General features: G+C 37.7%; 1 pseudogene; it reads left to right on the top strand.

Moving 5' to 3' along the window:
* Positions 1–2,015: 2,015 nt before the first annotated feature.
* Positions 2,016–54,752, top strand: LOC150088300 (calcium-transporting ATPase sarcoplasmic/endoplasmic reticulum type-like; annotated as a pseudogene).
* Positions 54,753–72,089: the final 17,337 nt, after the last annotated feature.

Here is a 72,089-nt window from a genome sequence, read left to right on the forward strand (position 1 = left end):
CTCTCTCTCTCTCTCTCTCTCTCTCTCTCTCTCTCTCTCTCTCTCTCTCTCTCAAAGCAGTCCAATCACTTGCCGCAACCAGTCAACATCCTTTTACTGTCCAACTTCAAACTCACAAAACCAACTTTTCTTCTTCCTCATGTATTAATTCAACTTCCGTTTTCTGAAACAACCGTCCCTCATACGTATTTCCTTAAAATTATAATATACATAAATTCAAGTCAAATGTTAACAAATATTTTCTTTCTTCTTCTCAACCTTCAACCCATGCCCGGTACTAAGTAGTATAAGTTATAATACCTTTCGTACTTGGTGTTCTCGTTAAAAAAAAAAAAAAAAGTTTGTCTAAACAAAATTTGGGTTTTACAAGAAACACAGGAATCTTGAAAAATATGGTCGATTTTTGAACTCAGCAATTAATGCACCTATGTATAATTCCCGGATGAAACAACTGTTTGTTGTAGATTACTGTCACGATCAAACTATACAATCCAGTCATGCTCCAAAAAAAAAAAAAAAAAAAACCATAGTAACGTGAAATTAACAAATCAGAGGAATTAAAATGGCCGCAACCGTATTTCATCTTATTGGAACAGCAAAAAAAAGATGTCAACCAATTAAAAAGAACTTTGAAATGAAACTATGAACGTTGAATATGCTGATGATAAAGACTTTACATGAAAGATATTAACAAAAATCATTTCTTTCCCCTGGAGTTCCTCGTATGATTCTTTGTACTGAGCATTTTTTCTTAAAGAAAAACTTCTTAAATATTTTTCATTCATGGCTTATATTTTCACAACAATCTTCCTTAGATACTCCCATAATAATCACATTTAATGATATCAAGTGCTCCGCTATATATTGATGCGAAACGCTGCACTTTCAACATTTTCAGGAATAGCGCTCTCATATCGTGATATCTTGAAATAATCCATCTGAACGCATTATAATTCAGCAGAACATGTTATGGGTTCGTAAACTTCGTGGTATGAGTATACGAACAACTCGAAGGCAATATTAATTTGTAAATTAGAGATAACAGTATACATCTAGAAATATATACAGACAAATGATGCAGCCAGCGCCATTATATCACTTTCCATAACCTTTCCTCTCCTGCAATGAATGACAATGAAATTGCACGTCTATAGATCCAGGACTAAATTAGGTGGCATACGCCTCCGGATTATGAAGGTAGGCTAGCTAAAATGGGAAGGCACTTACTCCATAGCTGCCGAAAGTCAGTACAGGTCACTGCTATGAACAGGGCGCTGTATCCAGTTGTTAAATGAGAAATGGCGTGGACCTGCCAATTCATCCCTGAGAGTACCTCTGCAATCACATTAGCACTCCCTTAACGAGTATTTACCTAGACGCCACTGGACATAAATGATAATTCTATTTTACCATTAATTCACTGAACGTCACTTTATCCAATTCGTTGTACAACATAACTCCAGCAAGGTACTCTTTATATCAAATTTAGCATCATTAACCCAAAATATTACTACGTTTTCCATCGCAAAAAGCAACAACTCTATTCAGCAGCAGTCGGCACCCGATAAACACAGTACAATAAACACTTAGAAGGGACTCTGGAAGGATAAATTTTCGAGATGAAGAACTTGTATCAAAATGTACAATTATGAGATGCCCAAATATTATACTGTATTTATTTTCGTGGATATTACACCTATAAATTTGAAAGGAAAACAAAAGAAAGAAACTGAAACTTCAGAAAAACTGTGATTTAATTATTATGGCGTCCATGAGAATAATAAAATGTTATTCTTAACGTATCACTGGATGACAACTGCTGCAACGACGGAGTTTTATATTGAAGATCTGTTGGTGTATGTGTGTGGTAATTTTGAAATGCATGAAGATGTAATTGCCCTGAGGTGTTGAAAGCAAGCATGTTTGGGATTTTTATTTCTGATATTTGATTTCAAATTTTGAAGTCAACGTTACTGGACACTTTCATAGAGTTTTTGTCCCTCTTTTCTCAGTTTACCCCTTTTCATTGAATTATTAACTATGGAATTAGCACACGCAAAAACATATCAGGAGGTTTTGGATTATTTTAACACAGATAATGAGCGAGGTTTGACACCTGATCAAGCGAATGAGCGAGGTTTGACACCAAATATGGGCCAAATGAATTGCCAGCAGAGGAAGCAAAACCACTGTGGCCGCTAATCCTTGAACAGTTTGATGTTCTTTTAGTAAAAATTTTACTTCTTGCAGCTATTATATCATTTGAGTTAGCACGATTTAAAGAATATGAAGATGAAAGTTCGCAGATTACTGCCTTCGTAGAGCCTTTTGTTATTCTGCTTATTCTCATTGCCAATGCAATTGTTGGTGTGTGCAGAGAGTGCTATTGAAGCCTTTAAAGAGTATGAGCCTGAAATGGGTAAAATGGTCAGGGCAAGATAAACAAGGTGTACAAAAGATTAGAGCGAAAGAAATTGTTCCTGGTGATATTGTTGAAGTTTCAGTTGGGGACAAAATTCCAGCAGATCTCAGGATAATTAAAAATTTTTCCACAACTTTGAGGGTTGACCAGTCTATTTTGACAGGTGAATCTGTGTCTGTTATAAAACACACTGATCCTAGGGCTGTGAACCAAGATAAGAAAAATAGTCTCTTTTTTGGTACCGATATTGCATCAGGCAAAGCAAGAGGTGTTGTAATTGGAACTCCTCTGGAAACTTCCATTGGTAAAATCCGTACAGAAATTAGTATTAGCAATGGCCGCATGGCGCAAGAAAGCCTATGGATGCACCAGCCAGAAAAAAAAATTATAATAATAATAAAACGAATAAAACAATGATAAAAAAACTAATAATTAATAAAAGAAAAGGAAATTAAACCTATCATTCTATGCGTTTCCCTCACACGAAAGTACTATCCAGATGGCCTTTGAATTTCCCCAAACTGTCAGCCTCTACCACCCATGTAGGCAACTTATTTCAGTAATTTATAACTCGCTGGCTAAAATAAAACTTCCTGCAGTTCAATCTAAACATCTCCACCCCCCCGTAACTTGAATTTGTCCCCTAGTTCTAGCATCATTTACAATCTTGAAAATTTCGTCCTCATTAATTTTACTGATGCCTCTCAGAGCCTTAAACACCTCAATCAAATTTCCTCTAAGGCGTCTAGTTTCCAAACTCTGCAACCCACATAACTTGAAGTCTTTCTTAATAAGGACGCCCTTTTGCCGATCTCACCAGGCGAGTTACCCGTCTTTACACCCTTTCAAGAAGTTCGATGTCTTTCTTTAGGTGCGGTCTCCATACTTGAACACAGTATTCCAAGTGTGGTCTAAAAAAACCTTATATAATGGGATTAGCACGTCCCATATCACGTCCTCTACTTGGAAAAGTTCGATAGATCATTGATAGGACACCATGGGCCTTCCTTGCAATATGTTTACAATGCTCAGAGAATTTCATGTTTGACCGTATCGTAACACCTAAGTCCCTTTCCTCCAGTACTGGGTTTAGTTGAACTCCACCAAGTGAATAAGTTATTTTGGGATTACTCTTTCCCAGGTGTAATAATTTACACTTTGTTGGATTAAAGCATAGCTGCTATTTTTCTGACAATTCCTGAAGTCTATCTAGATCTCTCTGAAGAAGCTCAGCTTGACAGTGATTATTAACAACTCTACCAATTTTAACATCATCTGAAAACTTAGACATCACGCCCTCTATCCCTTCATCGATGTCGTTTATGAAAATTAAAAACAACAGTGGTCCTAATACTGATCCTTGGGGAACCACACTTCTTACATCAACCCAATCTGAGGAATAGCCATTTATCATAACCCTCTGCCTCCTGCCCTGAAGCCATCCTGCTATCCATGTAAGGATTTTCCCAGTGATTCCAACCTCTTCCAGCTTATAAAGCAACCGCTCATGTGGGCCTGAGTCAAAAGCTTTGCTGAAATCTAAAGAAACAATGTCGAAATTATTACCTAAATCCAGCTCATGAGTGATCCTTTCAAAATAGCGAACCAGATTTCTTAAACATGATTTTCCCTTTACAAAACCATGCTGAGTATCCTTGAGAATTTCAATTCTATCCAAATGATCCTGAATTCCACCCTTGATCATTGCCTCCATGAATTTCCCTACCACTGAAGTCAGACTGACAGGTCGATAATTTCCCACTTCACTCTTAGAACGACCTTTATGTATGGGAGATACATTGGTACTTTTCCAATCCAACGGAATCTCCCTGGAGTCTAGTGATGCTCGCATAATTAGTCTCAATGGTTCAGTACACTCACTTGCCACCTCCCTTAAGATTATAGGGTATATTCCATCAACTCCAGGAGCCTTACTGGCTTGTAGGCTCGAAAGCTTTTTCATTAAATAATCTTGCGAAATTTCAATATCATTAATTACATATTTTTAATTTCGCTCCCACAATTTCCCATTGCCACAAAAGGCTTTTCATTTGTAAATATCGATGCAAAATAATTGTTGAGTTCATCTGCAACGGCAGCTGGTGTATTTATTACTATCCCCTTTCCCTTACCTAAAGGTCCGATCTAGTTTGTCCTGCTCTTCTAAGCATTTATATATGTGAAGAATTCCTTATCCCCCTCTTTGCTAGCGATTTCTCATAAACTGCCTTTGCCTGTTGAACCTTTTCTGTGGCTCTATTATAGATTATCTTGTAGCTGTTATACGCTTCGGTACTTTTTATTGCTCTGTAACCTTTCCATGCCACCTTTTTCTGCTCAAGTAATGTGGCAACTTCACTATTCATCCAACTTGGAACCCTCCCCGTGGAGTATTTTTTTAAAGGTAAATACGCATCCAAGGCGTCTGTGATTAATGTTTTAAAAGCATACCGAAGTTCAATTGTATTCGTCCTCTCTGCGATATCTACCCAGTTAATAGAGGCCATATAGCACCTTAAGGCATTCGTAATTTCCTTTTCTGAAATTATAACCCATTCCTTTGCCTTTTACTACTGCTACCTCTCTCTCTCTTCATCATCCACTGTAGAACTCCATGATCACTTCCTGCTACTGGTTCCTCTAACATACACGTCTAACATTACTATATAAACAATTAAGACTTACTCTGCTTGTATATTTAACAACCCTAACACAACCCTTGAAGTGTTTTAGGCTCTCTTCCCTGGCATTAGCTACCCGCTCACTTGAAACGTTTCTGCCCCCAGAACATCTAGATAATATGTCCAGTTGGGGTAACAGATAAGAACTCTTGAGGTATGTGCAAGAGTTACTTTCACCAATATTATCAGATAAACGCGTGTCAGTATTACCCACATGCTCCCTAACTAGCAGTTTCCCTGAACCTTTAAGGTATCCTCAATAATACTGGCAAAAACGTTTGCACCACCTTTGTCTGGGCAGAATTGCAGACATTGTGGCCTAGCTCGCGGAATTTCCTCAGCATGGTCCTGTATTTTTCCAACAAATCATCAGATCGTGTACGTGTATAATAATAATCTCTTAACCCCCCCCCCTTAAAATCTGACAATCTGTTAGTGACATCATTAATAGTTGCTCCCGGCAGACATACCCTTGTGAAATGTGTGAGACTGAAGAAGTTAAAACTCCTCTTCAACAGCAGCTTGATGAATTTAGTGAACAGCTGTGCAAAGTTATTTCAATTATTTGTGTTGCTTTGTGTGCAACCAATATAGGCCATTTTAATGATCCTGCTCATGGTGGTTCTTGGATTAAGGTGCTGTTTGTTACTTTAAACTTTCTGCAGCTTTGGCTGTAGCTGCCATTCCTGAAGGTCTACGTGCTGTTATCATTACATGCTTGACTCTGGGTACAAGACGTATGGCAAAGAAAAATGCTATTGTTAGGTCTCTGCCCTCTGTAGAAACCCTAGGCTGTACTTCTGTTATCTGTTCAGATAAAGCTGGAACACTAACAACTAATCAGATGTCAGTAAGCAGGTTCCTCATTGTTAGCAAAGCCGCAGATGATGAAATCAGTTTCCATGAATTTGAAGCTACAGGCTCTACCTGTGAACCAATTGGAGATGTGTTTCTGAGAGAACAAAAGTCTAGATGTTCAGACTATGAATATCTATTTGAACTTGCAACTATTTGTTCAATGTGCAATGATTCATCGATTGATTTTAATGAGTATAAACAAGCCTTTGAAAAGGTGGAACGAATTTCCCAGAATTTCCCAGACTTATCAAAGTTCCATGGAACTTTGATAAGTCTGGGAAATCTAGACGAGATTCTGCTTTAGTTGTTAATCATGGCATTCAGAGCATGTGCAAGAAGGAATTTACCTTGGAGTTTTCAAGAGACAGAAAATCTATGAGCAGCTGTGTTCCTACAAAGGTTTCTCGTTGTCTGGGTTCTGGGCCAAAGCTGTTTTCCAAGGGTGCGCCTGAAGGGGTTCTGGAGAGGTGCACACATCTTCGGCTTGGTAATCAAAAGCTGCCTTTAACTCATGAAATGAAGGATGTATTTTGGAAGTAACTCGTTCTTATGGCACTGGACGTGATACTTTGGGTTGATTAGTTCTTGCTACTATGGACACTCCTTTTAAATTTGAAGAAATGGATTTTTGTGATTCCAATAATTTGCATCATATGAAGTTGACATGACCTTTGTTGGTGTTGTGGGTATATTGAATCCTCCCAAAGAGGTGCTCGGTTCCATTAATCGTTGCCGTGATGCTGGAATTCGTGTTATTGTTATCACTGGTGATAATAAAGCTACTGCTGAGGCCATCTGTAGCAGAATTAGTGTGTCTGGAGAAAATACAACTAGCATGTCTTATCCTGGGCGTGAATTTGATGATCTACCATTAAGTGAGCAGAGGAGCGCTTGTCGGTGAGCAAGACTCTTCTTAAGGGTAGAACCCGCTCACAAAAGTAAAATTGTGGAGTTCCTGTGGGTTCTGTGGGTATTGCTATGGGTTCTGGTACTGCTGTTTCTAAATCTGCTTCTTTTGAGAACGTACAACTCGCATTATCTTATTTCGAATGGGTAAGTATTATGACCGAGGACTGAAACGGGTTCCACTCCTGGCAGCAAAAACAAGAATACGGTTTTATAGCGGGCTCAGGAACACCAAAAGAACAAAGAACGAGCAGTAATGAGCAGTTATGGATATTGCCCGTTACTGTTTCCTGCTGGATAAGGTGAAAGCCTATACTCGCCAATGTCTGGGTGACATTGGTGAGCATCGTCTACAGATGAATTCCTTCATGATTGTAGTGTACCCAACTGCAAATGGATTCTTTCAACAGGACAGTGCGCCATTTTACACGGTATGGCACATTATTTTACTTAGGACAGGTGGAATGAGGTGAAACAAGCTTTCGAAGTACAGATCTACTACAACCATCCAAATTGTAACAACTGTGGGAAGGGACTGAGTTAATACGGATGATGGTCACTTTGGCAAGATCTCCAAAATTCATTCTGTCCATGCCAACGCGAATCCGGGTCTGAGAGCTAAGAGCAATATAAGGTGTAGCTTTGCCAATAAATTGGCTACTCGATGTGTAAATACTTTTATATAACACATTATAATGTTTCTCACCTGTTTTGCTCTGATAAATAAATAAACTAATTAATTTTCACATTAAGATAGAAAACATCCTCCTCATGAAAGCTATATAAGGGCCAATATGTCAGGCATAGTTTCTGTACATAGCTATGAGCAAGGTGGGTTTGATACTTGATGCATCGATCTTGTACTGTGTAGGAACTTCGCCACATACTGCTTATATAGAATGGCGACTGAGGCAAATCGTGACAAAGTGCTCCCACGAACCGAAAATGAATTTTTATCGGTTAGAGAAAATTTTCTGACATGACTGAACAAAATGTGTTATACTTTTAAATCAGAATTGCAGAATTATAGAAACTAACGTATTGGAACAAAAACAATAACTCTCAATAATAAATTATTCTAACACATTTATACACCCTGATAAATATTTTACTAAATGTGCGTCGCATTACAAACCAAATACCACAATTCTTCTCCACATGCACAACGAGTGAGAACAACAAATTTTCCTAGAACTGTTGACGTGATTTCGTAAGAAGCGTCTCTAATCAACTTAACCTTAAGGATATTCTTAAAGTGGCGCTGCTCCAATCCAGTGTCGAACGTTCTTACAGCTAATTGTTCTCCAGCCACACTCCTTTACTCCCTACTTAATTTTATTGGTGGAAAGCCCGTTCCATAGTTCTCCGTGTTTCTACTCGTATTTTTGTTTAAAACAACGCGGCTATTCTATGTAAAAGGCTTCGTTTATTTTCTGTTTTCAAAATCTTCTCTCACCCATTACCGCAAGTTTCGCATCACCGAATTAACTTTCATTTCATTTTCTAGAAAACTGTTTCTAAAGCCATTGGCTCATCCATGTTAGGGATTCCTCAATAAAATTAAACACTTTTTTTAACATTTAATTTAAGAAATCTACTTGTTTCTACCACTTGGCCCCAGTCGCCGCTTAAACCCTTCGGACCTTTATGTTGTTGATGTTATGGGAGTTTTTGGCGCAAAGGCTATTTTGTCCATATTGTGCCTACCAAAGTAACTGAGGCTTCTCAATCAATTTGGTAGGCGCAATGTGGGCTCAATTAGATTCTAACTGCTCCCGGGCGTGTGATAACTGCTTGGGGAACAGTTAGAATCGGTTATACGCATGAATTTTCAGTTAAGAAAAAAATTTGAGAGTTTGGCGTCATTACCTATGATGCTGCTGAGTGACAAAGACAAGATTTCCATTTAAATCTGAGAGGAAACTGAATGTAGACTGGCGGGCATCGTTGAAGAAGATAGATTCAATGAGTACATGCTTTACTGTTATTGATTGCCAGCAGTGCTACACTGCGAGGATCATTTCCTAGCAAAAATAAGAAGTGTGAGGTGAGTATAACATTCGAATTCTGGCTAGGATTACTTCTTTTCTTTCACGAAGGCTAGAAGTCCATAATTATGATTCAGGGTTCAGTTTAAAGAGCTTGTTATGCGTTTGGCTTTTTCCTCAGAAGTGTCCATTGTTCTATACATATTCTCTGTATTTTCACTCTAAGATCAGGATATGGGGCTAGATCATAGTTGTTGAGCGACTAAGACCATATTGAGCCGTAATTGTCTGTAAATTGCGTGTGTTCTTTCGTCGCTTTTCTGTTTGATAGACAAAAACCAAAGTTTTGGGGAGAGGGAAAAAAAAAAAAAAAACACGCTACCCTCGAGTAAAACTAACTAAAATAGTCACGTTTTGAAAAATGCCGATAAAAATTCACCGCGTTATCGACGGTATTTTGAACTGGGGTCTTTTCCACCCTGTGTGGGGTGGGCGGCTATTATACCAATTGTGCTACCCACGAGGGGGAGACTAGATCGTTCGTTGTGGCTATGCTGGAGGGATATTTTGCAGTGTCATCTGAAGACTCATTTCCTAGAATACCACTGTGACTGAGGATCCAAGAGAAGACAACACGCATCAGTTTATAAAGAGATTGTAAGTTGAAGAGGAGTTTTTCAAAGCTAAGAGAGCACTTTTTGAATCAGCATAAATTATACTTTTATTGATTTGACAGGAGCGCAATATTTTTCAGAGCAAGCTATATAGCACGAAGTTCAACAGTATTACTGCTACATTTAGCCGCAATTGAAATATAAACAATTGTATGAGTGAATACAACAGTTGCACCACCGACTTTATTGCCAGAACCAACAATGTAGATCTTAAGTAGATCAATGTAATTCTTACTAAAGTGGGAATAACTATGGGTATGAGCAAGATACGTTGCTGGATGTTAATATTTACCATCGCACTTTTTCCCCATTACTCAAAGTAATCATCACAAGGAAGAGTGGAAGTAATTCACGGGGATCCGGATCTCTTAAGTTTTTGAGAATATATTATGAAAGTGAACATTCCGTTACGTTCTGTAATCTGATACCGTTAGGCGAATTTTCCTGAGTTTGTTTCTGTAGTGGGTTGCCCACTACTAAACATGCAGTTAGTGTCCAATAGGATGGATGGGAAAGCTTTAATTTTAGCTGAGTAGTTCACCAGTAACATCTTTCTTCTGATACTGAGTGGAGGTTCGTGAGTCTCAACGTAAGGATTTTGAATTGGAGACGTTCTGTATGTACCTAGAGTAATCCAAAGAGCAGAACTGAAAAACTCCTGATGGAGAGTTTTTTCAAAGATCCGAGAGCGTACTTTGAGACCGTACTTTTAAACGATTTTTGTTTGTTTTTTTATTCGAAGCATTTCATATAAGGGAAGGGGGGCTGGAGAGCAATAGGTTATTAGAACACGAGACATGGACCGATGTCACTTACGACATGGCGTAAATAGTTGGAGAATGACTACTTTGTACTTCTGGTTCTTCTTTCACAAGCATAGTGATTAAGAAAGTGATTATCCAATGACCTATAGAATTTGTTAAGTGATGTACATTTATTAAAATATTCATCATGGTGATAAAATCTGCGGAATACTCTTCGAAACATGTTCTGGCGTGTTGGAATAGTTTTTATCTTGATGAACAGCAAGCCACGAAGGAAACGTCTCGTTTAAAGATATGATTAAAGACGCAGATCAACGTTATTATAATAGAGAAGGGGGCCAAGCACTTCAAAAATCTTGCTCATCGCCATTTCATTTCATAATCCAGTTTAACAATGCTACCTCGCTTATTCTTCATGAGATTGAGGATCTTATGGAAAATATGCAACAGTATTAGAATCTTCCATAATAAAATTTCTAAAAAATGTATGCCTATATGTTCGCATTTTAAAAGTGGTATTGAGCTTTTCTTTTGCAATTTTTATATATTTTTTTATCAGCAGTTTTGAAGAACACTAGAATCTAAAGCTTTATAACCTTTTCAATTTGTGGTCACGTTGCCTTTTCAAGTTCCGAGTGAGCGTTCATTATTTGTTAGAAGTCAACACCTGTGGGCAGTATTACGCATGTGTACGATTTCATTGATTTCCATCCTTCCGACAGCTGCAAACCAGCTTGAGGAAATCCTCTTTGCCGAAGCGAACTTCTAAGTACCCTCTTTCCTTACAAAATGCACTTGATATATGAAGCATCTTGAAGGAAGTCATATCTGCTAACTTCAACGCACTCATTTGGTGCTCGAATTTCAACAGGACAGGGATTCTGGCAGTGAAAGACATTTCCTCAGGAAATGGATAACGAACTTCCTCTTGAGTTTGTTGGTTTCTTTCTCGTTCAGAGCGTGATCGATTTACTTTATCGATTACTTGAGTTCATTCTCACGTTTACAGAAAGCCAAAGATACAACAGCGCGAGCAGTGAAATTAATTAACGAGCTTAAATAGACCGTGTGTCGATCTTTCCTGGGCATAAATCATTCGATTGCATATCTTTTACTAGAGAATTTGATCTGTTGGGAAATAAGCATTAAAAAAAATTTCTTATCCAATGACCTGTCGAAAATACTGACCACTACTTTGTTTATTTTTAGATGTGTATAGTGAAAACTTCACACCAGCGAAAATTTCCTCAGTTTCAATTAGCACAAATAAACGCCGAGTTGCAAATGGGTGGTGCTCCAAATTTTGATATGTCTTAAAACAAGGCACGTCAGACTGTGAACAAGAACTTATTATGATATCTCACGCGCATACATACTCACTGATATCATACGTCCACTTCCATGAATAGACAGAGTAGGCTATAATATAACAGCAGATACCTCTTACTTAAATTGAATATCGAATTCTGATTAGTTAAGTTTTGTTGATAGAAGATTAGTGTTGAACACAGTACTGAGAAATACAAAGAGTAATCACTGAATTATGACCACCTACCTAACACCGTGTTGGGCCATATTTCGCACGGATAACAGCTGCTATTCGCTTGGGCATTAATTCCGCTAGATATCTGAAGACATTCGTTTGCAGCCATGCTGCTGAAAGGCTTTCCACAGTCCCGGAATAGATGACAACTGTGTCCATACACCTCACTTCCCGTTCCAAAACATCCCACAGGTGTTCATTTGGAGGCTAATCAAGATGGGTGGTATCTTGACTGCATTCCTCGAACCACTTGTGCACAGTGCGGATCCGATGACAAGGCGCATTATCGCCTTGGAAGATCCCCTTTCTGTCCGTTAAAAAAATGCAACATGGCAGGGTAAACATGGTCTCCTAAGAACTGCCGGTTGACTTGAATTTGTAAATAGGTTTTGCTATTTTGTTCCTATCATTATAATGAGGAATATGACTTAATGGCAATACTTGCCACTCCTTATGTGTTAGATATTCAATGGATGCCCTCATACTTTGGAAATAAGTTTTGGTGACAATAAGTACTTTTCACTTATATTCATACTACACAACTTGGATGTCTTCTTGATTGGACATGAATAACTGAATTGGACCTCACACGTAAATAAGTAGTATTGACAATAAGTACTGACTGGGACTGTTAATGAGTTTTGGTGATAAGTACTTGTACTGTACTCAAACAATTTGGAAGCCTTTTTTTTTTTTTTTTACATCGGATTGGACATACACCGACAAGACGTATAGATCTGTTTTTTCCTATGGAAACTGAAACTCAGGGTCATCTCGCTCATACTGTGCTCCTGGCATGAGTTCATGCTGACCACCATTATTGGCTTGAAATTTGGACATTTTCCAGACTTTCTTTACTTTTAATCATCGATCATTGATCTTGTAACTTCTACTTTTTTTGAGATGTCTCTTTCTTTCTTTCTTTCCCTACCTTTCTGTCTATTCCCCCATAGGAGCATAAGCGCAAGAAGAGCAAGTCGTATGGGTGAAACAGTCTCCTATAATCACGTACGGTGGTAAAGACCACAAAGAATCCTGCATCTACTGGAGAAAGTGTGATACCAGTGTAATGCCAGCAGTTCCCGTACAAGCAGGTGAAAATCCCGTTTCTATAATAATAAATTTAATTAGATAAAACGTTAAAATAATAATTATTATTAAAGAAAAGGAAATAAAACAAAAAAAAAAAATAAATAAAAACAGTGAGAGAGAGAGAGTCGTAGATTTATATAATCATAAATCTACGAAATTCTAGCATTTATGCTATTCAGTTCAACTCTCTTTAAATATTTTAGCTGTGATTATGCCAAGTTATTTCAACACGCCGTTTGGAAACGCACTATGCCAGAGCTCACTTTTGGTAGGATCTCGTTCTCGAACAGTATCCTACCAAAGGCGTACTCTCCACACTTTGGAATAGTGTTTTGAAGACAATAAACTTCCAGACAGGAATGAGATTTTTTTTTTTTAATTATACACAAGTGCGGAGACTGTTACTCAGCACTTATGAAACTGAACGGCCAAGATCTAAGAAAATTCTATTTTCGCTCCTTTTTTATCTTGTTGTTTCGAAGTACCTTCGATCTAATTCTGGAGGTCACAAACAACGATAAAGTGAATCAAAGAACTTCGATTCTCGGGAAATTCATTTTAACTCTGTGGGAAGAACCATTAACTACCCATAAGTCTCTCTCTCTCTCTCTCTCTCTCTCTCTCTCTCCTCCCACCACCATTTCCTCCCTCCATGTACGTACAGGCGCGCAATCGCATTCACAGTATTGTCAGAAGATGACTGGGTTGCGGCAGAAAGTACTCACCCTACACCAACTGGTATTTTTTGAAAACTTCACGTGGATCCATACTGTAGCACTAAAATAATGGCATCTTATTTTCTCAGATTAAAATTTGCAGACGCAAAAACTGGAACATTAAATAGCGAAAAGTATCTTCTTCGACTTGAAGAAAAGAACAATATTTGTACTATTAATATGAATAGTATTTTAACTGTTTCGTGGTTGCTGGCATATTAATTTTAATATGATTATACTTGGCGCTCAAGGCCTCTGTTTTCTAATATGTGTACCTTTCTTTAGAATAGCGGTTCTCAAACTTTTTTCAATAGCGGAACCCCCCCACCACCATCCAATTAAATTAAAAATATTTATTTACTGGGTTGTTACAATACAAAGGAGAAAATTTGATCAATACATCTTGATTAGAAGCAAGCTGGCAAGCTTTAGATCAATACAAAATATAGGAGCAAAAAGTATGAAACTCTTAAGTACGAGTACATCAGAAGATAAATATTAACATTGCGGACAAAGGGGAATAAAAGCATGAGATATGAGAGGAAAGTACTTTCATATCTCAGGAAAAATATACTTTCCTATACAGGAAAAAACTAAATAGGGAAAAGATAACAACATTAATAATAGTATAAATTACACAAATCAAGGAATATAAAAAGCAAGGGTTATCACAACCATTATAAGATATCACAAAACTCGATACAGTTTGGGTATGGTGGACCACTTCAAGGATGCCTCTTCAATGTTCCCGATCATTACCAATTTTATAAGGTCTTCAGTAATTTCTTAGAAAAATCAACTGTCTTTTTTCGAATGAACACGTCCGTTAGATAGTCTTCTGTTAACTGGATCGGAAAACTGCTAGCCTGGGGGGATACACTGACTAAAAGGTTAACAGTGGTCGTAGGCAGAGGCAAACGTGATTCTTGCACTGCTTCTATTAGAATGCAAGGCAATGAAGATTTCCAGAACTGCTGGGAGTCATAGTGGAACAAATAAATACATGGGCTGTGTTAGGGTAACTAAGAGTAGAAACAGGTTGTGCATGTATAATTGCAAGTACATACAGTAATGCTAGGTGTATAGTTAATAAATTCGATGAGCTTGAAGAGCTAGTCAAGACGTCAAAGGCAGATATTGTTGGGATATCAGAGACGTGGTGTCCCATAGACATAAGCAGTGCGGAAATGGAATTTGGGGAGTACAATGTGTACAGAAAGAACAGGCAAAACAGGAAGGGTTATGCTGTTAGTTAAGAAACTCACAAAATCTAAGGAAGGGCATCCAATTGATGTTGGCGGACAATGCAATGTTGAGTCTGTTTGGTGTGACATAAGCAGTGGCAAAGGAAAAATGAGAGTAGGAATGTGTTATAGGCCTAATAAATCTGATGAGTATAATGAGCAATTGTGCAGAGAAATAGAGTAGGCCAGTAAATCAGAATGTCTTATAATGGGAGATTTTAACTTTCCAGATATCGACTGGAACTTGTGGGTGGGTCATTCGCACACTAGCACCACTTTTGTGGATTTATTGGATGATTGTTTTCTATAGCAAAATGTTCGAGAGGCAATACGAGGGAGTCTGACCTCACTCTTGATCTGATTATCAGAAGTGATTATTCATGCATTAAGAATTTGCAGATAAAGGAACCACTGGGTGACAGTGATCACAATGTACTGATGTGGGAATTAATTAAAGATGTAACTACCATCAAGACTAAAGGGAAGGGCTATTTGCTTTCGTAAAGGTGACTACGGTGGTCTGAGACAGTTTTTAAATTCTGTACAGTGGGATCAACTGATGATGTTACCAACGTTGAATTCTAAATGGGAAGCCTTCAGGGACTTAATTTCGGGGCTATTTGGCTTTTCATTCCAATTTAGAAATACTGTTCAACGTTTAGGCCTAAGTGGATGTCAGATGAATTAATGAGGCTCCTGGCAGAGAAGAAGTATAGGACGCATATAAAGTATCAGGTGACACAGAAGCCTATGGCTGGTATAAACTACTCTATAATCAAGTCACAAAGGAGGTTAGGCAGGAGAAGGCAGATTACGAGAAATCCTTAGCAAAGGATCCAAGAAAAAAAGCAAAACGTTCTTTACTTATATAAACTCTAGAAGGAAAGGGATGAATCAGATATCACAGATGGTTGGTTTTGATTTTATTGGCGCATTAGTTACTAAGGCTATAATGCGCCAAGACCAAATCACAGATGAGTTGACTATTGATGATCATGCTCAGGTAGCTGATAAACTGAAGGAGTATTTTGCATCTACATTTACACATGAGGAGTTATTCAATGAGGGGAGTGCCAGAAGTTTATCAAAGTCTAACAGGGAGCTAAGTGATTTTGTAATAACTGAGAGCAAAGTGGAGGAGAAATTGTACAAGTTAAAAATAAAAAAGGCACCTGGGATGGATGGGATCTATGCAGTTATATTAAAGGGGGCAGCAAAGGAAGTAAGGAAACCCTTAGCCATAATCGTGAGAGCTTCCTTGAACTCAGAGGAGGTTCGCATGGACTGCAGATGTGCAAATGTATCACCAATTCACTAAGGGGGTTCAAAAGGTGACACAAGAAACTATAGACCTGTTAGTTTAACTTGTGTTCCGGGGAAAATAATGGAGTCACTGGTTAAAGAAGCATTGCAGGATCATCTAGACAAAGCTGCAGTAATAGTTAATACACAGCATGGGCTTATTAAAGGGAGGTCTTGTCTGACCAATTTGATTGGTTACTATGATGTGGTCACAAAGGAACTGAATGCCAAAAATAATTGTGATATCATATACTTGGATTTCAGGAAAGCTTTTGATACTGTTGCATATGAAAGACTGCTGTACAAATTGGAGAGATATGGCATTAAGGGAAGGTTGCTACAAAGAATAAGGGGATGGTTCAGTGGGAGAAGACAGAGAGTGGTAATCAATGGACACTACTCTTCGTGGACAAATGTTATTAGTGGAGTTCCCCAGGGTTCGGTGTTGGGCCCATTGTTGTTTTGTATATTTATCAATGGTATTGATGATAGTATATCAGGTTTAATTTCCAAGTTTGCAAATGATACAAAGGTTGGCAGGGTTGTTATCGATATAAAGACATTATGCTGCTCCAACTGGATCTAGATAAGTTGGGAAAATGGGCTGAGAAGTGGCAACTAAAGTTTAACTTTGACAATGCAAAGTTAAATATGGGCAGCAGTAACCGAAGAGAAACGTAACAACTGTGTGGTACTACACTCAGGGAACTGGAAAGTGAAAAAGAACTGGGGATAATTGTGTAGTCGAATATGAAGTTCGCTCAGCAGTGCAGATGGGCTGTCAGGTCATGGAGTCTTGTCAATGATATATAGGAATTTTGCTAGCAGGGACAGTGAGCTGATTATCCCGTTATACAAAGCAATGGTCAGGCCACACCTAGAGTACTGTGTACAGGTCTGGAGGCCTCATTTTAGGAAAGATGTAGAGTTGTTAGAACGAGTACAAAGAAGGGCAACAAGATTGCTTAGGGGAACAAAGGGGTGCACTTACCAAGAAAGGCTTAAGTTCTGCAAATTGCAGTGCTTGGAGAGTAGGCAACTGCGAGGTGATCTGACTGAGGTGTATAAGGCCTTGAATGGGTTGACCATGCTTAATGCTGATGGGATTCTTTCTCTTGCTCAGATTAAGAACCTGAGGGGGCACAGATTCAAATTGAGGAAAGACAGTTGTAAAATAAATGTGCAGAAATATGACTTCAGCCAGCGGGTAGTTGATTGGTGGAACAGACTTCCATATTTTGTTGTGGAAGTTGATAGCCTAAATAAATTTAAGGCTGAGCTGGACAGGCATTTGGAACGAATGGAGGGGTGAAATGGGAGTTTTTGTTTTGTGTTTTTGGCTGATGCTGCATAAGCTTGCTTTCTTGCATCATATGCCTCAACTAATGCTAAAGGTAAGGGGTTGCCCTCAGATTAGGAGGAGAATTCTCCACTGGCACAGTTACTGTACTTTTGGATCAGAAATCCTGTGATGAAACTACTCGTTTCAGTCGGTCCTATTTCCTTTATTATTGTAGACAATCTCTGAATCATAAGCAGCAAAGCCAAGGCTGAACATTTCTCAGTTTCGCAGTCTTAGTTTTACCCGTTCACTTCAGTAGTCAGAATTTGTTTACAAACAATCGTTTGAGGTTTAAATTGCTGTCAGGCTTCAGCAACAAATAGATGAACTAGACAAATTATTACCAATAATATATTTTCAGGTTCTGTGGTGATCTGTGGAGTGACCAAGCTGCTGCCTGGCATGCCATATTAATTTCAGCATCTTTATATGAAGCAATTTCAGGTGATCGTTCAGTATTAGCTGATAATGAAAGGTAATACCAGGTAGGTATACTGCCTGAGAAGACGAAAAGCTGCTCCATACATACTGACAATAATCGGCATTTGGTTATGTTTCAAATTTCTGAAAAATGATTACATTTCAATTAACGATTAAAAGTTGATTAAATGATGATTATATCTTACGAAATATTAGTTATTAACTTCTTTAACACGGATTAAATAACAGGATTTCACTGCTGGTGTATCTTAAAAAAACCCATTTGCAACTTGTTTCAACTATTTGCTTCTAAAAGCCGGGATACAATTGCATTACTTAAAGATAAGCCGAAGGATATAACAAAACATGCTAGTACGAAACAAAAGTTTAAATAATAATATGATACAGACGACTGCTAAAACAAACTACGCAAAAAAATGAGAAATACATTACTGAGAAGCTGGACACATGTACAGTCACTAAAGAAAAAAAAATGTTAGACCTCTGTAATGTCAGAATAATTTATTATGTTTTGTACCCGCACCTTTCAAGCATGCAGTAAATATTTGTTGCTTGTTTCCTACTTATCACGAGCAAGCGTTCCACGGAACCCTCTGGCAACATCCAGAGGGTTCCGTGGCACAAGTTTTAAAGAAGTAGTAGACAGGATAATGTTTAATTAGACCACTACTTACGTGAAAGTTTCCCTTTAAGTTTAGCTAAAACATCATCCATAAGTAGCTTAAATGTTACTGACAAACATTTTCCTCAGTTAATTTATATTGTGCAATGTGGGTACCATTTTTACTCATACAATCTTTTATCAGGTAGCTTGGTGTACCGACGAGCTATTGGACAAGTGGTGTTCATTCAGTTCATAGCTTCCTATATTCTGTAATAAAACGTGATTTTATAAATTTTGGCTGTCATATATGTTACAGAATATGTCACCGCCAATTTTATAAAAGGTCAGCCAGTTACTTTTAATTTTATTTTCAAAAAGTGAGTATTCATACATTTTTTCAGTCATAAACGTGAACTCTGAGCGGATGTTGGGTAATTGAGGCACGTGTTCAAACTGCATTGGAAAAAAGAGGTGGAATCATAAAATAATAATTCAGAAGAAAAGTGTCCATGGAAATATCTGTAAATGATGCATACAACAGAAACTGAGCGCCTGTGGAAGAGTTGGTTTGTGAGTTGGAAATCATTAACACGACTCTTTCGGATAGAATTTTACAGTTTTCGGGGTTGACAATAGAAGTTTGCTTAGGCAAAACTCCGAATACCGGAATACTATTCGAAGTAAGGGCTGATTTGGAAAGAGCGAATAGTGTTCCTTAAGGCATGGTAATGAAAGAAATAATCTTTTGCATTTTATTGTATATGAGGGTGTACTATTCGTGTATAATCCATATACGACGCAGATACAATGCATTCCGGCATGTGTAATACCGGACAGGGTCTGAATGGGCAAGGATTAATCCACAAATTGAGAAACGAACACAATTAAAAAAAAAAACCCTTTCCAAGGATGTCAGGAGCGCCAAACTTTGGTATTTATCTAATTATATTTATTTACATGAAAGCGAAGGATATGACGTCAACTGTACATTTTCGTTATTCAGTGTGATTTTGAACACCTGCTACGCCAAAGAATCGAGGCTTCCTATAAACATGGAAGGGATAAAATATGGAAACTTAAGCTCAACAAACCAATACGGCTTCAGGAAGGGCTGTGTCCACTGCTGACGCTCTGGAGAGTATTGTAACAGCAACTACCAACTCAGCCCATAAATATTTCCATGTCATATCCATAGATTTCACCAGGGCGTTTGACTCCTTGACATTGTCCTTCTACACATGGATCTGCTAGGGATAATATATCAAGCCTATGCAAATGACTTGATCCTTTTCCTGGAAGCAGACACAAGAGCCAACTTGAGGCCGCAGCCAACAGAGCCCTAACAAGCTACAGGAATGGTCCAGCTATAACCATTTCTCCATATCACCTTCGAAAACCAACTCAATACTCATTAAGTTGAACCTAAACCTGGCGCACCACCGCAAATCAAATTTCATGGGATTACAATAAAACTAACAATCCAGATTAAGTATTTAGGAATCATACTGGACAGAAACTTTTCCTTCAGCCCGCAACTCGAATTTATTCAGAAGAAAATAAGAAACTACACGGCGTTGGTGGCGAGAATCTCAAGGCGCGACTGGGGCCTTAAACGCAGCACCCTTCTCTTATTTTAAGGCATAAGTGATCGCAGGCGATCTTCCTACCTTCGATCACTTATGCCTCAGGGATCTGGATGAATAAAGCAAAAACCATGGTGAATAAAAGGAAGCTGGACACCATCGAGCGGCTAAATGACTAGAAGAACAGTGGTATACGACACTAAACGATCCAAGACCCACACACTTTTAAATCTCTGGCATTTACAGCTTACTGTAACACATTTCAACGTAAACTACGCAGTGATGGCGGAAATCCCTGGTGCCGCTTGACTCTAAACACACTTACACACAGCGAGATTGAAGTATTCCGATGTGGACTCCTCTAGAACCTCTCCAAAGAGAAACTTATTCCAAATATTAACAAAGTCTACAAGAAATCGCCACTATGGTTCTCTTCCGGCCTACACGTCACATTTCTCAAAGCGGGTCATGGCCCCATAAAAGGGAAGCTTATTGATCTTGGCATCTTGAATGACCCATTACGTACATGTGGACTACCAGAGACATGGATATATCTCATGTATATCTGCATCATATATGAAGATCTTCTATGCAGGCTCATAACAAAAATTCTATACCTCCCGAAGATGTCTTCTCGACTCACAGGAGGAGTACACTGCTTTCACCTGTTTTTCCAAAGAGCTCTTTAACCGACGAAGATACCCTAGACCACTGACCTGAGATCACACCTATAACTTAATCTGACTACACCAAGTATGATTAATAATCCAAGAACTATAGGAATCCTGGCCACCAAATTTGACCACTGTATCAACACACACCCAGTACAGCCATTGGACCTGACTACCCCCAATGGACTGGACACCTCTATTAGATTTGACATTCCACCGAAATTGACTTTAAAGTGTTTGAAGACACCCCGCGCTGAATGGTGATCGAAACTGTGCTCCCTTGCACAGTTACTTTCAACCTATATCCCCTTCCCCAATTCTTTTCCGGATGGAGTTATCTTCCATTGTATCTTGGGGATGCCTTGCTCTTCATCCCCCATATTTTCAACCTGTTCCCACTCTACCTTTTTTTTTGTCTTCGTCCAGAAAGCTCAGGCGACCCTGGCAGAGATCAGCCAGAGAATAATGGGCAACCAGGCTACCTGAAAGCAGTGTGCGCGCGGGCAACGCTGCAACCAAATTCCAGGTCTTAACCCAACATAATACGACACATTCAACATACTGATTTAGTCCTTTCCTGGCATTTACAGTAGTATTTACTGCATTTCTTCACAACATACATACGGCGCAGATGTGGGAAAAAACCACAAGTGACGCCTCACCCTAACACTATGCATAACTAATTTTATGTCTTCAATTTTTAAACGCTGATTGACAACAGCACCTTCACAATTTTTAAGACATCTTGACGACTTTAGTAATAAAAATAAACTATCAGTTATACACACTGATTTATTTATTTTAATCAGGAATAATTTTTTAAGTCAGTATTGCCTCACCACCAAACAGCATATTCACTGAAGAGCTACGCTAGCACTAAAACGCATACAAAATTAGTTACCAAACTTGATGTATAGATTTCCCAACACAGGGGCTAGTTCTGAAAAACAGTTTTAAATTTAATATACATTTAAAGGATAACCTAGCGTGGAAATGAATTTAACATAAGTTCTTTTCAGTGAACAGATAACTATTTGAAGGCGTTTCGATTGAGGCTAACTCCAACCCATGGAAGTGGTCGTCCGTCAGCATCACAAAAAAGTAATTAAAATAAGTGATGAGCAGCAGAGGAGCAACGACTACGAGCAAGATCAAATCCGTTGAGATTATCTAATGGTGGCCATACATATTGAATGACTGATATTCCCTGGACAGGTACGGAAAAGGGATAAAGGTGGGCCACTACCTGTTCCTTAATAAAAAAACAACAACTTCATCAATTAGGACAACAAGAGTATCAAAACCGTTGCAATTTCGGCCAGTAGATGATTGACAAGGTTATGCAGGATCCAAAATGGCTATAAAACGTATTATGGGTAATGAAGTCACTTTTATCTAGACAGAGCTGCAGCAGGCACAAATTGTAGAAGTTGGACAACAGAAAACCCTGAAGTTCGTGTTATGATATCATTCCATCCATTACAAGGCGCACCATAATTTTGGTCTCTCTTTGAAACCGTTAACAATCGTGGACATTTTGAACCATAATCTCTGGATTAGCTGCTTTGGTCCGCAGCGCAGCTATTCCAGAGATTAATGAACATGGTTTATATGGAAGCATAATTTGTATGAAGGACGATGCTATACAGCATAGTGGCAATAATAGCCAACAACTCCTATGGAAAATCTTCAGGGAAAAAGGAATCATTAGTCACCATTTTCCACATACGTGGCCTGCAAGGTAGCTCGACCTAACCCCAGAAGACCCTTGGTTGTGGGATATCCGCTACATCATGTGTACCCAGAGCTATTTTAGATTTGAAGAAAACGCAGTCGGTTGGGAGATAGTGCAGGTTCCATGGGAAATTTTAAAAGGCATAACGCTTCGGCTTGATTTACTTATTAGAAAATAATGGTTGATACACAGATTTGATTGTCAGTAGCAAATGGAGGAAAAAGTTACCTTTCTGCTACAGTTGTATCAATGTATGGCGGTAATATTTCGATTTATATTGTTGAAATAAAATCATCCCACACACGACCTATAGATTTCGTCCAAGTTTGCTCGGAGTCCACGAATAAGTGTGCACATTATTGGGGATTGTCAGGCGTGTCTGTTTGCTTACGGGATGTTGATCGTTTGCGCCTGTCTATTACTGGGTTTCTCCGCCCCCTTTTTTTTGGGAAAATTGGCCTGCCGTTGTCCATACACCCACCGGTATTGTGTAAGAACTATTCTTACATATATATTAGGAATTTAAAATTTACCATATTTTTGGAAAATATCTAATGTTTAAAACAGCCAAGCACTCAGCAGATTTGCTTGCACTGTGTACATTCAAAACGGACTGGATTAGCGTAGCAGCAGGAGGGGCGCTGACCGAACTGTAATACAATGGGTAGGCCAGTTTTTATGCGGCTCTTGTTTACCGAAAAAGGGCTGTGGGCAACTTACGGCAGCAGGGGACAAAAGAACGCCCACACCCTAGAACGGTTTCGAACTCCATCCAAAGGAAAGACTCAGAGATCAGAGAGCACACCGGTTTTGAGTGATACACAAAGTACAGACGGGCTGACTCAGAAGGCACTCAACAATTTCAGTGGCGGTATCTTGAAAGGAAGCGTGACGGAAGAGGTAAGTGGTAGCGGACATCCCAGATAAAATTCTAGTGATGATGTAGGGCTCGGATGCTCTCATCACAAAGAAGGCAGTTTGACCTACCAGAATCTGGTTAAAAACAAAGGAATAAGAAATGAGCGAATGAAAAAGAAGAGAGTGATGGAGGATTACCAAATGATTGGGCGAAAAATAAGGGAGAGCTTGAAACAAAAAGGTGATGTAGAGAGAAGAAGGTGATGTAGAGAGCCCAAGAGTCAGAGTCCCGAAACCTGGAAAGGAAAAGGTCTGGAGGAGAATCTCGGGGAGAGGCGCGTGAGAGTGGCAGAAAGATATTTTGGGAGTGCGAGAAACGCATACGGAAAGTCCGATCATGATAGTGTAGTGGGTAAAGGTAATAGTGAAAGGCAGAATGACCTGGAAAAAGTCCTGAGTGTGGGAAGATCGACGTGGAGGCAGAAAAGAGCCGTAAGCCTAGCAGATCAGGGAAGAAATCGGAGGAAGACCTGAAGGATCGGAAACTCACCCAGGTGGTAGAAAAAAAGATACCAAGTAAGTCAGTTTAGTGAATTTTACTAACGAGAACGGTGTTGTAAAGAAATCCATAGGAAAAAATTGGACAGGACAGTTTGAGAAGTATTGGAATGTGATGACTACTATATTGTAAGGATAGGAATAAGATATAATAGAAATAGAGAGAGAGAAAGAGAGTGAGTGAATGTTACTCATCTGTGATTAGAGATATTGATAAGAAACTTAAAGAAAAGAATTGATTTCATGAATTGTCTAATTGCTATTAGCGGAGTGAATTGTATTCAGTAGAAATTTCTCCTTAGAATATGTAAGAGAGAGTGAAAAATTATTGGAGTTATTCAGTTTATGTTGGAAAGGAGATATATATATATATATATATGACCATATAAAAGTGTATAGGATAGAATATTTAAGATTTTGTATTGAAAACATAGTGGAAGTTTATGAATTGCTTAAGAAGATTGATTAAGTGAGGACACCATTTCATGTATAATAATAATTACTGTGTTGTAAAAAATATCATGAATAATTTAGAATGTGTAAATAATTGTTGTACAAATCGTAAATAAATCCTTGTTATGTTAATACCCCTTGTTTCGTCTTAACAGACTGACACCTCAGAGCTATAATTAGTAGTACGAACTATCCAAGCTAAGGAAGCTAGAATAAAGAGAAAAGTAATAAAATAAAGTCCTCAGTACTTGGATCTTCTGATGAACAAACAGGATAAAATTAATGGAAATAATATATTATGCAGCAGGTAGCATGTGGGCCTTGGAAGGGAAGTGAGGACCCCCTGTTTAAAGGAATAAAGAAATAAAAACAACAGCTTTTGTGGTCCCAAGGTAAAAGGGGGAAAGAAATAAGCGAGGGATAGAAAATATATATATACAAATAAATATATATTTCGAAATAAAAACAGATGAGAGAGAATATAAATCATTCATTTCCCTCCCCCCACAATTGTCGAGCCATAGCCGGGATAAGAAAACCCCGTTCCCACAATTGGCGAGCCAGTTTGTTTTTTTATATAAAGTTAATTAATCTTGTTTTCCCCCCTCCCACAATTGCACTACCTCCAGTGGGTGGGGGATCTGTGCAAAAAAAGCACATACAGATGATAACAACAGGATACACAATACTCATAACTCCAAACACTAACTTTTACAGAGTTTCTATTGACACAGAGGACAAAGGTGGAGATGGGCACCCCAACACTGGAATACACACACACGAATTTATACCCTTAGGATAGATATATTTGAGAATGTATATAAATTAATTGTATATTTTGGAATTGTACATGTGTGTGTGTGTGTGTAAATAAATGAAATGCCGATGTCCATATCCTCCTCTGCATGAATTTCCAGAATTCTCTCTCTCAGAACTTATTTGCTTTACTGGCTGATGTACAGTGATTTTATCTAGCGGTATTGTCAGAGGTGTTTTTTTCGAATGAGTTTGAGTTGCATGTTGTTGGGTGTAGAGAACTGATCTTGCCCAGTCAGATATTGAGATGCTTAGCGGAACTGAACAGTTAGTTTTTACTATTATGGAGCGTTGCTTGGGTACAACTGAAGCATAAGAGGTCGATTTATTATAAACTAAAACTGTCATTTTGCTTCTTGGTATGGCACCTTGCAAATAGAACCCTGACACCTTGTGAAATAAAAAATAATAAGTGGAAGGTTTCTATTTGCCCGATTTGAATAAGCTTTGGGATGGCTACAGAAATAATTTTATTGAAGCCAAATGCAAAATTTCATGAAAAGCAGTTCACTGGGAGTCGAGCTGTTAAAAGCGGACGGACGGAAATAGTGAGGCCAATAGGCGTTTTATGCATATGTCAACGAGCCTAAAAAGGGCCGCACAATTCCCCAAACCTGCGCAGTAAGGTCATATTCAAACACTACAACGTTTTATACAATGCCTGAGCCTTCAAATGACTATAAGTGCGCAACAGAAATGGATGACGAAGACGACAACAGATTAATAAAAGCAAGAACGAAACGGTTTTTCACTTGCATAAATAAAAGTTACACTTACAATACTCAAAAACTAAAATCAAGAATTGTTCTTACATCAGTTAACATTGTCACAATTAGATGAGGGGTGGAAGTATACTCTAGTCAAGGGTTTCATTCCTCGCACCGTTCCATATTTCTATTCAGCTAAGGTTATTTTAACTAAGATTCTTGTAATAGCTTCCTTTCCATTAGAAGTACTACAATGACAATATTTTTTTTCTCTCTCTCTCTCTCTCTCTCTCTCTCTCTATTAGCCTCAACAGCGCACGTGGGCGAAAGTACACTGCGGCTGGATCCCCTCATAAGGCATGATTATATTCGTACTGTTGGTTCTCTTTCATTTGTTAGGTGAAAGTAAACCAATAGTACGAATATAATCCTACATTCCTGCCTCGTTATGTTCGGGTACAAATGAAATTTAGAGAAGTGCACCGCTGTAAGTGCTGCTATCTTTCACTTTCTCATCCGGCCAGCGGATTTGAGTCTAATTCATACGCCCCATGCAACGAAAAGATTGGAAACGCGCTGCTTCTGGGACATAATTTCCCGAATATTTTCCATTCGCCCCTCCTTGGAGGTGAATGTGTATACTCGGACATTCTTCAGGAATGCTTGTTGCTATAGGCTTAATGTATCTTATGTGGTTTTTCTGAACGTGAAGTTGCTTTTCAGTTACAGCAGAACTCAATTTCTGAACCGCCATTTGAGGAAAAAACGATCAGCAATCATTTTAAACAAATCACGCTGTTGAAATGCAATAATCTCACATTTAGGCACAGAAAACACAAAAATAAATGAAATTTCTCTAGTACAACAGCATACTAGTTTTGAATAACGTTAATAGATCAAAAATACTTAATCCACTTAGCACGTATAGTTCCGTAACGTAAAAGATTTACACGCATATTACTGCGGCTTTACAGCGTGATAAAATCATACACAATGAGCTCAAATAAGGACGTTGAGATAAAAAGAGCGTATATCTCTTCAGCACTTTTATTCAATTTCTAGCCTTTGAACTAATCACCGCACACGATCTATGAGCACAAGTATCTCGAAATATTACGCTTTAAATTTGGCAAGTGAGAAAAGGAGCCAAAACCATTTTTGACAAGATCAGTCCTCCGAGAACGCTTTACTGCTGCTTTATGAAATTCATGAGAAACATCTTGAGCCCTGTGAAAAATATTAAAGGAATTCTATTGACAGAAATTTGATGGACCGCCAAGAGAGAGAGAGGAAATAGTTCCTCTACTTCCAAGGATATTAGGTTTTCTGGAATACCACAAACACGATCAGATAGTTGTTTAAAGTTGATGGGCTTCTGCTTGGAACAATACACAGGGTTTCCTATATATTAGTTAATAATATAAATTAAAGTCCGGATCTTTTAGCTGAACATGTAACGGTAAGAATTTACTCTTTCTCTTATAATAATAAGATTCTTTATTAACATAAATTTTATACACTAGTGATTCCTTACACAGAAAGCCAGAGGAATCTTACATTTAGTTGTTCATACAAGTGATTTTGATTTATAAAAAAAAATAAATAATAATAACAACTAAATAATAATTAATAGATCAAAGCAAAGATAATAGTCAAAATGTAAAAATGAATGAAGTAGTAATTACAGCGAAAAAGGACTACAAGTTGAGCAGAACATGAAATGACATCGGCTAACTAAGATCGGCACTTACATAAATGTCCTTTACAAACCGCAAGATGGGACAAGATGCCATCTCGATATGCCTTGTCTATATTCCACAGGTCGATGTCGATGTTGAGCGAGTTGAGAGTGTCCAGAGTCACATTAGGGAAGTGTCTCCTGAAATTCTGTAACCGCTGGAGCCTTGAGCATAAGGAGGGAGTACTATGGAGATGTCTGCCTGGCAAACGCCAACCAACCGTGTTCCAGATGTTGATGTGATCCTGCTTAGCTGAGCACAGATGAAGGAATGACTTTATTTTTAGCACATGGGCTCTGTGGACTATGGGCGTATATTGCAGGTTGCAGCAGAGAGTAGATTTAGATGTTGTGTAGATTTGGTGCGACCACAAGTTGGCCCACTTCAGCACCCAGAATTCGAGGCCCCATAGTTTCCTGAGGCTGGTGGGTGGTGCCGCCGACCAAATTTCCACGGCATAGGAGAGTACACTACAGAAGTAAGTTGTGAGGTACTTCTTGATTATTTTCTTATTGTGCGTTTTGCACAGATCAATTTTCATTCCCTAGAACGCTCTCAGGGCTTTGGAATACTGAGCTTGGATTTGTTTTTTATAGGTGAGATTGGCATCAAGGATTACTCCTAGGAAATTGACACTATCTGTGGGAGTCAGGACATTTCCTGCCAATACCGGAAGTAGAGAAGATGCAGTATCAGTAGAAGTCATCGGACTTGGCGTAAAGATGAGATAGTTTGACTTCTCTGGATTGACTGACATGCCAAAAAATTTAGCATACTTATAGAATGCATTTAGGTAGCTGTTTAAAGATCCAGAGGCGGTTTGTCTTTCTTGTCAAGGACCCACATTGCGTTTGCATGGCAAGTAGCAAACAATATCATCAGCATACGATAGGAACGCTGGAATTTGATCCATTAGTGGAACGAATATTGCTGCAAATAACAAGGCTGAGAGACAACCACCTTGTGGGATCCCTACTTCGACGCTTTTAGTGACTGTAATGCTATCGCCTTTGAAGTGAAGCATTCTCCTAGATAGCAAATTAATGAGGATCTCGAGCATCTTTCCGGATATCCCGTAGAATCTCTCAAGCAAGGCAAGAAGGGGTGTTATTTGGACTGAGTCGAAAGCAGATTTCATGTCCAGAAAAATGGTGTGAAGATCTTTGTTGTCATTCCAGGCCTGAAGTATTTTCTATTGTATAATACTGAATGATGATACTGAATGAATAATACTGAATAGTGATAATACTGAAGAATTATCTATTTAAGATCACAAAGCGCTTAAAATCAATCAGAATATTAATCTTAAGATAGGATATATGGACTTTGGATCCTCTTGCTTAACGATCAAAACTGCAAACTTTTCTTTATAAGGTATAATGGGGCCATGAATTAAAATATTAAATATTTTAATATGTTTGTCTTTATTTATTTACACTTGGTTCTGACAAAGATATCACAACTTCCTTTTAGATAAAGCAAAAACACAAACTGTGATAACGATTCCAAAATTGTACATTTTCGAGCTGAAAACAGAATAAAAAAAAAAAAAAACTTTAGAAAAACACACAGTTTGTTAAAACATGTGACTGTTCTATAAATTTAAAATGAGCACTGTATATATATGTTTTATGACCACCACCACCACCAACCATAAAACCACTTAGGAAGATTTACTTAAACTTCTATCTTCGGGTTATGTCAACACGACATCTAGCTTTTCTTGTAGATCATAATAGAGAACGTCAGTCTTCGCGACATTTTAAACTGACGCAGAGCGCATCTTCATAATGGTCGTTTCTTCTCAGTATTTTGAATTTTTACTTTCCTTCATGAAATCGTTGTAATAATGTAATTTAATTAGAATGTCACTCACTTCTTTCTCGGCGCTGAAAGGGTTTGGACATTCATTTGGAGTTTAAGTGGATATCACAATACTTTGAACAGATTTTTCCAAGTGCTTAAGATGTTACTGTCACGTTACCCTCAACGAATACAACAAACTAGCATGAAATAAGGGTTTTCCATCAGTGTAGGAAAAACTCCAAAGAGGAACGGTTAGAAATCCGGTAATTATTGTTGTCATGATAATCATGACAACAATAATAAAACTATAACACATTTTTTTTTTTTTAAATAGCAGTCTTTACTGGAATCATAACACGCGACGTAAAATGTAGTCTACTCTTTCGAAATCGTCTTCGTAGTACAAAAAAATCCAAAATATCATACTAATAATTTATAACTTATGTTCACGGGTATTTTAGGAAATTTTCCATACGCATCATTTCGCTCAGCTAATATATGAATAATTTCCTCTTCTTCACCAAATTATCTGACTCTGCAAACATTAAAATGAAATACTTGAAAAATGGCAATTGATCGTAGCAGTGCAATGGCCACTTTAAAACTTTGTTATACTATGTGTTCATTGTCGGAATTAATTCACTCTTTAGCATTATTTTTCAGCATTCAGCAGTTCATTATCCAGTGCCAGAATTTTATAAGTTTCGGGAAATGGTTGTTTTCTTATTTTTATCGCAGAGTTTGTAAATTTTATTTTGTTACACCGCAGATATTTTTCAGTCTTATCGTAAAATTTAAATTTGAACGGTCCATAATCAGCAGTCGTCCCACTGGGACTTGTACGAATGATCGATTAGCCTCGCATACGGGAGTGAGAACGTTAATAATTCAGTAAAACCAACCGTTTTATATTATGAAATAAAATACATAACCTTGTATTAATTGCATCGGTAATTTTACGTAAAATATTCGCAGTGAACAAATCGAAGAGTTCGAATTTGTTCAATTCGCATTGAACAAATCCAGTAACAATTCCTATAGAAAATTCCAAAATTGTCCTAACTTCAACATTGTATACACACTGCGAAAAGTCTAAAGAACGATTAGCTAAACTAGAATAAATAACTCTGTTAAATTTCCTTTGATATATTAATCATAACAGAACCATAAATCATAGTAAAGAACTAATTCTCGGAGTACTAAAACTGGAAAATTATAATTTCTTTACGAGATTTACAAAGGGTAAGAAGGAAAGAAGACTAATCATTAACATTTAGAATAAATTCAGGATTATAGATGTTGTGGAATGTTCTACCTCAAGTTTAGATGCATTATACTTGCAAGAAAACACATATTGTCAAAAACGCCGCCTTCTAAATCCCAAATGGAAACTAAGTACGTGGATAAACAACGAATTATGGCTGTGACATCCGATTCCATCCTTCAGGCTGATGGGAAATTCCTAAGCTTATAGATGGTTACAATTTAATATCCTAATATACGAGAGATTATCTCTCTTTTTTTTTTAAATTTACCATATACGTTTGCTATATCAGATGAATGCAGATACATCCAGTATTTATTAAAGTGCGATAATAAAAAACATTATTACATAATAATAAACCATAGAACCATAAAAAAATGAAGTACAATTTTCCTAATCAGGATCGACAGAAGTTGTATTAATAGCGACTGTATTTTAATAATGCAATTACAAAATTATATTGTATAAATACTTGTGTAAAGATAGTAGCTGATTAGTAAATGGCATCATGGAGGCACGTCAGCTGTGGAACAAATAGCATAGTAAATACCACAGATGCAAAACAAAAATGAAATAAACAAGAACAGTCATGGAAACGTAGGGCTCTCGTGTAACCAGAACAGGCTAAAGACCAATGAGAATCAGATTAGCAGTAACTAAGTCTCATCCTGTTTTTTTTTTTTGCAGTTTACGCTCTGGTTTTCCTGCATCAGCTTCAAAATTTTCCCTTCGCCATCTTCTTGGTCTGCCGCTGATTTCTCGTCCGGATGGGTTATAACGGAGCCAGTGAAATTTTAAGACATAGGCACTCCCCTATTATTTCGGCACGAGCTTTCTATTTCATCCGTATGTAACCATTCATTCGGTAATTTCTTCTGTCTTTCTCTTATGTCTGCTTGCTTGCTTGTTTTTTAATCCATTCTGGTAGGAACTAACTAGGTTATTCTGATAGATCGAAAACAAACAGACACCTGCTTACTTAGTAGCAGAGAAAGCTTATTGCAAGAAAAATCGCAAGTCCAAGAGAGCCCTAATACTGCTACTGAATTGTAGAGACAGTGATTTGCTCGCAGCGGGTTCGTGTTTTTCGTCGTTAGCGCTTACTATTGAAAATGAATGCGGTACTTTTCCTAGTTTATTTGTGTTTATGCTACATCATTGTGCTTTTGGATGTGTTTGTTCTGATAAAACGTACGCAAACACATCTCGAAGCAAGCAACCAATAGGTGTTTGTGTGCATGCTCCCAAGATATATTGTGATATAATTTTCAGCTGCGCTCTGATTAAAAATCCGATTTGTGAGTTGTGTAATGTGCTATCTGGTGTGTCTTTCCTGTTAATAATAATTTAAAAAGTTAATTAGTAAATCATAATAATGCTGAAAATAAACTGCAAATTTCCTAATGAAATGCAAAAACACTATCCATTGGAAAACAAAAACTGTCGATAAAAGAGAAAGCAGGTTTATACAGTATACAGCTCATCATCAATTAAAAAAAATACTAATAAAATAAAAATAATAATAGTATATTGAGATAAAGGCATATCATTGTTACTGAAGAAACGACTATTACATATCACAAAGTTCTCCAGGATTTTATCTTTAAAACATTGGATTGTACTTCTGAACTAAGGTCTAGTCCTTAGTTCAGTCCCAACGATGGTTTAATTTGTTAATCCTTCCCCGTGGTTTTCGTTCCGTGGTTAGATCGCTTCATTATCGAAAATATCCCCACAAGGATACCGAGGTAGCAAATGGAAAACGGAAGTAACCATATAATTATATAATGTATTATAAAAGTATATAATTCTTAAATGTATTGATTTAAATATAGATCAAATGAAAACACGAAAATGTCAATTATAATTATATATTCATACAAATAAGATGAAAGCATGGATAATACGAAACAAATAAGACAAGCAGTGATGGAAACGTTTTTTTTTTAAATCTAAATTCCAATGATAAACAACTTGAAAATAACAAGGAGCCACACTAAATTTGCTACCCATAAGCCATTTGTCATTGATCTTTATCAACTGTCGTCTTCGCATTATCTTCGAATGTCATACGACATTCGAAGAATGTCGTATGACATTCGAAGTGTGGAAATTATTTGTGGAAATCGGAAACTCCGATGTAGATTCCCATTAATTTCAATAGGATTACACCCACTGCTTAAAGCTTTAACTTTCATGTTATCAACACATAAATACTTCTACTTCTCCAAGATCAGCAGGATACTTATGTTCGAGTGTAACACCAGGATCCAATTTTCAATATTGAAGTTCTAAAAACATTCTCTATACTTCAAGAAACTGTATTTCCAGCAACGCCAAAATACCTTTTTTTTGTGCTAACCTTTTTTTTTTGCTAATCAAGCACATAAATGAAAATTTAAATATAATTTGTCCTTCCCCCTTGTTAGAGTTCGTAAATTTTATATTTAAAAATTGCCAAAACAACAAACCTCAATCTACGAACAGTACACATCTGAGTACCCCCTACCCTTCGCATATTTATTTCAGATTATTTATCGAGCATTATTTCCTTGAAGCACGCCATTCTTTCATATATGAACTTCGTAAAAACTGAAATTCAAGATATCCATGCATTTAGTAACCAGTCCAGAATTTTTAAGATTATATTTTTTCTAAACTTTCCTGATCTGCTGAAAATTCAACTTCGTCTGTTCTTTTTGATCTCAGCAAATGAGACTTTTTTTTTTCAGTAGTGGTTTTCTGACCCGTACTTCTATTATGGAAGCTCAGGCTACGTTTTTATTCTGAACCACTTTTCATGTCTTATTAACTGTAACTTTAATTAGTTTCTTAGTATTTATGGGTATTATAGCTTCCACAGTCCCAAATTACCCTTCATCTGTTTATAATTGCCATCACAATTCTTCTAGCCTTGCGTGTTTAGCTTAGTTTTTGTTCTTGGATAAAGTTACTTTACAATTACTCTCATCGCAAATCATTCTTCGCTTTTTATAATATTTTATTAGAAGTGAGGTAATATTCGTTCTTTGGTAGACGCCTTTTGTTGTACTAACTTATGTAATTTAATTCCTTACTGGGTGAAACGTAGTTCTGCGCGCAGAGTTATAATTAGATTACCTCAGTCAAGAAACTTGCACAGGCTGTTATTTATCAAGACTTTGTTCTCTTTCTTAGATAGTTATAAGTAATCTTACTTTGGTCTGGTTGTTCAAATTCTCTAAGGAGGTATTTTAAGGGAGAAACATGATAGTAATATTTGCCTTTGAAGACATAAAACTCGTAGTTAAAGATGAAGAGTATCATTTGGCAAATGCTGTCATAAAAATGTAAAAAGTCATGTAATTTTGGCAGTGACGACTGTTTTACGAGAAACAATCTCTAGCCAGTTTAGAGAATTCGAAGATGCAGTTATTGTATCGCTTTTTTGTTCTTATTTGTCACTGCGTCATTCATGTAATATGCTAACACTAGTAATGTCGACTAAATTATGTAAAATGGATTAAAGAATTTATCCAGCCTTTCACATAAAGCCTCCTGCTGCAGAAAGTATTTAGAGAGAGAGAGAGAGAGAGAGAGAGAGAGAGAGAGAGAGAGAGAGAGAGAGAGAGGTGTCTCTTTAAGGAGGAATGAATGATACTCGGGAGGAAATTCCAAAAAAATATGGATTATTTTTAACGCAAAAGTAAATGTGCCATTTCAGCTATTAAGAATGAAAAGTACAGTGCTCTAATACGACCCATGAGTGTAGGTCGCGCAAATGACATCTGCACAAATTACAACTCATATATCTTACTTTAATTTCAAGATTTGCATTACCAGCTCACATCTTGAAATTATGGAAGTGAGCACTTTTTCTTACGTTATAACAACTTAAAATTCGTATTATGTTTTCTAAGAAATAATACAAAAACAGCCTTTTCGTGGTATGATCCTCTACAACTTCTTCAATGACCTGTTGTTGTTTTTGTGCTCACAAACAAATCTGTAAGTGAAAACAGAGGTAACACCAAGCAACTAAAGAAGTAGCAGAGGAATGACAACACGGAATGTGTGTTTTTGTGTTATTTCTTCAGATAATCAAATACAGATTACTGAAAAACAGTGGCACTCAGAGATACAGGGGAAAGAATTTAATTTGGTGAATACTGTGTGTTCTGGACAGATAAGGTAGGATTGACGGAGGGGTGGATCAAAAACTGCTTGAAGGTGACGAATATTTCCTGACTCAGATCAACGTAAGGCAGATTTTGAGCCAGTGTGGTGTGAAATGACTTTTGATAAAGAAAAGATGTTGCAGTATGCCGCAGGCCGAATGGCTCCGAGAAGTATGATAAAGCTAACCAAACACAGAGGACTTTTTGTCGTAGGGATAAAATCCATTACATTAAATGGGGAGTGGTGCGCTTAGGTGTTCGACAAGCTTGTCACAGGATAAAAGTGTTGCCACCAATCCCAGATTCCCGACGACCAAACAGTCATACGACAACAGCTGGGTACACAGAATATAATGCAAGTGTGCCCACATACAAACAACAGAACTGTCGCTGAATTCAGCCTCCACTTTATGCTTTTTCTTTATTCCCTCTCAAATGTCTTTGAACACATTTCGCACTCTCTGCTTTCCGTCTTCATTCACCCCAATGTGTTGCTGTTAAAAATAAAAAAAATAATAATAACCCTCTTTAAAGTGTTCAATCTACAAAGAAATCATGAATGTAAATTGAACATTGATGATAAAGAAATCATCAATGTAGAATAATTTCACTTCATCAATGAAAAATACATTGATGAAGTGGAGAAGAGACCAGTATGATTTAAAAAAACAAGCGTTACAAGAATATTCATATTTTAAAAGGAAATTGCGGAAGAGGCCTGTCCAGCTGTGGTGGTAAAATGGTCTGAAATAACACCTGGGGAAAAAACTAAAACAGGTATGTATATTTATTTTCTTAGATGAATAATGGAACCAACATTTGAAATAATGTAAGCGATTTTTTAATATTGTTTTACATTTGTTCGGTGTTTTTTTTTTTTTTGTTTTAGTCCAGGAAATTCATAAACGATGGAAAATCTCAGGAGTAGAGATTTTCCTTGGGCACTTACTTCCTTTACAAAGGTCACTTACTTGGGCACTTACTTCCTTTACAAAGGTCACTTACTTGGGCACTTACTTCCTTTACAAAGGAAGTAAGTGCCCAAGATATCTGGGACATGAAATCTGCATAGGCATTAAGTAAAAGAAAGGAAGATATACTTTTTGAAAGATTGCTGTTGGTTTGTAAAAAAAGATTGCTGTTGGGGAGTAAAAAAACAATGTTTTTTTTTTACAAACCAACAGCAATGTTCAACCGCCACAAAATGATTCCGAGGCTGAAGAGGAATTGGTGCATGATCCAAATGTTACCGTTACTGCTCCCAAACATACAAAAAAGGAACACCGAAAAGAATCTTACGAAGAAACTCTAATTAATTTGATAAAGGAGAGAAAGGCGACTGCAGAAAATGAGAAAAACCTGGACAACAAGGTATGAGGATGTTACTTTTGTACTGTTGCCTACACTGAGAACGTTGCATCCTGAATTTAAACTGAAGGCAAAAATTCTTTAAAAACAGGAGACAAATTATTAGGAGCCTTAAAAAGCATAAAAGTTTCTTAAGGCTATCTTCAAGCATAGATTGCAAGCCTATGCCACAACAGGCCCTGCAGATCCACCATGCTACTCGGTCAAGACCGTTACAAATCTAGTCACCACCACTACCAAAATCCTCGAGGCATTTGAGCACAGTTCGGAAATCACCGTTATCTATATCGACGCCCAGGCAGCATTTGATTCCATATCCGTTCAAGCGTTGCCAAGGCTACTACGTGAGTATTACCTCATTGGCGAATACGTGCTCTGGTTTATTTAATGCATTAGAACAGGACTATTATTGTTCGCGATGGCAATCTGCGCTACACCAAGACTATTACAGCTGGAGTCCCACAAGGCGGGGTCCTGTCTCGAATCTTGTTCTCGGCTGTTCTCGTGCCATTTGTGAAGGGACAAACTGATATCATCACCTTTGTTGATGACATAATACTTTTTACTCCTATCAAACCTGGATTTTTTTTTTAAAACCTGGACATTGATGTAGTCAGCAGTGTCTCCACTGCTGACTACATCAATGCGTTAATCACAAAATCTAGAACCTTAAGGCCTTTCCTCTCCAGTTTCGGCCTTCACCTCAATCCTGAGACGTCGAAAGAGTTGACTTTCTCGCTCAAACGGAACCCAACAAGGTATAATCCATCTTAAGAGGATCATCGATTTCTGCTGTCCAACAACATACCGATATTGGAGTTATTTTTGACCAAAAGCCCTCCTTTCTACCACACAGAGACCACCTGCAAATAAAGTTCTGTCGACTCCGGCGGATGCTTAAAGAACAACTTATACACGTCCATGACTAGGCTTTTGGGTGCAGGTACATTAAGATATGTGTATATGCGGTCATACTCTATGGCGTCGAAGTCTGGACTTCAAGTGCTACGACGCATCTTAGACGGATTTTCGCGAGAGTATTCTGGCTATTGAAGTGCGCCAAATGGAAATTTCCACTTCCCTTCCCTGCACTAAGGATTATGGCAGCTCTCAACATTATGGCAGCTCTCAACACCAGACGTCTTCCTACCAGCATTCACCAGAGAAGACACGCTTTTGCTGTCAAACAATCCGTTTGACAGCAAATGGATAGAGAAAAAATCCCTTTTTCTCCATCCAGCAGTTCTTCTGACAGTCGTACATTCCGAATTTTTCCCTCAGCTATCAGCAATCAGATATAACTGATCTTTAATGCTTTCCTCTTCGTAACTTTGTAATGGCATTTTTACATATTATTAAAAAATGTTTTTACAAGTTTTAAAGTTCATTTTTTACTGTTATTAGAAAATGAAAATGATAAATCAGAATACATTGACCGTAAGTATACCATATGGTAACAGTATATATATCTTTTTTAACACATTGATTGATTGTTACTATTCCACAAAGTCCGAGAGAGTACAAGCGAAGTGGCTCTAATATCCTATATCTCGTTCTCACTAACGACCCAAACTGTATCAAGAACTTGACATTGGAGAAACCAATAACAGGCAGTGACCACAATACCATAAAATGATTGTATCTAAAGAAACCTATGTTGTCAAAGGTAAAGGAGAATGCTGCAATTTTAAGAGAGGGCGACTACAATTGAATGCGATATTTCTTGGACTGGATTAATTGGAGAGACCACTATGTGCTGTCGGGAACAAATAGGTTATAAGAAATATTCAAGACATTTGTCTTCAAAGCCACAAAATGAATGATCCTTTTCTAACGAAATGTAAGATGCTAAAATGAATAATAGGAAGGCTACCAGTTTAATGAGTAAAGAAACGTGGACTGGGACATTTACAGATAATCACGTGATTCTGCTTTGTAAGATAATTATAAAAGAATATATACGGGGTAAGTTGGGAAAAAAATGCATATGATAAAGCACTAACAAAGAGAGCTAAGAAAAGGAACGGGGAGGTTCTCAAATGTGAATAAAAAAAGGAGAAAGTAAATCATGTAGATCCCTTAATTAAATATAAGGGACGGTCTATGGATAGTCCAGCAGAAATGGCTCATTTATATTTACAATCAAAAGCAAGTTCAAATTTCTGGAGAAGGTACTAAAAATAAAAATAAAAAAGTAATATTCAAAAATAAGCAATGAGCTAGTAAATTGTTATGATTAAGAAGTGCCTCTCTCTGTCTTTTCTCATATGATTAATAGAAGTGTGATAAATGTGGAGATTATTTGACAATCTCATCAATTTTCAAGAGATACCACCAATTATTGAATTTCGCAAAACAAAAAGGATCAAACTATCGAAATAAAAGCCTTTTGATGATAATGCCAATACCATCTGTAAACTTACCTTTAACCTTACTATACACTATTTTATCTTCCTTTTACTAGTGTGCCAAAAATATCTGGTGTCCCGAATCTTGATGTGGGTGCCCAGTGATCACTTAAACTAAATTAATTATTTGTGCATACATACCTCTGGCTTATCGCCGTGAAGGATTTTGCTGTATAATAAATATTACTTCAATATAGCAATAAAATTCAAAATAGCAATAAAAAATAGCAATTCAAAGCCAGCTGGACATTTTGACGATTCTTGTTTACTTCCATTGTTTGTGGAACCGATGCATTGCAAATAAAGCAATATTCATAACCCGAATAAATTTTGAGAAAGGCTTGAGTTACGAGAACTATAAAATATTAATTGATAGTCAACTACTAAAATATTGAAATTTTATTCAGCTAACTTTAACAAAAGCCAGCCAAAAGCTAAAATGAATTAAAAGAAGCAACCCAGGTTTTTTTTTCCGTTTGGGCTTACAGTAAGAAACAATTGTATCGCACTAAAATTCAGAATGTGAAGGAACTTCTTGGCCTATCACCAACGTAGTTGTTTTTTTGTGATATAACAGATTTTTAAATTGATTGTGGTATCGGCATCCTTCGGCAGCAAATTGAAATCTTGTGGAAACCTATTAAGTGTGTATTAAATCATTTTTATATAGGGCTGTACAGCTAATAACTACCTTCTGATTGAGACTTTATCAACTTTGTGTCTCCATGCTCCTGGCGCATAAGTTATGGAAACAAATAAATATGCATACAGCTTATTTAGATGCTTCCCTTTTATTCACCAATCGAGCATAGAACTCCTCGTAATGTAATTTCATATAAATATTGTTTATTTTATCTCAATAACCACTCCTAAATACTTCACCATCCTTGAATATGCAAGTGCAATCACTTTTGCTTTAATTAATTGTGGATGCCTTCTTTCACTCAATCTACCTTTGAACAACATACATTTGGACTTAGGTATCGAGATTTCTAACTTATTTTTTTCGTGTCCACTCCTGTACAATATTGAGGATAATTTTGTTTCCAGCTGATGCTTGGAATCCGCCTCCACAATAATCAATATTTCATCAGCATGTGCGGTAGCTTTTGTTATGCTGGACAAGTCCACAACAACATACCCATCACAGTATTCCATAAACCAGAACCGAAATATGAGGACATCCTTTTTTTATAAACTTCTCAATTTGTGCAAACTTTGTTCGAACTATGAGTGTTCTGTTCAAAACGCAATCCTTCACAGCGTTATACATATTCATAGCACCAATCGCCTCCAAAACACGAGGACACCATCAAGTATCGAAAGCTGACTTGAAGTTAATAAACAAAAAACAATTCCCATTACATAAGACGTAGCTTCATATACCACCTGCACTAACGTACTTAGGGCATCTTCTGTTGATATGCCCAGTAGAAAACCAAATTACATTTCAGAGACCGACCTCAGTCTTGTTACATTTCCTTCAGTCGTTTAATTGCTAACCGCTCATATAATATTCCAACAATTGATAACAGGGTAATTGGTCTATATGAACCAATAGCATTTGCAGCTCAACCAATCTCTTTCTTCAAAATCTTCAGCATGGCTCATTTCAAATATTAGAAAACGACCTTCATTCATGAAAAACCGACTTCAAAACTTGCGGTCTTTTCCAAAGAAAAATACAATTTCATTGCAAACACCTTCATCATGTCGATTCCCTTTGTTTTATTAGCTTTCATAGCCTTAATTGCATCATCCAGTTCATCCTGTGTAAACTCTGTATTCGTTTTCACGCAATATACTCATCATTCTCTGTCTTTACCGTTCTATGACAATATCTTTCAATTCTTCAGAATCTGAAAACAAATTCTTTAAGGCCTTTCCTATCGTATCATGCCAAACAATAATTTCGTCTCCTTGAATATCAATTACTGTATGACCTACTTGCTCCACTTTCGTCTTATGCACGGAACTCCCATGGGATCTGCCCTCTTTCTGTACAAAATCTTGCCAAGCTTTGATTTTGCTTTTAACTATTAGCCCATTTTATCTCCTTTAATGTCACTTTATTTACTTTTAAACCACGTAGCCACTTCCAGCGCTCAGCCTACGAAACCTTTGGAGCTGTTTCTTGGCAACCATTTCTCAGTATTATGAAGTCCTGGCTCTCCATGGAACAAATTGTTCATAATGTTTAATTCTTCTCATCGAAATTTTGGAAGCCTCTTGTAATATATTTTGAAGAATTTCCGCTTTGCTGTCTGCTTTCAAAATTAGCTATTAATGCTGTCTCATTCTATCCAATAATTTTCCCAGCTCATGGTTTTTAACGAATATCTATTTTCCCTTTCGTACATTATTACTATACACGTATTCCAAATCACATGTGAACGACCGGTAATCGCTGGTAGCCCAATGATCTCTTTTTCCAATTACATATCATATTCCTCATCGAATTACAACACATGGTCACATCTATATGCGATTCTTCCATATCGGGTACTCTGTGATGAACACAGAACTACGTAAAAGGCCAGAAAAATATGAAAATCTATTTTTTCAGTGTGTGTGCTACATTGTTTAATTATTTCTGGCCACTTTTCTACAAGAAAAGCGATCATAGGAGGTAAGCAAGCCTTTAGCCATAACCATGAGAGCATCCTTGGATTCAGGGGAAGTCCCAATGGACTGGAGATATGCAAATGTATCCCAAATTCAGAAAGTGGGATCAAAAGGCGAAATGACAAATTACAGACCTGTTAGCGTAACTTGTGTTCCAGATTATATAATGGAGTCTCTGGTTAAAGAAGCAATGCAGGACCATCTGGACGAGTACACAATTATACTGCAATCAGGGCACGGATTTCTTAAGGGGCGGTCATGTCTAACCACTCTGATAGGTTACTCTGATGAAGTGACCAAGGAAGTAGATGCCAAAAATAATTTTGATATCATATACGTGGATTTCAGGTAGGTTTTTGATACTGTTGCACATAAAATATTTCTGTATAAACTGGAACAATGTCGCATTAAGGGAAAGTTACTGCTATGGATAAAGTGATAGTTTAGTGGAAGAAGACAGATAGTGGTTATCAAATAGGCATTGTTCTTCGTAGACTAATGTCATCAGTGGAGTTCCGCAGAGTTAAGCGCTGTGCCAATCGTTGTTTTCAATATTTATTACTACTATTGACGAAAGTATACTAGGTTTAATGCCAATGTTTGCAGAAGATACAAAGATTGGCAATTAGTTAACTAGAATAACTAGGGGGGTGAGTCATAGTGCAACAAGTTTTAGGAAAATTGAGTCAACGAGCTGAGAAATGGCAATTGAAGTATTATATTAGTAGAGTTTTAGGAGTATCAGCGTATATCACCTGTAAATTGCTCAGTGTATATCACCTGTAAATTTTGTGTCTTCTAAGTCCTATTTTCTGTTTCCTGGACGAAAAAACCCGATTTTCCGGGAGAAATAAACCACGATACCCTCGCCTGAGACCGACTCACTCAGACACGTTGTGAAAAGCCTATAAAAATTTCACCCATAACTGACGGGACTACAACTCGAGTATTTTCCACCCGGTGGGGGAAGACGGCGATCCTACCAATTGTGCTACCCGAGAGGGTGCCATTTGAAGTTTAACACTGTACAAATGCACATGGGTAGCAGTAATCCCAGAGTAAATTATAAACTGTGTGGCACTACACTTAGAGTAGTGATAAATGAAAAAGAACTTGAGTTAATTGTGCAAACAGATATGAAATTCTCTGAGCAGTGCGGCCATGTGAACGAAAGTGAAAAATAACAGATATCCTGACTCGTCGCACCAGTAAGGAGGCCAAACAATCCTGTGCCGAAAAAAACAGCAAACAAAATGAATAAATAAATGGATAGAAGGATAGAAACGGGAGGTAGTAAGAATCACAATGCGGCTAGAGGTCCCAGTCAGCTTAGTACAGTTTGTAGGAAAATGCCGTATCGGTGAAATGCAAAAGAAGCCACTTCCTCCGGAGGTGTACCCATGAACCGGAGTATAACCAATCTGAGAAAGAAGTGCAGCAAGTCGCATCAAGTACAGTTACTCAGATAGTCAGGAGCCATTTGTTCTGTGAGCCGTCTTAATTAATTTACATGAAAATCATTCCACAGTGCTGAGCGAATTCATAGTAGACTTCTATTGAGAACATATGCTTCTCAATTTGTATGTTTCTGTATTTGTTGCAATCTGTGTAGAGGATTTTTTTCTTGTCAAGAAGGACAACGCAAAATTTTTAAGCATTTTAAAGGCTAAAGGCATCTTTATTCATCTCCATGGAAGATGGGTCCAAAACCCATCTTCCATGGAGATGCGGAGAATGAAGGTCTTCGTTTAATGGATATTGATAAATTATACGCTTCCAATCTTCAATACCACTGAATGTACGCCGAATCTGTAGTAAAAAGTCTAGAGTGAAAAAGCTTATAATTCATGCACCCATGGCCAGTTAATAGATACGATGTATATAAGCTTGGTGTGAACATTTCTTCATCTCTTTCTTGGTTGTACTGAGGTCTTTTCCACCCGATGTGGAAAAGACCTAAATACAAGTATTCGAACAAACGTCATTTCCACCCGATGTGGGGAGGAACACGAGTTTGCCAGATGCTGAGGCACCAATTCCAGCATCTGAATTTTTCACTTTTGATGCTAGCATTTAAGTCTAATGTAATTAGGAGGAAATCTATGTTTTAATCTATAGATTACATTTTTGGGAAACAGATAAGTGTCCAGAGGCATGTGCCCACTTCAGAATCTGAACTGCAGCAATAGGAACTGTTCTGCAAGCCTTAGAAGTTGCGAATAACATCGTTCTCTGTTTGTCATTAAGTGCACACTTCTGTGTGGAGATCCTAATTATAAAGTAAGCATTTTTTTTTTTAATCTTGACTGTTATGTTATTTACATGTGAAATAAAATTGTCTGTCATCAACTGTAATGCCCATATAGATAATCTCAGGAACCAAAGGGATAGATTTATTGTTGATTTTAACAGTTGGCGGAATTATATTACCAGGTACAAGCTAAAGGTTATGATGATTTATGCACCAACATTGAGCCATGATGATGAAGAGGTTGGAGAAATGTACATCGAATTTGAGTCTTCTAGATGAACAGAAAACCCACAGCACTATCATTATGGAGCACTTCAATGCTAAGGTCAGAAAGAGACAAAACATTGGAGAAAGGGGAACTATAGGAAATTTTGGAATTGGTGAAAGAAATGAAAAAGAGGAGAAATACTTGTGGAATTTGCAGAATCTCGAGGAATGTCAGTAATGAACACTTTTTTCAAGAAAAGGGTTACCAGAAAGTGGACATGGAAGAGCCCAAATGGATAAACAACTAATGAAATCGACTTCATCCTCACTAATAGAAGATATATTGTGAATGAGGTCACCGTCCTGAATAAGGTAAATGTTGGAAGTGATCACAGAATGGTAAGATGCACACTTGATATAGATGTAAGAAAAGAAAGGAAAAACACTGACTCGAGTAAATAATACGAAGGTCTTTCAGATAACAGAAGAGGAGAAAAGCAGTATGTACTGGACCTTAAGAACAACTTTGAGCTTCTGCAGACTTCTCAGGACCAAGATATCGACGAGGAATATTACAACTTTCTGAAACAGATAAAGAAACCTATAGGGTAAAAAGAAATCAAAAGAAGAAACATTTAGTCAAGTAACACTTGTCATGATGAACCGAAGACGACAAATGAAGAGAAAGATAAACATTGAAAATGATAAAAATTGATAAAATTGAGTATACGAGTTATGCAAAGCCATTAGAAAATGACTCAGAGAGGACATAAGATTTAATACAATAAAAAAGTAGAACAAACATTAAGGGAAAACAAAGGACTTAAATCAGCAGCCATACAGAAAGACAAATGATTCTGAAACAGAAGAATAGCGATGGTGTACTTATAAATAGCAGAGACGGCATTAATTCAAATTGCAGAAGACTACTATAAAGAATTATATAAGGAACGAGGAAATGATGCATGCAGTGGGGAAGATGGATCACAAATTTTCAACACATACGATATCCTTCCTAATGAGGTAGAAGATGTGTTTAGACTAAGGCGCATTTAGGGCTAGAGCCTCAAGCTGCGAACAAATTTAGACTATGTATATAAAGTGCTTAGCATCATAATACACAGCCATTTCTGAATAAACAGAAAATTTTTTTAAGGTGGCATCGTTTTAGGTTATATCTCATATTGTGAATACCTTCACAACGAGTTGCCATGATATTGCACTACTTCGAATAAGTAACGCTTCACCTAAGGAGAAGACTAGTGTTACTTATTCTCAGATAGGTACCACCACCCAGACAGCACTGTTTCAGGGCTATTTGGCCCTTCGTCAGTGAGTGGGTAGGTACCCACTGTTTTTGCTGTTCATAACTGTTTTTGCCATCATTGCATCACTTGGGTACCTACCCACTCACTGACGAAGGGCCAAATAGCCCTGAAACAGTGCTGTCTGGGTGGTGGTACCTATCTGAGAATAAGTAACACTAGTCTTCTCCTTAGGTGAAGCGTTACTTATTCGAAGTAGTGCAATATCATGGCAACTCGTTGTGAAGGTATTCACAATATGAGATATAACCTAAAACGATGCCACCTTAAAAATTTTCTGTTTATTCAGAAATGGCTGTGTATTATGATGCTAAGCACTTTATATACATAGTCTAAATTTGTTCGCAGCTTGAGGCTCTAGCCCTAAATGCGCCTTAGTCTAAATACATCATACACCATCAGGCATCTCTCATATTGTGGAGTTATACTTCATAACTGTTTTTGCCATCATTGCATCACTTGGGTACCTACCCACTCACTGACGAAGGGCCAAATAGCCCTGAAACAGTGCTGTCTGGGTGGTGGTACCTATCTGAGAATAAGTAACACTAGTCTTCTCCTTAGGTGAAGCGTTACTTATTCGAAGTAGTGCAATATCATGGCAACTCGTTGTGAAGGTATTCACAATATGAGATATAACCTAAAACGATGCCACCTTAAAAATTTTCTGTTTATTCAGAAATGGCTGTGTATTATGATGCTAAGCACTTTATATACATAGTAGAAGATGTGTTGAAGAAAATGAAGAATCAGAAAGTCCCGAGGGAAGATGAAGTTACTGTAGAGTTGTTAAAATTGGGAGCAACAGACATGAAACAAACTGGCAAGACTCTTTACAAAATGAATTAGAAAAGGCGTGAAGCCTAAGGATTGGAATAATGCAATCATAGTTTTGTTGCATAAGAAAGGAGATAAATCAGAAATTGGAAATTATAGACCAATTAGCTTGTTATCCCACATCTACAAGTTGTTCACAAGGGTCCTTACTAACAGATTAGAAAGAATACTTGATGAGAATCAACCAAAAGAGCAAGCTGGCTTTGGTACAGGATTCTCAACTATGGATTTACATTCATGTAATATCACAGCTAATAGAGAAAGCATAAAACATCATTATGCCCGGAATTTGTGGATTATGAAAAGGCATTTGACTCCATACAGCATAAGGCAATGTTTCGTGCTGGAATGACAAGGTATAGATACCCCATATTTTGAAGAAAATATATGAGAACCCTACCTCATTTATTAGACTAGACAAAGACAGTAGCAAATTTAAAATTGAGATAAGGGGACACAATATCTCCGAAGTTGTTTATTGTTACTCTTGAGGAAGCTTTCAGACGATTAGACTGGTCACAGAAAGGAGTCAACATGAGTGGAGAGTACCTAAACCGTTTACGATTTGCAGATGACATTGCGGTCATTAGCCACGATCCCAAAGAATTAGAGGAAAATCTTAATCGGTTATGAAGAGTTAGTAAGGATTTTGGACTAAAGATGAATATGGCTAAAACAAAAGTAATGACGAACAAGTATGCCACAGAAAAAGAGGGATATAATGATTGAAGGAACAGTAATTGAAAAAGTGGATTCAAAAACTTATCTGGAACGAGTATTTAGCTGTAATAATAATAAATATTTGGAAGTCAAGAGCATAAATTTTGGATAGATAGCATTCAGTAAATATAGTCACACACTGAGGAGCAATATCCCAATTTGTCTGAAACGTAAAATAACGAACGTATAATTTTACGTTCATTATTTCCAAGTGTAGAAAAATATGCTTCCTTCGTCTGAGATATGTATATACTCCCAGTATACAATGTATACTCCCCACCAAGCTGGCTTTGGTACAGGATTCTCAACTATGGATTTACATTCATGTAATATCACAGCTAATAGAGAAAGCAAATGAATATAAAACATCATTATGCCCGGAATATGCCCTTCCATAGGTCATGGTGGGGAGTATACAATGTATACTCCCCACCATGACTTATGGAAGTGAAACTTGGGCACCCACCAAGAGAATGGAAGAGAAGCTGAGAACAACACAGCGAAGAATGGAACGAATTATATTAAGATAAGAAGAGAAACACATGGATTACGCAGCAAACTCAAGTAAAGGACATTCTTATAACTTATCAAACTGGTAAATAAATTTGATTAATTTGAGGTATTGCTCAGAACATCAAAGGTAGATATTGTTGGGATATCGGAGGCGTGGTGTCACAGAGATATAAGGAATGCAGAACTGGAATTTGGGGAGTACAATGTGTACAGGAAGCATAGACAAGATAGGAAGGGAGGAGGGGGTTATACTATTAATTAAGAAACACAAAATCCAGGTAAGTGAAGCCAGCCCACATCGCTGGACAATGCAGTGTCGAGTCAGTTTGGTGTGACATAAGCATAGGGAGATTAAAATTGAGAGTAGGAGTGTGCTATAGGCCTAATGACTCTAATGAGTATAATAAGAAACGGTACAGGGAAATAGAGTGGGCCAGTAAATCAGAGAGCCTTATAATGGGGAATTTTAATTTCCCAGAAATTGACTGGAATTTGTGGGTTAGTCACTCACAAACTAACAAGGCTTTTGTGGGTTGGTCACACACAAACTAACAAGGCTTTTGTGGATTTATTGGATGATTGTTTTCTACATCGGCATGTTCGGGAGACAACAAGAGGGAGTAATACTCTTGATCTGATTATCAGTAGTGATTCTTCATACATTAAGAATCTGCAGATAGAGGAACCACTAGGTGGCAGTGATCACAGTGTGCTGAAGTGGGATTTACTCAAAGGGGTAACTGCCATCAGGGGTAAAGGGAAGGGTTATTGCTTTCGTAAAGGCGACTACGATGGTCTGAGACAGTATTTAAATTCTATACAGTGGGACCAACTGATGATGTTACCGACAGCAAATTCAAAATGGGAAGCATTCAAAGAACTTATCTTGGAAGCTACTAGGCTCTACATACCAACTAAGAAATATTGTTAAGGTTTAGGCCTAAATGGAAGTCAGATGAACTAATGAGACATATGGCAGAGAAGAAAAATTCTCTGCCATATGTCTCAAGAAAAGGTCGTTCAAATGCATCGGAACTTTCGTTCCACGCAATAAATGAAAAACATTCATTCAGCTTTAATGAAACAAAAATTATAAATATTCAACACAACTATCACAAACTACTTATTGCAGAAACCTTAGAGATGAAACTTCAATCAATATCCGTAGGCCATTCCTATTGTCCGACGATTGGTCACTTATACTCATGCGTGAAGAACAAACACTACAACATAAGACAAAAGTTTCGGATTAATTGTGAGTTGCTCCGTTCCTGTGAACATGATGCCAGAAAAGTTCTAGTCCGACTTAAGGAATGTAGAGAACCCCCCCCCCCACCCCATATCCAATTTTATTAGACCCCTAAATTTAACTCTAAAGTCCAGCTATAGGACCGAAACAAATAATCGGTCCATATTTATTAAACAGATTAGACCTCAAAATATCTAATTTTATGCCAATCCAAGTAATGGTTTCCATGCTGCCAGAAGTATGGTGTTTGTAGACAGCAGCCATGAGCGCTCATTGTTGAGACCGCACGGTCTGAACACTACGGTTCTGCCAGTGGGGAAGCTGTTCCACCTGCTTTACAAAATAGATATCGCCATCCTCAAGAATTATTAGCGAGTTGGACTAGAAGAGTTGGAAAAGAAGGTTCCTATGTCAAAAATAAAGGTAATCCCTGTTGATTTATAATATAATAGAATATAGGAATTATTGAGCACTTAATAACTCACAATTATCTAATCAATATAAATTAATGGGTGACATGGAAGCCTATGATAGATATACATTGGTCTGTAACCAAGTCACAAAGGAGATTAGGCAGGCAAAGGCAGATTATGAGAGATCCTTGGCAAAGGATGCAAAGAAAAACAAAAGAGTTCTTTTAACAGATATTTATTTAAAGTATACCCAGTAAAATAAAATAAAATAAAATATATTTTATTTTATTTTATTTTACTGGGTATACTTTAAATAAATATCTGTTAAACTATGGACCCCAGTACTCCAGGCCCATTTGTCACTAAAAGAGTTCTTTACCTATACAAACTCTAGACGGAAAGGGATGAATCAGCTTGGTCCACTTGATATTGATGGTTCAACTGTTGATGATTCTTCTCAGGTGGCTAACAAACTAAATGAGTATTGTGCATCTACATTCACCCATGAAGAGTTATTCAGGGAGGGGAATACCAGAGGTGAGTTAAACTCTGGCAGTGAGCTGGATGATTTTGTAATAACTGAGAGGAAAGTGGAGGAGAAACTGTTGAAGATAAACATAAAAAGGGCACCCGGGGTGGATGGGATATATCCAGTTATATAAGGAAGTAAGCAAACCCTTAGCCATAATGATGAGAGCTTCTTTGGACTCAGGGGAGATACCCATGGACTGGAGATGTGCAAGTGTGACCCCAATTCACAAAGAAGGATCAAAGGGAAACTCAAGTAATTATAGACCTGTTAGTTTAACTTCTGTTCCAGGAAATTTAATGGAGGCACTAGTTAAAGAAGCACTGCAGGATCATCTAGACAAGACTTCAGTTATAGCTCGGACACGGCATGGTTTTGTTAAGGGAAAGTCTTGCCTGACTAATTTGATTGGATACTATGATGTGATCACAAAGGAACTGGATGCAGGGAACAACTTTGATATCATATATTTCTATCTTAAAAAGGCTTTTGATACTGTTACAAAAGACTCTAAGACTGCTGCACTAATTGGAGCAGTGTGGCATTGGAGGAAAATTGCTGCTATGGATAAAGGGATGGTGAGTGGGAGAAGACAGAGTGGTAATCAATGGACACTGCTCATCGTGGACTAATGTTATTAGTGGAGTCCCTCAGGGTTTAGTATCGGGTCCATTGTTGTTTTCTGTATTTATAAATGATATTGATGATGGTATATCAAGCTTAATGTCCAAGTTTGCAGACGATACGAAGGTTGGCAGGGTTGTTAAGGACACTAATGACAGTACGCTGCTGCAACAGGACCTAGAAAAGTTGAGCAGATGGGCTGAGAGGTGGCAAATGAAGTTTAACATTGACAAATGTAAAGTACTACATATGGGAAACAGCAACCCCAGAGCAAGGTATCAACTCAGTAGTACTACACTGACAGTGGTAGAGAATGAAAAGGACCTGGGGGTAATTGTGCAGGCTGATATGAAGTTTTCTGAGCAGTGCAGACGGTCTGCAAGGGTAGCTCATGGTGTCTTGTCAATGAGATACAGGAATTTTTCTAGAAGGGATAAGAAGGTGATTATCCCCTTATATAAGGCAATGGTCAGGCCACACCTTGAGTACTGTATACAGGTCTAGAGTCCCCATTTTAAGAAGGATGTAGAACTGTTTGAACGAGTACAGAGAAGGGCAACAAGATTAGTGAATGGTACATAGGGTTGCTCTTATGAAGAAAGGCTTAAATTTTGCAAATTACAGTGTCTGGAGACTAGGCACCTGCGAGGTGATCTGAATGAGATGTATAAAGCCTTGAATGGCGTGAGCATGCTCAATGCTGATGGAATTCTTCCTCTTGATCAGAATAATCATTTGAAAGGACATGAATTCAAATTGAGGAAAGACAGATGTAGGATCGGTGTGCGGAAGTTTGCCTTTAGCCAGCGGGTGGTTGGTTGGTGGAACAGACTTCCATCCTTTGTTGTGGAAGTTGATAGCCTAAATAAATTTAAGGCTGAACTGGACAGCTACTGGTAACAAATGGAGGGATGAAATGGGAGCGTTTTTTTTTTTTTTTTTTGGCTGATGCTGCATAAGCTTGCCTTCTTGCATCGTATGCCTCTACTAATTCTAATGCTAAAGAACTAAAATGGTCTTGGACAGGACACATAGCTCGAAGACATGATGACAGATGGACTAAGAAAATAACAGAATGGTACTCAAAAGGAGCTAGCAGAAACCCTGGAAGATAAAGACGGAGATGGACAGATGAAATTCACGAGTTCATGGGTAGTAAATTGATGGCCATTGCACAAAACAGAAGGAACTGGAAAGTTGCTGGAGAGGCCTTCATTCTGCAGTGGATTGAAAATTGCTGATGATGATATGTTGCCAAAACTGTCAACGCCGAGTCATATCTATTGCACTGTACTCTTGTAGGCGCATTACCGATTTATACCATATTGTGCCGTATTTAATATATTTATAAATTGCGTATGTTCTGTAGTCGATTTTGACTCTCTTGCTAGACAAAAAAATTCGAGTTTCCAAGTGTAGAAAAATATGCTGCCCTCGTCTGAGACCGACTACCTCGGCCAAGTTGTGAAGGCCCATAAAATTTCCTTGCGTCATTGAAGGGATTTGAACCCAGGTCGTTTTCACCCGATGTGGGGAGGATGACTATTATGTCAACTTTACTACCGCGAGAGTTGCTGATATCTATGGAATCAGGAATCTTCCCCTTCCACAATTTAGCAGAGTCAAGTTCTCGTTTTAGGAAAATGAATTCCAAGAACTCGTTTTGTCGGGTTTTTGGACCAGACCTGAATCCGATAAAATACGTTTTAGATGAAGCTGAACTCTGGACTACTGCGTGCCCAATACGTCTCCTGCTGCAATTGAACTAGCAATGGCATTGAAGGAGAAAAGTATTGCACGACAATCTATGCTATCACTTGGGCCGTCCACAGTTGAAGAGGTCTGAGTTCAGTTGTCGTCTACGATTAGAGGAATTTCTGAAGTGGTCTTCATTTGAGGCTCTAGATAACATATTTCGGAGGACTTTGGATTTTTGCTCTCGAGTTATTCAGGGTTTTTTATCCCACAACATAAAAATCGGCCTGAAAGATGCCACTTCCACAGACATAATACACTTTTAGTTATGAGAGCACGCTTGACAGCGGATAATACCAGTATAATATCACTAAACGGAGAGGAGATTCATTCATTCATTCCTTTTTTCATTTATTTACACACTCAAATATTATGTACGATCTCAAGAAACATATACAAAAATGTATATACAATTTTATGTACATTTTCATTCTCACATATATATTTTTTGTTCAAACTACAGTAGAAGAAACACAGAACAAAACACGTGTGTATCCTGGTATCAAGGGTGGCCTCTAGGCATAGCCCATCTCCACCTAGTTGATCTGTATTGAAAGTAGGATCTCTGCAAAGGAGCAGCCAACACCTAGGCAGCTGCTGCCTCGTGCCAGTTCCCAGGCACGGGTAGCCGAGTCTGTTTTTTTTTTTTTTATCCTCTTTTTATCTAACAAGCCAAAGCGCACAAAATACAGCACCCACTGGAGGTAGTGCAATACCAGTGGGTGCCAGCTATCCCGCTCCCAAGCCTGGGAGCGGGATAGCAAAAAAAAAACAAGGCCGGAACAGCCGAGACAAACATTTTTAAAGAACCCTGTAGTTTTCAATAGCATTATATATATCAGTTACTCTATTAACTTTAGCATTGACAAGAAGGAAATGAACTGTTAACATTGATTACACTATTTACATTCCAGTGAGGTTTACCACTCTCTCTGATCAGTTCTAGCAACAGAATTTGAAAATTATTTACAGTCGTTTTTACAGCAATATTAGTTGTTACATTCCAATAGTTACATGTATTTCTGTTTTGTACAATTGTAAAGACTGTCCAGTAGTCTAACTGTTCAGGAAATATATAGTCTGATTTAATTTCTTCCCTAGTAGAATCTGAGCTTGTAGAGTAGGGCTACAGAAGTTCCTCAAGGCGATTTCCATGTAGAGAGTTCACATAGTATTCCTGAGCTTCAGGCAGGAGAGTAAGTTCCCAGCATGCACTAAAGCACTTGCAGTAGCACTGAGCATTCTTCCAGCAGGTTTTCCTATAAGCGTAGTTATAAATTTTCAGTCAGAAAACAGAAATTAGAGTTTTTGTGTTCAATAGGCTTGATGGCATTTCAGATTATTGCAGGATTCATCTTATGGGGTGAAGAGCTTATTTTATTTATTTTTTTAAATAAGATTTCATAAGAGAGAAGCGTGTTGGGGTGCACAGAAGTATGGATGTTCTTAACTGTATGGTTAAGAAATTATTTACAATTCTTCAAGGTTAGCTTCCTAATAATTTAGGCACGTTTATACACAAAGCTTCTTGGTGAGCCGTCCAGCATCACTTAGAAGAGAAAGGGGTCTACCTATAATTTCCTGTTGCATCCATGGTTATCTTCCGATATGTTCTTCCCAAAAGTAAGTTAATCTAGATCATTATGACTCCATAGTAGAGTTTCTAGCCGCAAATCTTTTCTTGAAAACTGCCGCAGAGAACTGTTGAAATGTAGTGAAGACATCAGAATTTTCAGAGATGGGACTTATTTATTTTTCACTGAAACTTGTGTTTTGGATAAGTCCTTATCCAAAAGTGTTTTCAAAGATTCCTGGTTTCATAACCATCACTGATTTCGCTTAAAATTGCCAAATATAAATAAATAAATAAATTATCTGTTTATACTCCGGGACGACCAAACGGTCAGAGGAGTTCACAAGATAGACAGAATACAAGAAACAGCACCGTATTCAGAAGTCACGGGCTTGAACCCCAGTCACTCAAAGCACGTGTACTTATGCAATAGCGCGCCTGACCACTAGGCTACGGCGGCCTGTATGGCACATCATACGGCACGTTAATGATTTGGAAGTCAAACTGATTATCGGGCGACGCTGCCACGAACGATGCCATATACAGTATAGTGAAATTTCTATTCATGTGGCCGGTATGTACCATACTGTGCTATGCTCTGCTGTCCCTCCCCTCTTGATCCCACATAAGTAAAATTTCTAGATTTTAGTACACTTTGTTAGTATATTTTAGTATTCATTGGATTAAACACCGCAAGCTCCTCCTATTTAGCTTATCTCTGAGATCCCTGCTGTTAAGTGCAAAGTTTTAAAAATGTCAGCTTGGAATGTTTGATCAGCACCTCATTCTCATTGTTCACTACATTGGGAGAGGATGGCCAAAAAGCGTAGATGATAGTACAGGATTAGGATATCCTCATATACGTAGGGCTCCTAATCAGTAAGGGAAAAAAAAGAGGCTTTATAATTTTTTTTACTCATTATAATGGGGCGTTGCACCCTTAGTTGCCTCGCTACTGCATTACTTTAAATTAATAATTTAAGCGTTAGTTTAGAAAACAAAACAACAACAAAAACTTTAAGTGGAATAGATTTCTAATGGTGCATTTACCAGCTTCACAATAAGTGCCTTGGTCTTACAAACTTCAAACAGTATTTCCCCACGTAATCAACACAAAAACAACTAAGGCTATGAGGTTTTGATATATTTGTATAAATAGAGTGGATTATACGGACCATTCGTCTGTTTTTCTAGATTAAAACTACCCAAGTTTCACAGGGACGGATCCATGCAACTCATGCCAGACAATGGAAACGTGGTCACAATACATTTTCCACTACTGAAGTAGGCAACGGTGGGAGAAATGCCCGTAATCATAACGATTATTATAATGATCATGGCTATTATGCTGTTCGCGGAGGTACCACGCAGAATACTGTTCAAGAAGTGCTACTGAGGGAGCTCGTTTTGACGGATTTGGAAACCAAATAGCATACTATTTGGTTTTCAAATTAACAGCCTCTTCATCTCACTAAAGCAGTGCTCATTATTTGAAGTAATACAGTCCAACTCAACCTCATTTCCTGCGTACACTCTGTACTTCTCCGACTCTACCTTTTTTTTTTTTTTTGTCTCCGTCCAGGAAGCCCTATAGAAGAGAAGCCAGAGAATTATGGGCAGCCTGGCTACCTCCTAGTGGTGTGTGCGGGCAACGTGGAGTCGCACCAGGGGCCCTGCGGCCAAATGCCAGGACACACAACAGAACCTAACGCAATATGTCATATACAACACAGAACACTTTTCTAGCATTTACAGTAGTACTGTATTCCTTCACAGCGAACATATGGCGCAGATGTGGGAAATCACAGGTGGCGCCTGGCCCTAATACTATGCACACTGCGCAGTCCAACTTAACCCACGAAGATGGCAGTTATTGAAACTCTGTATTCAAATAAATACCACCTCACTAGTATGTGAAGTGAAGTGCTGTTTATTTTGAGTAGTGAAATATCAAAGCAACTTTTGGTGAAATCAGAAGTTTTTCCACTTAAATAGGAAGCTCAGAACACAGGGGAATTATACTTTATTCGTTGGACTGGTAAATTCACTAAAATGATTTCGTCATAAATAGGCTCCAACGCAAAATATTATTATTATTATAAATTGGTGGATTCTTCAATGCGCAATTATATTTCCTTCCTAGAAAGCTTATGTTAGAGGGATTAACATTTTCCATTAAATTACGGGAAGACGCAAAAAGAATAAATAAACGAAGAACGAGATAGAGGTGGGGAGACTTCTTCATTAAATTACATTTTTGTTTGCATTAATATCAGAGAGCGGGAGCAAAACAAACTTTGAAGTAGCGATCAACCATAAATATTTCCGTTTAAGCAAACCAACCTGCTTGGGAATTCGTAGAGCAGTCCGAGAGCATCCGATGAGAACACAACAGCATCGAGGCATCTGTCGGGATAATAGACTATTTCCTCTGTTTTCTCAAAACAACTGAGCAAATAAAGCGTGCTTTGTTAGAGGAGAACAGACCTATTACATTAATTAACATAATCTTACGCTTCTATCGGTTGCAGACTCGGTGTAGTGTGGCTAGTGATTAAATAACGGGGAGAGAGATTTCCTATACGGATATAAGGAATTTCAGGCTCTGAATGAGACTGAGTCCAAGTAATTTTCGTGGTATACGATGAGAATTAGTTGGGGAAAAAAATTACATTAATTATTGCGAAATTTATATTATGCTTTCATTCTGATAAAAAAAAAAAACAGGTTAGGTAATTATACGCAGTAGATTATGCTCCAGTCGAGATTTCTTTTTTATATTAATATTTTCATTATTTAGATGGATGACTTAGTTATTTATAGGGATGAGAGCTATTTAACTAATTAGCTGTCATCCTTATAATTTGCAAATTAATTAACTAATTATTTGCTATTTACTAATAATATAAAAATAACCGTTTCACAGATTAATAGTATTCACTCAGCGTTCTGTAATACTTCATTCACTTCCTTCTGAATTTTAATAGGAAAGTGAAAAATAACTCATATTTCAAGAATCCATCTCGATTTAATGAAATACATAAACAGCAAGGCGTACTCCACAACCTAATATGCAGTCAACATGTTTGTCAGTGCAGTTACGCTATTTCCTCCCGGATTTCATACCGAAACTTTGTTATGTGACGGTTAGCCATGAGAAGGAATCTGTATAGCAGTTATTTTTAAGTATGCACAGAGGAAATGGATTAACCCATCGACATGAAATTTGGTGCAAAGGATCCTAACAGTATTCTAATTTGAAAAAGGTCAAATTCGCAGTTCTAATAACTTCGATTTATACAGTAATTTCTAAAAGGAATGGCTCAGACTTTTGGAATCGTTTGGGTGTGACGTCTTTTTCTGTTGTGCTCATCGGAGGCGCCTTTGCTTGTGACGAAGCGCTAGCAGAAATATTCAGGTGGGCCATGCTAGTGGCCCACGTTGAATTGAGTCGTGCTATCCCGTGCTGCATTGCGTGGCCTAGTTTCCACTGTGACACGTCTGTTCCACTGGACAGCACATTGGATCCACTTCTCGTCGCTTTCATCAAAAACGCATGTCTAACCTGAGGTGACCTCTGTCTGGTGGTCCAACTTCTGATACACATGAGAAGATACAGATGTACGGAACACGATGTCCGAATAACACTCCCCCTAATTTGACTCCAACTTCATCCCCGTAGGAACTCAGTTAGGTCAGTCTCTCCGTTCGCACAAAACATCGGTCTACTCAGAACTTGGCACTACGATACTCAGTAGTCCAATGTTTTGTGAGTCCCTTATATAAATGTTCATGTCGACCATGCCCGACGTGAAGGAGTAGCGGCAGACGCCACCCATGAAATCACGATTTGAGGTGTTCCTAGAAGGAAGAGAAACTCAAATCAACGCCAAATTTTAACGAAATATTGATGAAATATTTCGATGAAATTTTAATGAAATATTGCTTTGCCATAAATTTATACCAACAAACGAGATCTTTTAAAAATTTCAGGACCTTCCTGTATTATCCTTTTACGCGCTCGGTAATCCCTGTTCAGTGGCTCTGCTGCCGTTCCTGTTTTAAGTACCTCCGCTTGTCAGAGACCGTCAGCAGAGGTATTCGAATATGCTGTCGGCTGCGATAAATCCACAAAAAGTCCGATGCATGGTCTACGCAGAAATGGGTTATGCTACTCCCAGGTTGTGGTTTCCGTTGAGACAAATGCATTTTTGTGTGGTCGCTCTGAACGTTTTGAGTAACGAGTGCCAACAACTTTAATATTTCGTGCAGTCTCTCCGTTAGGTACTTCACCTCCGACATCAAAATTTGATATTTGAAATTTTATCAGTTGTTGGTCTAAATTTATGGCAAATATTCAATTATTCAAACAAATATTCCATGTTAGGGGGACTACGCCACCTATAATTTCCACCTGTTGACATCGTCATTTGGCTTACACCCTAATTTTCAGTAGTATCACTTGTCCCTCTAACTCACTCTAAAAATCAGTAGTATTTGCCCCCCAATTTTAAAAATCACATCGACTTCCCCTGCCTCCTAAAATATTAACTTTTGTAAACCCCTTTCTACAAAAGAGATTGACGTATTTGCGTTTTAAAGCTGATATAAATTCTACATTTATCAGACTATCAGATAATCTTCCCTGATCGCTCAACAATCTTTTTTTTTCCTTCTCATCGTTCCTGAAAAGTATACTGATGACGTTGTCCTCAAGTACTTACCCAATAATCCTGATTTTTGTCACCCAAATTTCAATTCAATGTACGAGATGTTGACTGGCTTAAAGGGATCGTAACTCGATATTGAATTATATTCCCTTTAGGAGTTATTTCTAGAGTGTGTTTTTCGCAACCCTCCTCACACTTAATCCTAAGACCAATGCTAATAATTTTAAACTGGATAAGTCCAATTCTGAGAGATCAGATCTGATAATCTATACTACTCTTCTTCTTAATAACGATATTATTACATCCGTCTCAACATTTGCATAATGAAAACCAATCTCGCAAACGATAAAAATTAAGAGCAACATATAATCACAAATATAGCGAGAAACAATCCAAACTACTTCACAAATGCCCTACTAAAACTGCAAGCATTAAGACGGACATAGCTATAAATTGAGAGATCTGTGTTTGATTTGCTGTTTTGAAATATGAAAACCCACACCCGAATACCACTTAGCCAAGAGGTGAAAAGCCTGCCTATCTTAATAAGCAGTAGATCCCAAATTTCAGACAACTACGGAATATACCCCCCCTTCTTCCACAGGAGGTGAGCGACAGCAGCAATACTATCCACTTGTTGCCCACAAGGGTTAGTTGAGAAATAAGGTTCTACTACACTCAATTACAATTTTTGACGTAATGGATTAATTTCCATGTTGTTCTAAGGTCCGTTAACGAATGGTCAATCTGAAGCTACTCCCCCATATATGAACAAATCACATGCGAAAACCAAAAGCATGAGAACTATTTAAATGTTTAAAAGCGAATTGAGTTGCAACAGAAAGCAGATTTCACGAAATATTTCCACGTGAAAGAAATTTAGAACACGTTACCTTTATTTTTAAAGGTAACGTGTATTAAATCGTTTTAATTTTAATATAACACTCGGGAGATTTTATATTAAAAGAAGGATAAATGTTCAAAACACCCGAGAAACAGCATCACAAATGCCGTAGGAAAACAACACTGCGCACAACGTATTTGTGATTATCATTCACTTATGGTAATTCTGCTTTCCTTCCGCACAGAACGTGTTTTGTAAAGATTCAATACTCGGGGATTCTTCAGTAATGTAATCTGGACCTCCATCACCTTGCAATAAAAGTTTAGTCACGCTTAATTTCTGAGGAGGAATAAAAAAATTGTGTTTAGATTGCAGTTTATAACATTAAGCCAGGACATTTTCTTCAAATAACATTGGTCCTGTGATCGTTAAAGAGTTATCAGACAAGACATCGATTTTCTGATTACGAAGTAACAACTGGTGAACAGTTTTCGTGACCCGATAGCAACTGTTCTGAGACGTGATGAAGTCACTCTAACTGAAATCGACTTCGCTTTACAAACAGCTTATCCGTAAATGTAACTTTAAAGGTTCCATTTTGCGAATGATTTCCTGTTTATGAGATAATTCTCGAACCAGGTTTTGTGGCAACCAACGTCAGTTGTTTCCTGAATTTCAATTGTATTTTAAAGATGCTTTCATTCTTCCGTTGCGAATTAAAGATCTTGACACAAAGCAGTTTATTGGGGTTGATAACTTCGGAATTAATTACAAATTTTCGACCGCATTTTCAGTATTGAAAATATGGTCAACAATTTGTGACCGTAAGTTGTGATCAGACTCTCATACAAAAAGAAACGTTCTGTCACTGTAAAAGACATATCTTCCCAGTACCTGGGAAGATATGTCTTTTACAGCAAGTCTTATGTCTGAAAATTTCAAATAAAGAGGTTTCCTAAGTGAAGGTTTGGAAATAATGCAGTGAAATTAAAATACGAAGATAAATATATTTATACTTACTGTAGTAACAACTGCTAAACTGTCTCACCAGTAATACACATTTTTATAGACAACTAAGTTCTGTCAGATTCTAGAAAGAACTGGAACATTGGTCTGCTTCCAGCTTAAAACACTTATTTCAAATTTATGTTGCATCTGTATATCAAAAACAAATAATAATAATAATCGATTTTTGAACAGATGTGATCAGAGATGAGAAAGTAGTCGCGTGTAATCGCAGATATCAGGTGGAGCATTTTATGATATCGTCTGAAACCTTTGGGGACACAACGCTTTCATACTAATTCGTCTATCACATGAAAATAGCAGATCGGGGCAGTTTTCTCGTCTAGCAGGGCGATGACTGATTAGCTGTATATTTGCTGAATTCAGGTCAGCAACAACTTTCTTATGGGCCGTGAGTTGTGCAGTGATTTGAAATTCCAGATGACAGTATGGTAAGATGATGGGGTGCATATGATGAGGTGGCCCAGTTCGCCACCTCAATAATATCTGGAGTGGCTGTGGGAGGGATGCACATTAATCGAATATCGATTGTGTAGGCATTTATAAGCAGTGCGATGGCTAGGGCTTCGAAATTGGGGGATCACTGGATTTAGCTTTGATTGGTTTGACGGCCACCCCTTTGAAGAACATAATAACATCACCTCAATTTCCGCTTTTTCTGTGTCGTTATACTCGTAATTTCCCGAAGTTATGACAAATTACTTGAGAAATGCTCGACCACTCCTTGGGAAAAACTGCCACTAGCAGAAAGAGACATTGGCCTGCTCACTTTTCTTACTCATTTTAAAGGTGTTCAAGTGTGTTGTAGAATGACATGTAAAGAGCGTATACTTACTTACGAGCGGTATCAAATGTAATGTTTTTAAATCTACGAGAACATATCTTTCCTTTAGATTACGGAATAAAATAGCCAATAACACAATAAATGAATCAGTACCCCAAGCAAATCTGCCCTGATGATAATTACGAAGAAAAAGAGCAGGATCGATATCTCTATGCTGGTAAGGGGATACGAAGTACGAAAGGTTAAATTGCACGTAGACCTTGGCCTAAAATGGGATGAGGGACTAACATTCTCCGAACACTTTGACTACATCAAAGCAAATCATGCGCCGCTATGGGCAGCCAAACAGGAGTTAGAAACCCAGACCTTGTTAAACAGTATATCTTGAGATGTATACTTCCCATCTCACTGTACGCTTCACAGATTTGGTCCTCTGCCCCACCTAGCAACCTGAACGTTTTTCTCAATATTGAATACTGGCTCTTGAGATGGCTCAACAGGATCTGTAATCACAGATTTACTATCTCTAGAGCTATCCTACTTTCCAATCTCAGTAATGTAATCTTCCCTGGAAACAGATAATTAACACAAACATTTTCACATTAGCCCAACTGCTAACAGGAAGATTAGACGCTCCCAGCATTGAAAGTTTATTTCACTCTCATCGAGAAGCCTCCAGGGGAATGTTGAAACAATACGTCCTCTTCGCCGACCGGGCTAGCTGAGTGGGTAAAGTGCCTGACTGGCAACCCAAAGATCGCGGGTTCGAATCCCGCCTCGGGCTTGGATCACAGTACTGCAAAAACCTTGGAAGGTGCATTATGGCCACAAAAGCCACTAAAAAAAAAAAAAAAAAAACGTCCTCTTCAAAGCAACTTAAAAAACCTGGACAGCTTAAGTCGCTTTTTTCCAGCAAACACGATAGTACTCTTCAATCAACTAAGAATTGAACCGAAAAAGCTTTGTAATGACAATCTACAGGTTGCAGGTCTTTGCCAACTCCTAGCGTCTCGTGCAACTTTAGTGCAGTCACTCGGTTCTAAACTGCATTTAATTCTAATCCCTTTTAACTACATCTTCTCATTATTCTAAATGTCAACCTAAGATGCCAAAATTTGAAATATTCTAATATAAAATCATAATTACACATATATATCAAAATTTTGTATTCGTCATTTCAGGGTGAACGTCCCATGGACTGTGTAACCTTTTGCTCATGGGATCCGCTTCACACCTTAGAATGTAACCCACACCCTTCTAGTCAATGGCTGTCCCAGAGGTGTCTCCTCAACGGAGAAATAAATTGATAATCATAATAATAATTTAGTAGCGAAAGAGCAACATTTCTCGACTGCAATCTGAGGTCAGATATTTGAAAAATAAAATTAAATTCAATTAAAATTCTGTGGCATGGCGAGAGAGTAAACGCAATACTCTGCCATCAGCAGACCAATTTAATAACGCTTCATTACACCACATAATTAGAAGCAATAAAAAAATCCTACGCATGATCGCGCCATTTTAACGTGTACCGAAAACATAAATTGCACAAGATTTGATAACTGTTTAGCTGTTCCAATCAATTCCGATTTCTAGAAATGATGAATAAAAATAATAATTCAGAAAAATGTATTTTCATTTCTCGAATAATTCGTGTATTTTAAATCCAAATAATCTGCAGAGAAAGGAGTTTTAGTAAATAAAACACATGAGAGAACTAAGCAAGTGAAATTCAGAGGAGTTAATTTGGGAGCTGGCTTTTGGAACTTGAAAATTTGCTTATAGGGTTCACCTGCTGGCCTCCAGTACCCCGACTACTTCGGAATTCGAACTTAGGATGGAAATTTATAACTTAGTCGAGTGAATTCATCCAGACTAAAGTCTGAACCGTCTTTTTCGATAATGTCACAGAGTAGCAGCATTGTTTAATAAAGTAAGAAAATCTTCAGAAGAATATAATAACGGCTTCTTACCTTTTAGGGAGTTTTTTCTGAAGTTTCTCTAAACCTACGGTCTTCTTAAGTGTGCCCCTTCTACTACCCAGACTACCCATGGCGTATCTAAACACCGACATTATATAGATACTAAACTCAAAGTATTATGCCATGTGCATTTAATTATTTTAAATATTATCTTATACACCTTTTGGCATCTCTCATATTGTGCGATTAACTTCACAACTGGGTCGTCATGTCTGCAATACTAGGGTACCTGCCCACCTGCACCCACTGATGATAGGCCAATAGCCTTGAAACATGTCTGGGTGGTGGTACTCACTGAGAATAAGTAACAATAGTCTTCTCTATTAGTGAAGCGTTACTTATTTGAGGTAGTGCAGTATCATGGCAACTCGTCGTGAAGGCAGAGCACAAAATGAGAAAGAGCAAATGCCCACAACAACTACTTTGTAGTTTTTTTTAAGAGTGTCTATGGTGTATCTAAACACCGACATTATATAGATACTAAACTCTTAAAGTATTATGCCATGTGCATTTAATTATTTAAAAAAAACTACCCAGAGTGTACACATCTACTACACTCTGAATACTGTTATCCAGAGTAACGTACCACACAGTTGGTAGGTTGATCTAGGTAATACCACACAGTTGGTACATTACTCCGTGATTACTACTACCAATATGCAGTACTTTGCACTTGTCAATATTAAACTACAATAATTGTCAATTCTCAGCCCATCTGCTTAATTCTTCTGATTCGTGTTGCAGTAGCATACCGTCATCACTGGTATTAACTACCCTGCCGAATTTTGTATCATCTGCAAACTTAGGCATTAACCCATGATATACCCTCATTAATAACACTAATAAACAGAGAAAACAACAATGGGCCCAGCACCGAACCCTGTGGGACGAATAGCATTAGCTCACAAGAACAGTGCCTAGTGATAACCACTCTGCGTCTTTTCCCACGCAACCATCCCTTTATCCATAGCAGTAACTTTTCCTTAATGCCAGACTGCTCCAATTTATACAGCAGTCTTTTATATGCAACAGTATCAAAAGCTTTCTTGAAATCCAAGTTGTGATATCAAAATTATTTTTGTATCCAGTTCTTTTGTCACCGCTCATAGTATATAATCAAATTTGTCAGACAAGATCTCCCTTTACCAAACCCATGCTGGACTGGAGTATAACCCCCCCCCCATCCTGTCTAAATAGTCTGCATTGCACCTTTATCCAGTGACTATTATTTTACTTGGAACAGAAGTTAAGCTAACAGGTCTGCAATTACTCATGTCACCCTTTGGTTCACCCTTTGTGAATTGGAAAACATTCAGATATCTCCAGTACACAGGGATCTGCCTTGAATCTAAAAATGCTCTCATAATTATGGCTAAAGGTATGCTTACCTCCTTTGCTGCCCCTTTTAATATAATCGGATTGATCCCATGCACCCCAGATGCCTTTTTTGTTTAACTTCAAAAATTTCCTCTCAGTTATTACAAAATTATGAAAAAACTTCTAGAACCCCCCCTCCCTAAAGAATTACTCCTGGGAATTTAGATTCAAAATACTTATTCAGCCTGTCAACAACCTGAGCTCCATCATTAGCATTAGCATTAGCATTAGTAGAGGCATTTGATGCAAGAAAGCAAGCTTATGCAGCATCAGCCAAAAAAAAAAAAAAAAAACCACTTCCACTTCACCCCTCTGTTCGTTCAAAATACCTGTCCAGCTGAGCCTTAAACTTATTTAGGCTATCAACCTCCACCACAAGGGATGGAAGTCTGTTCCACCAACCAACCACCCGCTGGCTAAAGGCAAATTTCCGCACGTCTATCCTACATCTGTCTTTCCTCAATTTGAATTTATGCCCTCTCAGGTGATTATTCTGAGCTAGAGGAAGAATCCCATCAGCATTGAGCATGCTTAAACCATTCAAGGCTTTATACACCTCTATCAGATCACCTCGCTGGTGCCTAGTCTCCAGACACTGTAATTTGCAAAACTTAAGCCTTTCTTCGTAAGAGCACCCCTTTGTTCCATTCACTAATCTTGTTGCCCTTCTCTGTACTCGTTCCAGCAGCTCTACATCCTTCTTGAAATGAGGCCTCCAGACCTGTATACAGTACTCTAGGTGTGGCCTGACCATCGCCTTATAAAAAGTGGAATAATCACCTCCTTATCCCTGCTGGAAAAATTCCTGTATATCATTGACAATACTCCATGAGCTACTCTTGCAGCCCATGGACATCATCAACAGTTAAACCACAGACATCAAGTACACCAATGTGATTCAGCCCCTTCCTTCTACTGTTAGTGTAAGTAAAGAAGTCTTTGCTGTTTTTATTTGCATTCTTTGCCAGAAACATCTCGTGACTTGGCTTGCCTAATCTCCTTTGTGACTTGATTGCAGACTAGTTTATATCTACCATTGGCCTATGTATCACCTAATAATTTATATCTGCCATTGGCCTATGTATCTAATTTATAGCCATCTCATGCATTTTAATTCTCTGCCACGTGTCTCAGTAGTCCATCTGACATTCATTTAGGTCTAAGCTTGAAACGGTATTTCTTAGTTGGTATTAAAAGCCTTTTGGCTTCTATGATTATTTTTTGAATACTTCCCACTTAGAATTTGTTGTTGCTAATGATATTAGTTGTTCTCACTGTATAGAACTTTATAACTGTCTGAGACCACTGTAGTCTCTTTTACGAAAGCAAAAACCATTCCCTTTATCCTTGATGGTACTTATATCTTTAAGTAAACCCCACATCAGTACACTGATTACTGCCACCGAGAGTTTCTCTTATCTGCAGAATCACTGCTGATAATCAGATCAAGAGTACTGCTCCCTCTATCTCTCTAAAATGCTCCTACATCTCTAGAAAACAGTTATCTATAACTCACTCATACCCTCATTTTTGTTTTCCTGGTGCTCATATCACACCAAACTGACTCAATATTGCACTCTTTACCCAATTCAATCGGATGCACTGTCTTAGATTTAAAATATTCTTTTTAACTAAGAGCATAACCCCTCCACCTCTCCTTTCTACATATATATTGTACTCCCCAAACTGAAATTCTTCCTCCCTTATAACTGAGTCTCTGTTATTCCCAATGTCTGCATTTTATGTCTTAACCAGCACTTCAAATTTATTTATTATTCTCCTAGGATCAGCCCACGTATTTCCTTGTTCCTTGATTTCAAGCTGCTGTATGTTTCAATAGAAGCAGTGCAAGAAACGCTTTCATATCTGTCTGCGTCTATGTATATCTGTGTATCCCCCTCAGTGTTAAGTGGGTTTTCCAACCCACTTAACACTGCAGTGATAGCGTCAGCAAATATTCTTGTCCCCTTTTTATTGTCTGCGCGGGTAGCACAGTGGTATCATCACCGTCCTACCCAAACAGGGTGGAAAAGGCCCGGGTCTCTAGAATCCAGAGGAACTTTAATGGGCTTTTTTCATTCTGTGGCTGAGTTAGTCGGTCCCAGGCGTAGGTAGCATGGTCCCCCCCAGAAACTAAGGTTTTTCGTCCAGAAAAATAGACAAATCGACCAGAGAACACCAGCAATTAACAGACATAGCACGGCATATGAATTCAAACATTCGGATAGCCTAATATAAAAGTTTGATCCCCTTTGTATCCCATCCCTGTAGAAGCAGAATTTCCTGTTAGCAAGCAATCATGCTAAGAAAAATTCTATCCCATGGGCCTTGTACAATCTCTCCAGGGCCAAATTGACATCATGTACTCCCGCTTATTATTTTTGGGCAGAATTGCAGATACAGTACTTTCCTATTTAACTCTATCTCGTCACATTCTGAACATTGCCTTGTACTTGCTAAAAATCCTCAGATCTCGTAATGTATTTAGTGACAAAGTGTACGACAATATCACATTCTGTGCCCTTAAAAGATAATATCCACTCTACAACTTCATCAACTTTTGCCCTTGGCAGAGATACACTGGTCCTATTCCACCTATCCTTGCACAATATATTTCCCGTTTCCCTCACAATAGTGTCACTGACAATAGCTACCTCCTGTAGGACCAGCGCATTCTGCGCTCTTCTTGCGCATCAGGCAACTGCAAGCTTTGGTGTTGAGGTTGGCAGCCTGATGGGCCGACAATGTAATTCCTTCGAAGGTACCCACCCTGTTCTTCAAGCTCTTATAAACCTCCGTCAGAACGCTGACTCGATGCCTGATATTCTCACACTCATTACATCGAACACAGTGTCATCCTTGTTGGCTGTATCATTTCCTTTCCAGATAGTTCCGCAAATATCAAACAAATAGCATATATAGTGAGGCTGCGATTCAGAGGACACCCCGCCCCTTCAATTCTCCTCCGAGTCCCTGCACTCCCGCTACTTTGAGTTTTTTGCTTTGCTGCTCCGGTTTGAGGCGTGCTTGCGGTTGAAATTCAGTTTAATTGAGAATACTACACTAAAGTAATATATATATATATATAAGGATATCGAGTTTACGTTATATATGCATTACGTGAGCGAGTTTTCGCTATACTGTTACGTTTGTAAAGTTATAAGTTAATTATAATAGCTAATAAAATTATCCTTAACATCAACCTACATGATTCGAACTTTCGACATACCTATTTACTAAAATTAAGACACTAGAATTCTCCTAATATGCACTACGGTTACGAGATACGATATTTATGCCAAATCACCGATACAAAGGTTCTGAGTATATTAAATAGTAACTTACAAAATCTCTAACTAAATGTTAAAATAAACTAACAAAACGTGACTAGGATCATAAAGCTATGCATAGCATCGATTTAGTATGCTAATCAAAATTTTTCAAAACCTTATCCGTTCCCAGGAGCTCAAAATTCTTCGATTAGTACGTGGATTAGACTTAGCAGTAGCTCTAGAACCATTCTTGTCGGTAGACTTGGATCTAAACTCAAATACCATGATTTGAAATTATCGTCTCACGAGAGTCAAACACATATGAAGCCATTTCTGAAAGATCAGTGCTGAAATTCACAAGCCTCATGTAGCACGACAACGGCAAGGAAATAAATGAAAAATAAATACGCACAGATTAGTCAGAGAGAAAACATTACACTAAGCAAACAGGCACAACCCACGGTCTTCCATGACAGTATGTTTCGCTACTTGTCACTCGATTTCCGTGGACAATTCAAGGAATTTCTGAAACTCTCTTCAATCGAGGTTGTAGTTCGCCAATCTGCGGCGCAACATCTAAATCGCCCGTCATCACACGCTTGTACAGACATAATACGCAATGACCAACACGGACTAAATTTCTGATGCACCTGAAACCAGACATGACGACAACTAGACCCACGCAGTTCAGTTTGTGAATTAAACCCTTATTTTGTGAATTGATAAAGGTGGCCATCTTTTAATTGTATTTACTGTAATAATTATTTTTGTTCGTATCATCATGTAAGGTAGATATACTTTAAATGCTGTCCTGGAATGAGACCATGTTTTCGAACAAATAAGTTTCGAGTCCACATTGCATAACTTTATTTTTAACTCGAGAGCCTGAGATAATTGAAACAATTTACTTTAATGTGGAATATATTCCGGCATATGGCAATAGAGTTTGCTGATGTATCATAACGATTTGTTTGATAAATGGTGAATTGCGTCTATGTGATTAAAACTGAGAATCACTCATGATATTTATGTTCAAGAGGAAATAAACTTTGGTTTCACGCACTGAAACGGCGCATTTATTAAATATGAGTTGTTCTCAAAATAATGTCTTCTGCAAGTTACGCGCATTCATAGATATTTGGGTGCTGCAAAACTCCGATATTCTGGCATGCAGGTCGCTTTGAGAAAGAATTATAGGGCAGCATAACCTTCGCGTTAAACACTACGATATTTAAAAAATATTGTCAATAAAGGCTGTTAAACGTAGTATTCTCCTGGGCCAAAGTAAATGTCCTGTTTCTCAAATTCCGCACTGTGACGAGACCAACGTGTAATTTTAAAAATTAAGAAACATATATTACCACAGGTTGAACTATTTATTATGTAACTATATTTGTGTTTAGAATACAAAAAATAATCACTCATTTCAGAGCGATTACTTTCTCTAGATGAGCAAGACGTTTTCCTCATTTTCATTTTTAAGAGAGCCATTCAGCTAATTCTTCACGTGTACTTCCATAATTTCTAGAAAGGCCTGGTTACCGCTTCGATCCCAATATCTCATTTTTCATTACCAGCTTCAGATACAAGAAAGCGATCCGGCTGCTTTTTGGCTCTCTCCTCGAGATCTCATCAAATATTCGTTAATTCTTAGCGCAGCCAGTCATCTTTCATTATCTTACTACTAATGGCATTACTACAAAAACATGCGCGCTATAATGCTGACATAAAGCATAATTCCAGGTTTTATTATTCCTTCTCCATTTTTTTTCATCGCCGAAAGGAATCCTTAAGACGGTGAAACCCATTCATTATTACATTAGCGACCTTGTGACAAGGTGATGACGAATGGAATGAACAGTGCAGTAAAATAAAATCGAGTAAAATAGCTCTTATTTCATTCTTTATCTGAAATCATGAGACACACGCAATAAGGAGTTTTAGAGAGTTATGAGATCCTTATTATTTATGCATGAGAATTCTGCGATACAAATGTAAGTTCTAGCAGTTCCTCGTGTTCTGAATCAATACGGTCGGATTCCCCACTCCCCCCACAAAAGAAATATTTCAAACGAAGAAGGAAATACGATTATGTTTTCTGTGGAAGAGCAAGTTTCTTTCTCGAAACTAAAATCTTCATTAGAACACCCTTAAATTAATTCAAGCTTACTACATCTTCTATCTTTTACCTGGCTTTATCAGATCATAATTTCCTTATAATAAATAATCATAATAGAGGCAAACGTAAATTTCTTTGAACGGACCAATAAAAGCAATTGCATCGAAATTTAAATAAAATTAATATATATTAAATGCTTGGAAGGGCGATGTTTTATTGCTTTTATTTTATTTCATTATATCATAATAAAATCAAGGGGGATGTCTTTTGTGCTATCTGAATTGCGACAGGATTCCATTTCTTAAGTGTTAGTAACTCAGTAGTTTTGTAAACCGGTAAAATCTTCGCTTCATCTTAATGAGATTCCCACGAATAGAGAACAAGTTTAGACTGTGGAATGCTGCATTCTTTCTTTTTATAGTATAATCACTAGCGAACTTTTGCTGCGATGTTTCCAGAAATAGCAGGAGACAAAGGCAATGCGTTTAGTCATACAGTATAATGATGTTAACGGAAACATGAAATTGAAATACGCCAGGGCTTCTAAAGAGAAAGACAGATCGTTACAATCTGATTTAAAATTCTTTAACAAACTATATAAAAACGGCTGTTTCGACTGCGTAATTGTCAAACGACTTTCTTAGCGCCATACGTTCATCAAAGGAAAACCTCATTATGGTGAAACAAAGCCCAAATTTCACAGTGCTTCTATATTAACCAATTATTCCGAGTTAAATGGCATCGATAACGCCTGAAAGTGCAAAGAATCAACAATGACACCTGAAATCGTGTCTTGGGTATAAAATATTCCGATGTTTTCTGTCATAACGAATGATGAATGAGATGTGTTGTCATCGGTACACACGCTGCAATCCATAAGTTCCTTGATGAGCGAGAAAATTGGCTACGTTGCATTCCTTCAGGGCGATAAAATTTTAGTTGTCTTCGTGTAGCGGCCTTGAAGGGTTCTTATCACACTGTCACTTACAACACGCTCACCGCCACACTTTCATCAGCAGGAGACAGGAAGAGGTCGGCCGTAAAGGAAAGTGACAAATAACTCTTATCCAGACTCCGCCCGTGTGACGTAATCACGGCACTCTTGCACTCCTTGATTTCCTCTTGTTTTCCGGCTGAAAGAGAAAGGCAAAAAGTCCAAATATTCCTCCGGTGATGTTTGTTTTCCTCGTCAAGGATAAGAAAAGAATCTGCAGAACGGAATGCGCAACTTGGAGAAACATCAAAAAAGAAATAAGGCTGCTAATAAATGCGTTATCAGTAGCTGCCCTCAGCCACAGAACTAAACGCGCAAAAATACACATTTCATTTTAAAGAAATTAAATACCTCGGCTTAATTTCTTTAAGTTATTTGTTAGACAGCGTGAACTGAAGGTTATAGGTTGCTATGATCTCAGTAGTCGATGCGCAATAAAATTCCAAATAACAAGTTAACTTTCATTGTATTTCGTCGTCGATTCGGAATAAAACTTGCCATAATAACTCATCCTAAAAGACCCACAACAAACCTTTATTTATTGCTCTTCACCGAAGAATGAATTCTACTGACACATTATTATCTACGATTTTCGAAATTTTTAATTGAAAATAATATTGCTTCTTGATTACTTCATCACAATAAGCAATGCTTAAATCATGCTCTAAATCTGTTGTGTTTACGTGATTATTAGATTTCCACATCTTTCACTTTTGTATACAAAATATATACACGATTTTGCGCTGATTTCCGACACCACTCGTAACCGAGAAGCGTTCCTTTTCAGATAAAAAAAAAATCTTAAAATCAACTGGTTGATTAACCAGTTCTCTTCAGATATTTTCGTTTAAAAGTATGTAAAACAACCTGGACTATTAGGTATACCAATGTTTTTACTGACCATCAGATTTTTAGCCCTACAGTGAATATAGAAATTAATTTAGTACTCACAATGGAGCAACTCTCATACCATGGAAAGAAAAGAATGTGCACAATCTTCAAAATGACATCACCGAAAAGCTATTTATTTAAAAGATGCTACGTTCGAATTTAAATAAAAATTAACCATTAGATTTCTTGTTTGTTTTCAGTTTTAAATGGCTTGATATGCAAATTTCGATTCAAACGTGGAGTCAAAAAAAGTGTCTATTTTTCATTTAAATTTTAGGATTCTCCCCAGCACAGCACCATGTCTTTCGCGCAATAGATTCATAATAGAAATAATGCTCTGGCAGTTTGTTTAATTCTACTGTGTATAAAAAAACTAAAAACCGACTCTGATAAAAAGGGGAAAGCAGAAAAAAAAAATGTTTTTTTTTCTGCTTTCCATGAGATGGCTGCCCCAAACTGAGAAGGCCAAATGCCCAATACGCCTGCATTTAACAAGTCACCAGCTAGCGCAAGTGCTGGGTCCCTATGTCCAGCACATTCTTACACCCTGTGAAGGGTCCTGCTCGAGATGAATACACAGAAATAATCGTCTGGAGTAGACTCTGCTCTTTGCCAGTTCACGAACCCCATAACATTTTTCCTTACAAGCTGCCCACCTGACTGGAAAAAGGATCAGCACTCGATGCTTCATTACTTCCTCCACAGAATGAGCGACTTATCCCCATTTTATATCGTAAACTCCATCCTCAAGTAAAGGAAACCATTACAATCTAACTGTACATTAAAATCTAATTAATAACTTACCATAC

Source organism: Mastigoproctus giganteus, chromosome 3, assembly GCF_048544385.1.
Source record: "Mastigoproctus giganteus isolate SK-2022 chromosome 3, ASM4854438v1, whole genome shotgun sequence".
NCBI lineage: Eukaryota > Metazoa > Arthropoda > Arachnida > Uropygi > Thelyphonidae > Mastigoproctus > Mastigoproctus giganteus.